This window comes from Ipomoea nil, unplaced genomic scaffold (genome assembly GCF_001879475.1).
Source record: "Ipomoea nil cultivar Tokyo-kokei standard unplaced genomic scaffold, Asagao_1.1 scaffold0143, whole genome shotgun sequence".
Classification (NCBI taxonomy): domain Eukaryota; kingdom Viridiplantae; phylum Streptophyta; class Magnoliopsida; order Solanales; family Convolvulaceae; genus Ipomoea; species Ipomoea nil.
Genome location: NW_017616571.1, coordinates 1,328,549 through 1,389,755, shown reverse-complemented (window position 1 = coordinate 1,389,755; position 61,207 = coordinate 1,328,549). Strand labels below are relative to the sequence as shown.

The 61,207-nt window shown below is 35.0% G+C and overlaps 5 protein-coding genes across 5 annotated transcripts; 2 read left to right on the top strand and 3 right to left on the bottom strand.

Moving 5' to 3' along the window:
* Window positions 1-15,227: 15,227 nt before the first annotated feature.
* Window positions 15,228-16,437, top strand: LOC109172226. Its single transcript, XM_019321377.1, has 2 exons — window positions 15,228-15,552; window positions 16,031-16,437. Exons 1-2 carry the CDS (start codon window positions 15,228-15,230, stop codon window positions 16,435-16,437), a joined length of 732 nt encoding a protein of 243 aa, XP_019176922.1.
* Window positions 16,438-21,036: 4,599 nt separating this feature from the next.
* On the bottom strand, window positions 21,037-22,164 carry LOC109172210. The gene has a single exon (XM_019321361.1). It carries the CDS (start codon window positions 22,162-22,164, stop codon window positions 21,037-21,039), a length of 1,128 nt encoding a protein of 375 aa, XP_019176906.1.
* Window positions 22,165-23,686: 1,522 nt separating this feature from the next.
* On the bottom strand, window positions 23,687-31,964 carry LOC109171706 (phosphoenolpyruvate carboxylase 4-like). The gene is made up of 20 exons (XM_019320768.1): window positions 31,612-31,964; window positions 31,013-31,176; window positions 30,468-30,582; window positions 30,259-30,336; window positions 30,093-30,161; window positions 29,919-29,997; window positions 29,758-29,834; window positions 29,551-29,646; window positions 28,884-29,025; window positions 28,435-28,563; window positions 28,135-28,196; window positions 27,738-27,992; window positions 27,094-27,219; window positions 26,859-26,960; window positions 26,586-26,732; window positions 25,774-25,872; window positions 25,465-25,553; window positions 25,159-25,285; window positions 24,875-25,081; window positions 23,687-24,758 (listed from the first exon to the last, which is right to left on the bottom strand). The coding sequence occupies exons 1-20, from the start codon at window positions 31,765-31,767 to the stop codon at window positions 23,934-23,936; spliced, it is 3,144 nt and encodes a 1,047-aa protein (XP_019176313.1). The 5' UTR covers window positions 31,768-31,964; the 3' UTR covers window positions 23,687-23,933.
* Window positions 31,965-33,150: 1,186 nt separating this feature from the next.
* On the bottom strand, window positions 33,151-33,890 carry LOC109172459 (nudix hydrolase 1-like). Its single transcript, XM_019321622.1, has 2 exons — window positions 33,676-33,890; window positions 33,151-33,548 (listed from the first exon to the last, which is right to left on the bottom strand). The coding sequence occupies exons 1-2, from the start codon at window positions 33,806-33,808 to the stop codon at window positions 33,241-33,243; spliced, it is 441 nt and encodes a 146-aa protein (XP_019177167.1). The 5' UTR covers window positions 33,809-33,890; the 3' UTR covers window positions 33,151-33,240.
* Window positions 33,891-36,991: 3,101 nt separating this feature from the next.
* Window positions 36,992-37,802, top strand: LOC109172398 (nudix hydrolase 1-like). The gene is made up of 2 exons (XM_019321572.1): window positions 36,992-37,198; window positions 37,328-37,802. Exons 1-2 carry the CDS (start codon window positions 37,066-37,068, stop codon window positions 37,633-37,635), a joined length of 441 nt encoding a protein of 146 aa, XP_019177117.1. The 5' UTR covers window positions 36,992-37,065; the 3' UTR covers window positions 37,636-37,802.
* The last annotated feature ends 23,405 nt before the right edge of the window (window positions 37,803-61,207 follow it).

The window sequence follows — 61,207 nt, the reverse complement described above, 5'->3', positions numbered from 1 at the left end:
GGCATGCATGTGGATAAATGTTGTTGGAAAGACTTGTGAATTAGGAATTGTTATACGGTCCTAACTCCTAATAGTGTCTTAGCTTGTTCCAATGGATGAGTTTGAGGTTCAATTCCTTGACCTTACATCAAGTATGAGTTTAGTGAGAATAACTTTATGTTTGAATCAGAGCTATTGTCACTTTAATTTTGATCACTTAACTATTATTCATTTTTCATATTTTGTCTTCAATTATTAATTTTGTCATATTTAGTGTATAAGTCTGTTTTTATTCACGGTTGCACAAATCGGTCTAGGCGTCCGCTTAGGCCCCGCCTAGGCGCTAGGCGCCCCAAGACCGTGGCGATTTCCCCCCTAGGCGCTGCCTAGGCGTCCGCCTAGCGCCTAAATCGGCCGACTTGGCCACCTAGCGTCTAACTTAGCCGAGTTAACTCGTATATTTCGGTCGAGTTAACTCGATCAGCTCGGCCTTGCTAATTTTTTTTCATTATGTGTGTGTGTATATATATATATATATATATATATATATATATATATATATATATATATATACTAGTTTGATACTTTGAATCTTTGGATGATTGAAGTATTTGAATATTTTATATTTGTAATACTGTTTTGATGTTATGACTTATGAATTATAATTATTTCATTTATTTGGATGTGTTATTTGATTGAATGTTGAAAACAACCTCATTAAAACTGTCAAACTGCAAGTCTGCCACTGTTTTTTTAGCGGCCACCTAATTCCGCCTAGAGCGCCTAGGCGCTAGGCGCTATCCGGGCACCCGATTAGCGCCTAGCGCATACTGCAACCATGGTTTTTATTGTCACATTTGGTCTTGTTGACCAAATCTCTAGAGATTACCCGCCTGAAAATGTAAATTTTCTCTCATCTAGGATTGCTACAAGTAAAAAGTCGTCCATTCAAATCAAAATACACAATACTATTATTAAAAATTTTCCTTGTAGGAACCTGATTGAGAGGCAATTTATATTTTTCAACAAGTAATTGCCGGAGATTTGGGTGAGAGGCTAGGACCAAATATGGCAACAAACTCATACTGCTGCACTAAATATGACAAAATTAATAATTGAGGATCAAATGTGAGAAATTAATAATAATCAGTGGACCAAAAATAGCAATAGCTCTTTGAATAATTTTATCAACTTTTGTTTTCACTTTTGTACATCTCCCACATTCAATCCTTAATTATCAACTTTTCACATTTAGTACATAACTAGTATTTTTTATGCGCGATGCGCAAAAAATAGGTGCCCAATATTAATACATTATATTAAAAGTTTAAATTTATTTAGATTTTTTATATTTAAATTATTTTTAATAATAATAATAATAACAATAATAATAATAATAATGTAAATCATTTTTATAAATTTGATATTTATATTTATGAAATAATTAACATATAACTCAAATATTTAATGTGTATATATTATTATTAATGAAGAAGATAAGAAAATATATGGTGGATGCATGTGCATGGTAACAATAGTGGAAAAGATAATGGAAGTTATAACAGTAGGGGTATGTTTGTCCAAAATATTTTAATGGACAACCTTTATAGCATAATGTACAAAAAAACTTAACGGAAAAAACGGACATAAATCAGGGGTATAACTTTCATTCACACTTATTATGTTTTTAGACTAGCTATCAAATTCTTTCCACATCTCTAGTCCTCTCGATCAATTTTCCGGTCAACCTTAGTTAAATCTCCATATGACAATCATGTAAGTTATTTGAATTTAAACAACATGATCAATATAATGATCTTGGGGTTATATGATTAATGAAAATCAAACGAGATTAGAGAGAAATTTGATCAAAAGAAGACTAAATGTAACAGGAATAGTACTAAAAAAAAATGTGACAAGAATTTACATCAAATATGAAAAAATTGATTATCAAATACGGAATATCAAATATGAAAAATGTATAATAGTCGAGAAACACCGAGTGAAAAAAAAAAAAAAAAAAAAAAACTCTATAAAGGTTATAATTGAATTGCTTAGTCAAATTGAAAATGAAATGGGTTGTAATAGTGGTGAAGTTTAGTAAACAATTGATGAAGAAAATGAGTGGAAGAGTTAGGGGGGAATGCATGCAAAACTTGAGGTTTTGTCCAGAGAGGATTAATAATAATATAATGTTAGATAAAGATTGAAAGGATTCTTCAATATATCCAAGAAAATTAAAGAGATGAAATTCAAAGTGGTTTTTTGGATTGCTAACATACCTAGCTGGATTAATGTGTGTTAGAAGCACAAAGGCTGCGTTACAACGTTATACGAATCAAGGACGCAACACAACCTGGAAAGCATATATTTTATGAAATTACTTTGTTATATGGGATTTTGTTTATGTTTTCTTAAATTTACTTTGGGTAGGGAATAGATTGATTGAACGTCACTGGATTTCTGCCCAAAGATAGCATCGTCTTTAGAAGACATAGAATCTTATTTGTTGAAAAGGAAATTAAAGGATAGAAAGTTACTCAAAGATATTGTCCTTGTTAATTTTTTTTTTAAAAAAAAAAAAAAAAAAAAAGTAATACAAGAAGATTTAGATCGGTTTGAAAACCTAACAAATGGCATTCAAAAGTCAATGGAGAATACTTATTTTGGTCAAATTAAAAGAAAAATGATTCATTTTAAAAAAAATGTCTTCTTAAATTTTTACTCAGAATACATTTTCGAATTTCTATCTTACATTCAATTCTCCCCCTGCATGAGTGGTGTCAAATAGGAAGGTTGGCACACGATATGTCTGGTTATTATTTAAATTGGATTGGCTAGTCCGGTTTAAATATGGAGTTGGTCTGGTTGTCCAGCCAAACAATAAAAATATGGCAAATTATGTTGTGTACTCGTGTCCACAATGTATTGTGGACACGAGTCCAAAACAACGTCGTTTTAATGGAAAACGCGGCTTTTCAGTTAAAAAAAAAAATTGATTTTGTCTCGCCATTAACGACGTTATTCGGTTGTGGCATTATGAATGTACAGTTATGGAATTATGAATGTACAATTATGCAATTATGAATGTACAATTATGTAATTATGAATGTAAGTTATGAAATTATGAACACAGAGCTCTGACATTATGAACTTACAATTATTAACATATAGTGATAAAATTATGAACATAGAGCTCTAAAATTGTGAACATAGAGTTTCGAAAATTATGAATTTACAGTTATTGAATTATGAATGTACAGTTATGGAATTATGAATGTACAGTTATGCAATTATGAATGTACAGTTATGCAATTATGAACACAGAGCTATGACATTATAAACTTACAATTATAAACATATAGTGATAAAATTATGAACATATACTCCTATAACAAAGTGGTTTGAATTTTTTTTTTAAAAAAAAAAAAAATGAAAGAGAACGGTACCACTAATGACACTGTTACCGTGTGTCCAGCATGCATGCTGGACACGGGTCCATAGCATAACGATTGTAAACATATTGGTTCAACCCAGCCCATAGCCAAAATATTTTTTAAAAAATTAAGTTTTTTTTCTTCAACTTTTTTTTAGTACAGACTTATTACATTTATATATCAATATTCGATTAAAATATTGATTGCGATGGACCAGAATAAAAAATAACAATCTTAGCCCAACACACAACCCAAAAAATTAAAAAATTAATTTTTTTCCTTCAATTTCTTAAGTCCAAACTTATATATTTATCAATCCATGTTTAAATATAGGTTGGGTTTGTTGGCATAACCAAACAATTAATTTTTTCCCTCAATATCGATCTTTAGTTCAAAATTATTTTATTTATCAATTTACATATTTATTTTTTATTATAATAAGATACAAGTTAAAAATAATTTATTTACATCTTTTTTATAATTATTATTAATCTTTATAATTATTATAATTTTAATTTATAATTTGAGTTAATACCGTAAATGGTCCTCTGACTATTGGGCTAGCACTCTTTTTAGTCCTCGATTTTTTATTCGACCACAACACGTACCATGACTTTCATTTTTTTTTTTTAATCACAAATAGTCCTCCATTAAAATTTCTATTAAATGGTTGTTAAATCTAGGGGTACTTAATATGACTATGATTACACATTTTTAGAGAATTATGTGGGTTATTTTAATATGATATGATTATGATTATCTCTTTTAGAGAATTATATGGCAACATAATTGTCAATCACCTTGTGCTTAGATGACATGTAGTGACATCTCTCATATGGGAGGTCATGAGATTGAGCCTCAATGGAGGTGTTGTTGCCTTTTTATTCTTCAATAGGTTGAGAAAGTTGAGATCGAGCCTCAGTAGTGGAGCCGTTGTTGAACAGATACTAAATGTAATAGAGTTAGTAGCATTCAAAAAATAAAAAATATGGCAACATAATTAATTCAAATAGTAATAAAAATTAAGTTAATAAATATAAAAATCATATTATAAATATATAAATTATTCTCATATTGTTAAGTTAAAATATTATTCTTCTTAGACTAAAATATCTAAAAGATAATTATTTATCATTATTTCAAAAGTACAAGTATGAAAGTTATAGTATCAAACAAATTCATAGATGATACAATTTTGTGGTATATGTTGATAAATTTCGATCAATAAATAAATACTTATTTTGAAATTTTAAAAATGGAATTTATTGTTGACCAATGAAGTTTATAATACACAAGCTTTAAAAAATCCTTTTAGAAATAATAAATGATTAACACTACACTTTCATCTTAAATTTACCTTATAATATTCATCTCCTTATGTGATAATATTGAATTGAGTATATCTCCTTTTAAACTTGTGGTAGGATCGACGAATTAATGAACAACAAATGCATATAAAGAATTTTATAACCACTCAAGATGTGAACACTAAAAGATGATATAATTTTTTTTTTCTTTTAACGGGGGGGGGGGGAGGGGGGGGGAGTAAGATATATAAATAAGAGCTAGTAATATAAAGTTAATTTATAAATATATAACGTATTTCATATTTATATTCTCAAAATACATTTATTTTTTTAATTTAAGGAAAAAGATTACAATTAGGTAATTAAACCGACCTAGATAGGTTTTCCATAGCTTATCGACTCAAACTAAGAAGACTAATAAGCAGTGCTCCTACCCAAAAATTCGTTATCAAGTCAACTGTCTGACCAACTCGGCTGGGAGTTTTCCTAAAATGCATTTATTTAACAATTACAATGGATGGTGTTGGGGTACTTGGATTGAGAATAGGCGTGACATTAGGCTAAAATAGCAATTCATGGATCATATTCATATTAAATTAACCCACATAATTCTCTAACAGCGCGTTTGGTTCACGGAATGAATTTGGAGGGAATAGGAATGCTATTCCACATGGAATGGAATAAGTAAGGAATAGAATAGGAATTGTATTCTGTTGTTTGGTTGGCTGAACGAATAGACTTTAGTAATTGTATTCCAATGTTTGGTTGGTTAAAGGAATAGAAATGAAAGAGGTTTTAAAGACATAAATACCCTTATACAAAATAATAATAATAATAATAATAATAATATAATAATAATAATAATAATAATAATAATAATAATAATAATAATGATTATGATATACTGAATGTTGTATATATATATATATATATATATATATATATATATATATATTTATATTTATATTTATTTATTTATTTATATTTATATTTATATTTATATACATGTATATGCATGTGTGTGAGAGAGAATAACAATAATAATAATAATAATAATAATAATAATTATTATTATTATTATTATTATTATTATTATTATTATTATTATTATACAAATACATATTTATTTTTATATTTATTTTCTCACTTATCCCACATCGGTTGGAGAAGTAAGGAATGGAGCCTTGAGGCTCCTATAAAAAGGAGCCTCAAGGCTCCATAATTTCAATTGCAATGCTCATCCGCTAGGCAAGCTTGCAATGCTCATCCGCTAGGCAAGCTTGCAATGCTCATCCGCTAGGCATGCAGATGAGCAGACTACTTAATTTAGGAGCTAAGGCTCTATAATTAAGGAGTCGTATACAGTTAATTTATTTTTATTTACACACACACACACACACACACACACACACACACACACACACACACACATATATATATATATATACATATATACATACACACACACACACAAATAATTTATTTAAATATATATTTATTGATAGGTTGATGGATAAAAATTATAATTAATTAAATATATACATTTATATAATACATTATATTTATTAAATAAATATAAATATTATATAATGTGCAAAGGGTATTTTTGGTATTTGTGATATAAAAGCTATTCCCAAGGGCATGGGAATAGCTAATACCAAGGCCCCCCTAGGAATGGCTATTCCCCTTGCAAAGGTAATAGCCCATTCCTAGGCATGCTATTCCCATGACAAAATGATCCAACCAAACGATGGAATAGGTCTATTCCAAGGAATGTTATTCCATTCCTGACCTATTTCATGAACCAAACATGCCATAAAAGAGGTAATCACAATCATATTAATTAATTTGACAATATTGCCCCTAGATTTAACACCCATTTAACATATATTTTAACATATGACTATTTGTGGTCAAAAATGAAAGTCAAGGTACGTGTTTTTGTCGAATTAAAAGTCGATGACTAAAAGGAGTACTAGCTCAATAGTCAGACGACCATTTGTGGTATTAACTCTAAGTATTATCGTTAAAATAATTAATATTTTATAAGAAATAATTTTGTAATAAATTTAAGTTTATATATTTTTTTAAATGAATTGAACCAAACAGAAAAAGTACAATTTTTAAAAAATTTCTACCGATTAGAAAAAAAAAAAAAAAAACCATTTTGACCTTTAACCAAACACCGGAAAATGAAAATAGTTTTTGAAAATGAGACAATTTTCAAAATTTATTTTTTTTAAAAATATTTTCTGGATTTCTAAACAAACCTTAAAGTCAATCAGACAAATTGTTGATTTCGTTTTCCTAAAAATAAACACAAATATATTATAAAGTTATTTCTTATTATTAATTAATTAATATTAATTATTATTATTATTAATTATATATATATATATATAATAATAATAATAATAATAATAATAATAATAATAATAATAATAATAATAATAAACCAACCATAAATTAAAATTTATAACTATTAGATTAGAATTTAATACATGATCCAATATAACCAATAATGTCTTCTACTCCAACCAACAAAAATTAGTCTTAGAATAATAACGTCTCATGTTCTAACCAACATAAATATAAGTATTAATAGCTTACATAAAAACGTTCTCAATCCATATTTGATCGATGATCTTCATGTTGACATTTTTTGCGTTTGAAAATTCTAGCTAACTTCTTGATGAATGTCTTAAACTAATGCTTTTTCTTTTTATATTTTGGTATTTTTACTTGTTACTCATTATATTACGGAGTCATTTTGGTCACTTATAAAATATAATGATTGCGTGTGTTAGGTAATTTGACAAATTCTTTTAAAAAAAAATGTTTTGAGGCATGTCATGAAGTATTTGATCAAGTTTTTGGAGTCACCTTAGCATGGGAACACAATTTGATGACCAAAATAATAATTTTAGAGTTCTGGGCGTTTTGGGTTGGACCATGGCGTGACTCGTGATCGAGGAGAACACCGAAGACTTGGAGGCCTCCCCTGGTAACCACAGACATGCCCAAGCCCGTGGCTAGTAGGCAGAACCCACTGCCTTGTGGGCACAGGCGTAGGCATGCCCGTGACCACAAAGCAGTGGGCAGGGTCTCGCTGGGCACGGGCATAGTCACACCCGTGCCCGTGCCAGTGCCCAGCCTCTGCAGCATTTAAAATCCCTTTTTTTGCCTTGTTTTGGAGAGAACTCTTTTCACACAAAAAATACCTTTTATTTCCCTTTCATTCTCTAGTTGGGTTTAACTCTTGAATAGTTTAGAATAGAGTAGATTACTTGTTTCTCTCCACGTCCAAGCTCAAGAACATTGCAAAAATTGGATTTCAAAACTACAATATCAAAGTTCTTCTTACTCATATCTTTCTTTGCTTTCCATTTTTGCTTTCAATGACTTCTTTAATATTGTGTATCCATTGTTATATTATGATGAGTAGCTAAGTGTTTTGGAACTAGGGTTTAGTTTGATGTTTTGCTATTGATGCCTATATGAGTTGTATTGCATAAAGGGGATTATTTGGGTGTTCTAGGGTTTGTTGTGTGAATTGGGTTTGAAGTGAAATTGTGTATAATTGTTGGATCCCAATTATATGCTTATTTGGAGTGTGTTTGTCCGTATGAGAGTAGAGCTTGTACACTAGCCACACATTCACACATTTGATGCCCAATATGAGAGTATTTTGGGTTTTAAGAAGAATTTATGCCTTGTGTACTGTTCTTGCATTATTTGGGCAACCTTGTGCTGAATTTCCACGATAGTGGAGTTCAAGGTGAAGTTGCAAGTCCAAATAGCTACAAGAATGGTATTTGGACACTTTTGTGCATCTCACTTACCCTATGCCTTCAATTAATTCCCTAATCCCAAGTACAATATTTGCCATCTTAGTTTGAATCAATCATATCTCAATCCTTTATTTTACTTGTCTTATTTGTTATTTGCTTAATCATATAAAACCAATTCATTAGCGATAGGCTTAGCTTCTATAAAGATAATTTTAGCTTGTGCATAACTCTATTTTACATCAATTCCTAACATTACAAGAGTAATCTCCAGTGGAAAGATATCTTAACTCTATAATGTGCTTTGATACTTCTTCAGTTCTTGGATATGTAAAAAATGTCATTATCACTTTTACCTCAATTTTCATTAAATATTCAAATGCTCTACACATATCATTTCGACTGTAATCCCAGACTTCATTGGTAAGGTAAGGAAGCTATGTAGCTCCAACATCAAATCAAATCCATGACCAATAGCCATCGCTTGTTCATAAAAGGCCATTTTCATTGATTTCCTTATTTAAAGAACAAATAACTTTTGAAAGCTCACCAAGTTATTAATTACATGGTCATGAACCAACAATTGATAAAGATATTTTTTTTCTGACCTCCTCAGTGTTTGTTAAGGCAATGAGGTCAACGACTATGTTATCAATTTCATTAATATCTTTCAATTCAACATCTAAAAAAAACCTTTGAAAATCTTTCTATTGTAACATCCCTACAAAGAATAACATACATCTCATAGTACTCAATTTTATTGTTTAAGTACAATTCATACTTGATATGTGTCCGTATAAGATTATAAATAACTTTATAATCATATTTAATTAATTTAATCATATAAACACAAATTTTAAAATACAATATTACCATCACAACTTCATGATATGTAGATGAGTCACACGTAATCTGTTGGAGTATTTCCATTCAACCATTTGCAGAAGCGGTTTTTCATATACCACTTGTTCCACATTGCTTTCACAAGAGAGTTTTTTACCCATTTTATTGGATAATCCATTTGGAGCATTTGAATTATTGTAGAGGGAAAAGGAAAGGGGAAAGTCACACGCGCGCACCGTCGTCGTCGTGGTGGGGTGGGGTCAGGGTTTTGCTCATTCCTTATTTTATTTCCGAGTTTTTCGGCCATCAGAGTATATTTTATGTCGAAACTTAACCATCCACAATAAATATGTGGAGTCAGTTTTTGTGGCCCTCTCCTCCACATCCCTTGCGCTATTTTCGCGCTTAATAAATAGCTGAGAGAGGAGGGGCAGGTATTTCCTCAGCTATAAATACCCTGCGCCTCCTCAGTTCTAAACATACCATTATTCATTCATCTTCTCTATTCTCTCTTTTGCCTTCTGAGCTTTGCGAGTTAGGTTCGCACTGCGGTTTAGACGTGGTCTAACGCAGCATATCGGTGTTCACTGGTTGAAAGCTACTGGTTAAAGACTAACATAGTCCCCGAAAAAATTGCTTTTAAGGTAGTTTTGCGTACACGCCACGGATTCTAATTCTTCATTGTTCTCAGCCCACAAAAACAGTAGTGCCAATCTACAACATTGTTTCTGCAAATTTCCCAACAGTTAAAAGCAATTTTCTCAGCAATAATGTCAACGTTCGTCTCCAAGCCTACTGCTGACCTTGGGCCTAAAACTTTAGATGCAGTCTTCGTGGGGTATGTAGAAAACAGTGATGCATACAAGTTTATGTACCTAGACAGTCGCTCTATGTGCGAGGCACGAACGATTGAGTTCTTTGAACATGTCTTCCCACTAAAACTTGCTTCAATGAGCTCTGAAAGAGGTTTCTCCTCACTGCCTCCAACTTCTCAAACCGAGATCGAGATAGAGGAGCCTAGGAGGAGTAAGACAAAGAACCGAAATAAGTTTTGGGCCTGATTTCATTACATATATATATCTGAGCTGAATGATGTTAATGAAATTTCGGATCAATTTGTATGTCAGCTAATATTAGAAGTGGAACCAAAGTCCTTTGAGGTTGTCACGCGCTTGGTCGTCGATGCTGTCTTCTGGAAATAAGCCATCCAAAGTGAGTTAGACTCAATTAAGTCTAATTATACTTGGGATATGGTAGATCTACCCAAAGGAGCCAAACCAATTGGCTGCAAGTGGATCTTTAAAAGAAAACTAAGACCTGATGGATCAAGCGAGAGGTTCAAGGCTAGGTTTGTGGCTAAGGGGTACAAACAGAAGTTTGGTGAAGACTACTTCTATACTTATTCGCCTGTGACCAAAATAGCCACAATACGTGTATTGTTTGCCTTGGCCTCCTCCCACAAGTGGATAGTCTATCAAATGGACGTGAAAATGGCCTTCCTAAATGGAGAGCTGGAGGAAGAAATCTACATGGATCAACCACCTGGATGCATTGCTGCAGGGCAAGAAGGAAAGGTATGTAGACTTATAAAATCTATAAATCGATCGGATGCTTGCCTGTACTCGAAGGAGATTGAGTCCAGTACTGTTCTTATATGCATTTATGTAGATGACATGTTAATTTCTAGCTCAAACATAAATGCAATAAAAGAGACCAAGAGGGCTCTATGTGACAAGTTTGACATGAAAGACATGAGAGAAGCCGAAGTGATACTTGGTGTGAAAATCATCAAAGAAGACGATGGCTACAAGTTATCACAGAGTCACTACACAGAGAAGCTATTAAAGAAATTTGATAGCTATGAGGTGACTCCGGCACAAACCCCATATGATCCGGGTGTGAAGCTCTCAAAGAACACAGAGACATGTGTGTCTCAAGAAGAATATGAAAAAATAATTGGTAGTCTGATGTTCTTAATGAACTATACCAGACCTGATATTGCTCTCACGGTAAATCGAATCAGTCGATATACTCATAATCCCAGTGACGCTCATTGGCATGCACTGAAGAGAGTGCTACGCTACCTAAGAGGAACAATTGATTGAGGACTGCATTATGCTGGATTCCCTGCATCCCTAGAGGGGTACTACGATGCTAACTAGGTAAATGATAGTGATGATGTGAGCTCCACTAGTGGGTATGTGTTTACCATGGGTGGAGGTGCTATATCGTGGAAATCCATGAAACAGTTGTGTATAGCTAGATCAACGATGGAGGCTGAGTTTATAGCTCTTGATCTAGTTGGGCAAGAAGTCGAGTGGCTAAGAAACCTACTGGTAGACGTGCCATTGTGGGGGTGTTCTACACCATCAATGCCCATACATTGCGCCTCACAAACTGCTACATGCGTGGAAAAAAATAGTGCCTATAATGAAAAGAGAAGGCACATAAGAGTCAGACATGAGTCTGTAAGGCTGTTGATTGTGAACGGTGTACTCACATTAGAATATGTAAAGTCCGAGAGGAATATTGCAAATCCTCTCACAAATGGACTAAACAGAAGAGCCATCCTTGAAACATCAAAAGAGATGGGCCTAATAACAACAAAGTAAGCAAAAGTTTATGTGCTCATAGACACCTAAAACAGATCTATACAAAGGTAGATCACAAGTCAAAGAGTTTGACTTTCGAAGAACTTGCATAATGGGCACTGATGTGTGAACATGAGTTCAAAACTGTCTCTTCTTAGCTAGTTCAAGATCTAATTCACTACTAAGAAGAAAGTTACTCAAGTCACTACGTGTCAGTTCAAGTTAAAAAAACAATGGCATTAAGATCAGTTCTCATATCTAGCTCAGACATTTCTTTATTCTACACCTAGTTGAATGTGTGGGGGATTGTGGAGTATTTCCGTTCAACCATGTGTAGAAGTGATTTTTCATATACCACTTGTCCCACATTGCTTTCACAGGAGAGTTTTTCCCCCTTTTATTGGATAACTTTGGAGCATTTGAATTATTGTGGAGGGAAAAGGAAAGGGGAACCCCACACGCGCGCGCCGCCGCCGCCCGCACGCGCGGTGTGATGGGGCCAGATTTGTGCTCGTTCCTTATTTTATTTCCTAGTTTTACGCCCTTTCAGAGTTTGTTTTATGTCGAAACTTAACCATCCACAGTAGTGCCAATCTACGACATTGTTTCTGCAAATTTCCCAACATAATCATCTATCTATTCATCATCATCATCCAACTCCACTTAACTCTCTAGACAGCTCGTTTGGTTCGCTAGAAAATATTTGAAGGGAAATGAAATTGAAATTCCATGGAAAATAAATTCCAAGAAAATAGATTCCATTGTTTGGTTGGTGGAAAAGAAATTACTGGGAATATGAATTTCATTGTTTGGTTGAGTTTGGAATGGTAAGGAATAATGAGTATAATGACAAATATAACCCTACACAATAATAATAATAATAATAATAATAATAATAATATAATAATAAGAGTAATTAATAAAGAACGGTGATGGTAAAATTGTCATATCAGTTTTTCATGGAAAACAAAATACCTAGGATGAGGTAAGGAATTTGTTTTCCTCATTTTTAAGGAAAACTTTTCCAATGGAAAATGTTTTCCATCCAACCAAACAACATAAAAAATCATTTTCCTTCACTTTTAGGAAAACATTTTCCATGGAAAATGTTTTTCATCCAACTGAACACCCCCTAAGTTTGTAAATCATCATACATGTGCTTTAATTGACGATTTTCAAATCATTTTTAACATGCTTGTGCTAGCAAGTGACGTTGAACTTTTTTGATATACTTGATGCAACATGGTTTAAGGAAGCCAATTTGGAAGTAGATGTTAGATTATTTGGATGTTTAGCTTCTTCAGCAAGTATCTCTAAAAACACATGTTCTATTGCCCTTGTCCACCATACCGAAACTGTTTGGAATGGCTAATTCCTTTGTATTATTTTCTCATGTAGCTATAATTAAACAATCCAAAAATAAATTATTAAGACTCCGTAATAATATACAAATATAAAGTATCCAACTAAATATATAGGAATGTTTCCTAGCAAATACATAGCAATAAAATTATCCAATAAAATACATTGCAAAGTTTCCAAGCAAATGCTTAGCAACAAAAGCAAAGTACATGAAATTAATTATTTATCTTAGTAATGAAAATTTAATGAACCACAAAGAGTCAATACCTCCCCTATTGGGGATTGAACCCATGACCATAAGACAACAGTTAAAAATTGTTGTTTATACTCTATGCGCGTGACTTTCAACAATACTGTTTCAACAACACTTCAATAGACAACGGTTTTAACCATTGTCTTAGATATATAAGACAACGGTTAAAAACTGTTTTCTATGCGCGTGACTTATAACAATGGTTTCAACAACATTTCAATAGACAATGATTTTTAACAGTTGTCTTTGATATATAAGACAATGGTTAAAAACCGTTGTCTATGTGCATGATTACGGTTTCAATAACAATCAATAGACAACGAGTTTTAACTATTGTCTTTGATACATAAGAAAATGGTTAAAAACTATTGTCTTTGAGCATGACTTACAACGACAATGGTTTCAATAATATATTTTTTACCTAACAGACAACCAGGGGCGGAGGGAACATGTGGGCAGTGGGGGCAGCTGCCCCCACTGACCAAAATTACCCAGTCCCAAAACGACGTCTTTATATATATATATATATATATATATATATATATATATATATATATATATATATATATATATATTGTTCTCCACTTCTCCTAAGACTACGCCGCATTTCTTCCTCTGCAATTGCGATTTGCGAACACGTCCTCTGCGATAATCTATTATCTATTAATTGCCTAATTCAATTGATAATCTATTAATTACTATTTATTAAGTGTGGATTATCCTAGTTAATTACTAATTACTTAATCTGTTAATTACTAGTTTGCTTATGTTATTTGTTAATCTGTAAATACTGTCATCCTGATTTGTTATGTTATTTGTTATTTGTTGATAACTAATTACTAATTGATTACTTGATAATTGTAAATACTAGTAAGATGCTTATGTTAATTTAATTACTTAATTATGTTGGTTCAGTTATGAAAAAATTCTTTAAAAGAAAATCAACTTTTGAGGATTCATCTAGTCACGGTAGTCGCGAAGTGTCAAGTATAAGGCCGCGTATTGAAGTTAACATAGATGAACTTGAAGTTGATCCGGCTAAAAGGAAAATCGTTTATGAATATCATATCAATGATAGGGATATTGTGCGAAGAAGATATCTACAAATGGGTCCCTGTCAACCAAAAAATCATGTTTTTCCTACTAGTGTGATTACGGGTGTCATTAGGAGGTTTAATCCTAAATGGTTTAAAGATCATAGTAATTGGTTGGAGTATAGTGTATCAGAAGATGCAGCATATTGTTTATGTTGTTATCTATTCAAAGATGGAAGCAGCGGACAACAAGCAGGAGGAGAGTCATTTATTACAGAAGGATTCAACAATTGGAAAAAAGGACCTGAAAGGTTGCGTGCACATGTTGGTAATCATAATAGTGTTCACGCAAGGAACGTACAAGCTTGTCGAGACTTAATGACTCAAGAGCAACACATACAAGTTTGTGTATCAAAACAGTCGGAGCAATCGAAACAAGACTATCGTGTTCGATTGGCTTCATCAGTTGAAATCATCTGGTATCTTTTAAGGCAAGGACTTGCTTTTCGTGGACATGATGAAAGCTATGACTCACTTAATTGAGGAAAATTTCTTGAGGGCTTAAAGTTACTTGCTAATAATAATGAAAATATTGCCAAAGTTGTGTTGCAAAATGCACCTGAAAATCACCAAATGACTGCACCTTGCATTCAAAAAGATATAGCTAATGCAATTGCAAGTGAGGTAACTCAAATAATAATCAATGATCTTGGTGAAGAATTATTTGGAATAATAGTTGATGAGTCGAGAGATATATCAGTTAAGGAGCATATGATTGTGTTTATTCGGTATGTGGATTCAAGTGGGCATATTGTTGAGCGTCTTCTTGGCATTACTCATGTTTGTGACACTACTTCTATGTCTCTTAAAGTAGCCATTGAAGATCTTCTAACAAGGCATAGATTAAGCATTTCAAGAATAAGAGGCCAGGGCTATGATGGAGCAAGTAATATGCGAGGTAAGTTCAATGGTCTTAAGACTTTGATTATGAATGAGAATCCAAGTGCTTTTTATGTTCATTGTTTCACTCATCAATTACAACTAGCACTTGTGGGTGTTGCAAAGGAAAATGAAGAAGTTGGAGAATTTTTTTTTTCACTATCTCGCAATTGTGCAATATTGTTTGTGCTTCATGTAAGCGCATGGATAGCTTACGAGACAAACAATTCAAGATGTTGATTGATTCAATTTCTGATGATACAATTGAAACGGGAACTGGTTTGAATCAAGAAACAATTTTAAAATGTCCTAGTGATACACGTTGGGGATCTCATTACGATGCACTTTTGAGCATTATCACATTATTTTCTCCAGTGATTGATGTTCTTGACGAAATAAGGCAGGATCCAAAACAAAAGACGAAGCATTTAGAGTATTGAAGAATATCTTATGTTTTGATTTTTTGTTCTTGTTGCACTTAATGAGGGATGTTTTAGGAATTACCAATGATTTGTTACAGGCACTACAAAAGAAAGATCAAAACATTGTGAATGCCATGAGACTAGTTGATATCTCAAAAAAAAGATTGCAAATGATGAGAGATGATGGGTGGGAAGCTCTTTTACAAGAAGTTTCACTCTTTTGCAACAAGCATTCAATTCCCATACCTAATTTGGATGAAGTTTATGTAGTTCCAGGAAGACCTCGCCGTAAAGCTGAAGAAATGACTCATCTTCATAGGTACCGTGTTGAAAGGTTTTATGCGGTTTTAGATCTACAACTCCAGGAGTTAAACAATCGTTTCAATGAAAAGAATACAGAGTTGCTCTTATGCGTGACATGTTTTGATCTAAAGAATTCATTTGCTAGGTTTGATAAGGATAAATTAGTTCAATTGGCATAGTTTTATCCAAATGATTTTTCTGATCTTGAAGTTCAATTACTAGATAACCAACTACAACTTATTATATTGATGTAACTTCTAATCCTGCTTTCTCTAAATTGGATGGTATTGATGACTTAGCTAAAAAAAAATGGTGGAAACGGGAAGACATTTGGACTATACGATGGTGTATTTGCTTAAAGTTGTCTTTGATCCTACCGGTTGCAACTGCTAGTGTGGAAAGAGCATTTTCTGCTATGAAGTTAATCAAGACATCTTTACGCAACCGAATGGGCGATGATTTATTAAATGATTGCTTAGTGCCGTATGTTGAAAAAGATATTTTTGATCAAGTTTCAAATGAAGCAGTTCTACAACGATTTCAAAATATGAGAGACCGTAGAAGAGTATTATCACGTAGTTCATCAAACCTTGTATTGTAATTTATAATTTATTTTGTATTTTAACAATCTTATTTGTATTTGAACATTTTTGAATTTATTTTCTCCTTACTTCTTCGCCCCCACTGAAGAAAAATCCCGGCTCCGCCACTGCAGACAACGATTAAAAAGTTCAATAAAAACAGTTGTCTCTGTGCATTTTTCTTGTAGTGTGTTGCTTCTTAACCTTTGCAGTTTTGAATTACTATTTTGGTGATTGAAAAAATTAATCGGAGCTTGAATTAATTAAGGGAAAATTTCACTTTTCGTCCCTAAGTTATAGGGTAATTGTAGAATTTGGTCATGCTCACTTTTTGTCTCTAAGTTATCATTGGCGTTGCACATTTCGTCTCTGAGTTATAGGGTAATTGTAGAATTCATCCCTAAGTGTTGATCATGCTCACTTTTTCTCCCTAATAAGCTATCATTGGCGTTGCACTTTTCATCCTAAGTTATACTAAAATTGCAAATTTCATCCTAATCACTACTACATAAATGGTATACTACGTCACTTAATAGACGGAGGTTTTTAAATAACCATCATCTAATATATTTTGTTATACTACGTCACTTAATAGATGACGGTTTTTTAAATAACCGTCGTATATACCCTAATTAATATTTTTACTTCACTTAATAGACAACGGTTTTTTAAATAACCGCTGTCCAATATATTGTGTTATACTACGTCACTTAATAGACGACAGTATTAAATAACCGTCGTATATAGTTGACATACACGACAGTTGTTTAACCGCCGTATATAGTTAACATACACGACGGTTTTCAAAACCGCTGTAGAAAGTGTATATTTACAACGATAATCACTTACACGCGCAACACTTCGAAAATCGCCGTGTATGTGTAAAAAAAAAGGCCGTAGTAGCTATGTTTTGTAGAAGTGAATGTTTTATTATTAAAGGGACGAAAAATGCAACGTCAACGATAACTTATGGACGAAAAGTGAGTATGACCTGACCAACAATTAGGGACAAATCTTATAATTATCAACTCCGGGACGAAAAGTGCAACGCCATTGATAACTTAGGAACAAAAAGTAAACATGACCAACACTCAAGGACGAATTCTACAATTACCCTATAATTTAGGGACGAAAAGTGCAATTAACTTAATAAGATTAATGAAATAGGAATGACAACGAATGTATTCGGAGGACACAGAGAATTTAGAATGTTAGAACGAAATAAAGTGTATCATAAACTAGACAATGACTCGACTATTTATACTAACTGTCTAACTTTTGTATGATTCAGTCACCGGCTACTCAAGTCATTATCCAACAACCGTCATGGTCGATCCCGTAAACCGACCCCGGAGGTCGACCCTAAAGTCCCCTAGCCAACTTCGGTGATCAATCCCAGACATCAAGATCTTGGACACACTGACCTTGAGATGATGGGATTTCAAATTCAAAATAATAAATTCAATCAGATTACAGAGCTGGAGAACGCTAGAGTCCTATAGGAGAAATAACATAATAGTCTCCTACTATTCAGGCTAGGACTATTGACTAAAATACAACCAATAATATTAAAGCATAATATACACATAAAATATTAATATTGCTAACACACCCCCTCAAGCACAAGGGTGGATGCTAACCACATTGAGCTTGTCCCTCAGAGTATGAAAACGCGGAGCTGGAAGGGGTTTGGTGAAGATGTCAGCAAGCTGGTCCTTGGTTGAAATGAAGTTGACGACGAACTCCCCCGAAGAAACTTTATCGCGGACAAAGTGAAAATCAATCTCGACATGCTTCGTTCTGGCGTGGAACACAGGATTAGCGGCTAAGTATGTTGCCCCTAGATTATCACACCATAATGTAGCGGGATCTCCAGTATGTAGACCCAACTCCCGGAGTAAGGATACGACCCAGGTAACTTCAGCAGCTACGTCGGCAAGACCTTTGTACTCGGCCTCTGTTGAGGAGCGTGCAACCGTGCGCTGCTTCCGAGATAGCCAGGAGATGAGGTTAGTCCCAAGGAAGACCGCATAACCACAGGTGGATTTTCGGTCTATAGTACAGCCGGCCCAATCTGAGTCTGAAAACGCATGTATAGCGGAAGATGATGATGGAGATAGACGTAGCCCGTAGTCGAGAGTGCCTTTTACATACCGGAGGACACGTTTGAGAAGACCCCAATGATCCTGTGTGGGGGAATGCATGAACTGACAAAGCCTGTTAACTGAAAATGAAAGATCTGGCCGAGTAATGGTCAAGTACTGCAGAGCCCCTACTATCCGGCGGTATTGAGTCGGATTGTCGAACGGGTCAAGTGTTGGTGTAGCCGGTTGAGTGACTGCAGCCGGAGTAGCCAAGGGTTTACAGTCGGTCATACCCGCACGTGAGAGAACATCAGCCATATACCTCCGTTGAGACAATAGGAAGCCACCATCATCAGACAAAGTCTCAATGCCTAGGAAGAAGGTGGGCTTGCCCAAGTCCCGGATCTTGAACGTAGATGAGAGACGCCGTAAAAGGGAATCAATTAACGCTGAGTCGTTGCCGAACATAATAATATCGTCTACGTAGACGAGTAAGAACACCCTGGAATCACCGTCGGTGTAGTGAAATAACGACACATCAGTTTTGGAGGCAAGGAAACCTGTTGATATTAGGAACTCATGTAGTCGCTTGAACCAAGCCCGAGGAACCTGTTTTAAGCCATAAAGAGAACGCTGTAAGTGGCACACGTGATCCGGATGTGCAGGATCCTCGTATCCCGGTGGCTGCTTCATGTAAACCGTCTCGGATAGATGCCCATTTAGAAAGGCATTGTGGACATCAAGTTGTCGCATGGTCCATTTGTGAGACACTGCAAGAGAAAATAATATGCGAACAGTGGTTGGTTTAACAACCGGACTGAATGTGTCAAAAAAATCTTCACCAGCCACTTGGTTGAACCCTTTGGCAACCAGGCGCGCTTTGTAGCGCTCTATTGAGCCATCAGCTTTACGCTTGGTGCGGAAAACCCACTTGCAGCCTATGACATTCATGTGCGGCGTTGCCGGGACCAGGTTCCAGGTGTTGTTATGCAGTAGTGCATTAAACTCCTGGTACATGGCATCCCACCATTGCGGATGTCCAACTGCTTAGGAGTAACATGTGGGATCCGTGGTGACAGTGAGTGCCTGAAACTGCTCATCTGTTCCATGAGTCTTACGCCGAGTGCGCATGACATGCCCTTCGCTCTGGGATGATTTAGTAGTGGTCCTCCGTTTTCTCCGAGTTGGAGCTGGGGCAGCCTCTATAGCCATTTGAGGCGGTTCCTGTGCCATGGGTAACTCCATTGGCGGTGGTGGAGCCGGAGTATTAACAACAACAGGACTTGAACCCCAGGGTGTATTGATAGGTTACTCATCAGTAACCTGTAGAGAAGCCTGCATAGAAAAGGGGAAAGTGGACTCATCAAACCGGACATGACGGCAGATAAAGATCTTTCCCGTGGATAAGTCTAAGCAGCGGTACCCCCCTATAAGAGACTGGGTAACCTAAGAAGACGCATGGTGCCGACCGATATTCCATTTGATGGCGATTGTAGGGCCGCAAATAGGGATAACAGCGGCAACCGAAGACACGGAAAAAGTTATATGTGGGTTGGGTGTTATATAAACGGGAATAGGGCGTTTGAAACTGTATGGCTGAAGATGGCAAGTAGTTGATTAAATGGGCTGCTGTTTGAAAAGCATAATCCCAATATTGAAGGGGAGTTGAGCTTTCAGGTAATAAAGCTAAGCCGGTTTCGACAATGTGTCGGTTTTGGCGCTCAACACGACCATTTTGTTCGTGTGTATAGGCGCAAGACTGCCTGTGAGTTATGCCAAGAGACTAGAAAACTGTGTGTAATCGGCGATATTCGCCGCCCAAGTCAGACTGAATGGCTTTGATAGAACGGGAAAACCGTCGTTCTACCATTGCCCGAAATAAATTGAACGTTTTATATATGTATGATTTTAATCTTAGCGGATAAAACCAGCAAAACCGCGAGTAATCGTCTACAAAAAGGACAAAGTAACGAAAACCCGAATTACTAATAACAGAAGACGGACCCCAGATGTCCGTGTACAATAAATCTAAAATATTTTGACTAGTGTTTGAAACTCTATCTAGTGGAAAACGTGCTGATTTTCCGAGTTGACATGCGGTGCACATTATTGACTAACTTGTTTTATTTGGCAAAACTGAGCAGCTTTTTAAGACACGCTGGAGGACTTCATGTTGAGGGTGACCCAACCGTTGATGCCACACCTGTGACGACGCTCGGGCAGAGAGAAACGCAAAGTGAGACCGGGGAACCAGTAGCTTGTATAACCCGCCCGAGGTTGGCCCTTTAAGTAGAATTGTTTGGGTGCTGGAATCCTTCACAAGAAACAAATCTTTATGAAATTCGAAAAACACATCGTTTTCATTAGCAAAACGATAAACAGAAAGCAATGGTAAAGTCAGATTCGGGACATGTAAGATATTTGACATTTGTAGATTTTTAGACCGGGATGGGATTACTGCATGACCCACATGGGAAACATCCAAACCTGCGCCGTTGCCAACTTTGAGTACGTCCCCGCCATTGTACGCCTCGGAATGGTGCAACATCTGTTCATCTGGAGTTGCATGAGACGAGGCACCCGTGTCCGGGTACCAGGCATCGGCTACCTGAGGTTCACCGGCCACTGCAATATTAGCCTGACCTGCATTCGGTTGTGGACGCTCCGTATATCGTTTAAAACAATACACGGCCGTATGGTCGTGTGATCTGCAGATTTGGCAACGGGGTGTGCCGCCGCGCCCTCGGCCGTTGTTGTTCCCCCTGCCACGACCATGCCGTCCGCGGCCGCCGGAACCACCGCGGCCAACCGATCCGTGATAGCCGCTATTTCTGCCACGCCCCGCAAAGAACGCCGACGGACTACCTCCTGCGCCGGACTCGACTGCAAAGTCATCGGAGTGGATAAACTCCTGCGCCTGTAGATGATCGGCGAGTTGTGACAAGGAGACGGGGCTGCCGGAGACAGTGAGCGAGCTGGCCATCGCTCGGAATTCTGGCCGTAGTCCACGCAGCACGTACAGGATTTGTTCATCCGAAGACAGAGGCCGTCCGGCCAGCGCGAGTGCTTCAACAATAGTCTGGGCTTTGCCAAGATATTTCGCCGGTGAGCTTCCTCCCTGGCGCAAAGTTTGAAACTGCCCGAGAAGACTCAGACAGCGGGCTCGGGTAGTTGATGCCAATGCGGATGTGACCGACTCCCAGACTTCTTTGGCGGTGTTCCGGCCGAGCGCGTGATGCATGACTTCGTCCGAGAATGAGGAAATCAGCAGTGATAAAATTGATTGGTCCTGTTGGACCCAGGCAGCATGCGCGGGATTCAGAGTCGTGGTTGTCGTTGCCGCGGCATCACCGGAGGCCAAGGTGACAGAGATAGTCTCCGGAGGACACGGGAGACTGCCATCAATATATCCCAGTAGTCCGGCCACGGAGAAAAGGGAGAAGTTGTGTTCTCCAGAAGAGGTAATTGCGCGTTGTTAATTTCATAGAAACAAAATGATGCGCAGCTGAGAGCGGGTTTGGTGTCGCCGGCACATTGGGTGCGGCGGGGATGATTGGTTGTTCGGATGAATTCGAAGCCATCGATAGAGTGGTGAGAGAGAGCGGAAACGAATATGAAAGAGAATCGCAGTCCTATCGCAACTGATACCAGATGAGATGGGATTTCAAATTCAAAATAATAAATTCAATCAGATTACAGAGCTGAGAACGCTAGAGTCCTATAGGAGAAATAACATAAACTATTCAGGCTAGGACTATTGACTAAAATACAACCAATAATATTGCTAATATACACATAAAATATTAATATTGCTAACAGAGACCCCATGCGCAGACACCGACCTCGATGCCAATCTTGAATTGCATCCTCTCAAGTTCGCCCCTGGCCTTCACACCTCCACAACGTAGTCGACTCCGGAGCCGACTCTGAGTTCACCTGCTTTGCTCCAGGTCCATGCAACCATGCCATGTTTGTTGGCTTAAAAACTTGAAGTGGGTTTTATATAAATATTCATCAATTTGCTTGAATTGAATCCTCAAAAACCGTAAAAATACCACATTATCTTATAAAAGTACCTTTTGATTAAGACCACTTTATTGATTAATCAGTTTGCTTGTTTGGGGCTTACAAACTACCAGCCACCATGTCCTAAATAAGGGTTCGATCAAGGTGTTCTTGATTGAGACATTGGGAAAATATATATTTAAATGCTTATCTATTATGGTACGATAGATGATTCTGATTTACTTCATGACTAAACCAATTTCCATGAAAGAACAAGTAGAGTGTTTGAAAAAGGTGGTGAGAATGATGCAACAATAAAAAAGGTGGATTAAGGGGATTTTTGGTTATCAATTCCAATGTGGTCCAAAGTTTTAGCATTGACTTTGAAGGACCATAACAGATTTGGACATCACATATATTCACAAGGAATCGAAACTTTTGAAATCTAAAGAAACTATTAGCAATTCGCGAATTAAATTCTAACACAGGTACATCAATTCCAAAAAGGCATAACGATTCCACAAAATTAACAGGGAAAAAAGAAAAAAGAGAAGATAAAAGAAAAACACACATTCATGTTATAAAGAATTAGCAATACAACTTATTGCAGAGGTAAAATATTTTACAAGAGACCAAGGATCAAATCTCACCAATGACTCAAGTGATTCTACATTTTGTCACAAGATAAAGAAAATAAATGAAAAAGGCAACAGCAGTGGGTATAAATTAAACCACGAAAGCTAGAGCACTCAGTTATTCTTTCGAATGGAACTGCATATATAATCTTAATTAATGGAAAAAACACATTTGAAGACGCCAAAACCGTACAATATCAAGATCAACAACGATCATATCATCTTATAAGCAGATGAATGAATGTGGAAGCATATATATATTATATATCTACTAGATGTTCATCACTAACTAGTTGAGTAGTCTCATGATAACCGCATCGGTTATCTACCCTGTTATATGTGTCATTGCAATAGGCCGGTCGACTAGAATTTAGCCAGTGTTCCTCATGCCAGCAGCAATTCCATTGATGGTAATAAGCAACGCATCTCGAAGTTTGTTGTTATCATCATCGCGCCTCAACCTCTTTAATACCTCCACCTGAAGAATGTTCAGAGGATTCAGATACGGAAGCCTGCTCTCAATCAACCTGCGCAGACTCCGGTTGTTGTCAGACAGCTTCCCATGTCCAGTGACCAATAACACATAGTTTTCTGTTGACAGAAGTTCGCTCCTTAGTGCTGAACCAAGTGCTTGCCGGTTTGGAGACACCAAGACTTCATCATAATGCTTTGCTATGGGGCTGTCTGCCTTTCCCAAAACCATCTCTATGAGATCAACTGTGGACTGGAAGAAGGACCATTCTTTGTACATTTCTTTTAAGTCGTTGGTATGTCCTTTGTCACAAACCCCTTTCAGGCCTGCTCCCACTCCGAGCCAAGCAGGAAGAACAAATCGGGTTTGGGTCCATGCAAATATCCATGGAATTGCACGGAGATGCCCAATGCCTACTGAGCTCTTTCTTCGTGATGGTCGGCTTCCAATATTGAGATAGCCAAGCTCAGCCTGAGGTGTAGCTTCATTAAAGTAAGTGAGGAACTCTGGGTTTTCATACACTGTGCTTCGGTAACTGTTGCAACTAATATTTGAGATGTCTTCCATTAAACTGCGCCACTTTTGTTCTCTAGGTGGTTGTGGTGGCTGTAAGGTAGCAAGTAGCACTGCTGTTGTGTAGATCTCAAGTTGCCGAACAGCCACCTGAGGTAGTCCAAATTTTGCCTGAACCATTTCTCCTTGTTCAGTTGACCGGAGTGTACCCTGTTGATTTTATCATCAAAAAATTAGCCAAATAAGTTCTTGGCCATAACAATCAGAAAATCTAAGAGTAATTAAAGTATCATGCAGTTTGAATGCTGGTAGACAGACAGACTAACCATAACGGAACCAGGTGGCTGGGACTGGATGGCAAGATATGTTGGACCACCACCACGGCCAATGCTTCCTCCACGGCCATGGAACAAAGTGATCTTAATACCAAATTCATTACATGCAGCAACAACATCTTCTTGAGCTTTGTATAGCTCCCATGCAGCAGTAAAGCGGCCAGCATCTTTCCCAGAGTCAGAATAGCCAACCATCACCTATGCACAGAAAGCAGGAAATGAAACCAATATAGTAAATTGATTGATTAATGCGCAAAGATATATAGGTAAGGTACCTCTTGATGCCCATTATGGTTCTTTATAATGTGCTCTCTGTACCAATCAATTGATAGTAATTTCCTTATTACTGACCCAGCTTCCCTCAAGTCCTTCACAGTCTCAAACAGGGGAACCACCCGAAGTCTATTTCAATAGAATCATATGACCAAATTAAACTAGTTTGTGATTAAGAATTGAATTAGATAAGTTCAGCTATTATCTATCCTGTATCATCAGTCTCATGGAGGAATAAACAGAGATAGGAGCAATTTTTGTCTAAAGTTAATTATTGATACCACAACAAAGTAACAATTCACTCTTACGTTCCAGCAGGACATGGTTTGCCCAGTTCACCAGCAACAGCAAGGCGTGCGTCCTTCTGTAAAAGCTCCACAGCAAGGACATCACTAGCCTACAAATAAGCAGATTTATGCAAACATTAATACTGCCATACTGGTAGTGTCTTTGTTATGGGAAAAGAAGTGTGTGTAATGCATAAAAACAACATTAATAATTAATAATAATAATACTCCATATAAAGTTTGTAATCATGTATGCATGCATCTGTAATATGTAATGATGATGATGATAATAACAACAACACCAAAATACATGAGAGTACATGTTCATACATTTGAGGCCATGGAGATAATATACGCTCCAAGTGAGTCGCTCCCTAATTCAGCTGCAACCCTAAAGGTGTCCAAGACTTCTTTGACATCACGAGCAACCTTTACAAGAAAATAGAAAAAGAAAAAAAAAATAATAATAAAACATTGTGATGTTAAAAAAGTTATTTAAGTGGACAAAGTAGAAATCCTAACACTAGAAAAACAGCTCTTTACTAAGTGAAACCATCAGTGAAACGATAGCTGTAACAGAAGTCTGTACCTGTACAGTTGGGTGATGCTTGAATGACAAGGAGGTAAGCAGAAAGTGGGGGTTGGGTACTTAGAAAGAAGGAATTGCAAATTTTCTTACAATATAACCTTTTCATAGGAAGTGGAGTTTGTGTTTGTGTCATTTAGTTTGTTTTCTAGTTATTATGACTCATAGTCATGGTTGCAGTAGGCACTAGACGCTAGTCGGGCGGTAAAGTAGTGCCTAGCGCCTAGGCGGTCTAGGCGGCGCCTATGCGGCTAACTAAAAAAATGGAAGCAGTGCACATGTGCGGGTGTATATATATATATATATATATATATATATATATATATATAGGAAGGCCGAGCCGACCGCGGGTTAACTCGGCAACTAGATCGAAATGGACGAGTTAACTTGGCCAAGTTCGATCGAGTTGGCCGAGTTAGGCGCAAGGCGGCCTGTTGCCTAGACGAGCGCCTAAGGGAGAAATTGCCACAGTCTAGGGACGCCTAGACCGAATTTTGCAACAATGGAATATATATGGAGCAAAGGCATGTATTTTAATCTCATGCAAGCACACAACCTTTATATTTAGAGGGACTAAAGGCCTCTTCCCTTTCAACTCTCTAGTCAGAAATTCCAGCTTACGATCTTCATCCCATTCACTATATGTACCCATGTTTAGGTATCCGGTAATTGCATCAAGCGTCTCAGAGTGCCGGGCAGATTCCTGGTGCATTACAGAAACTGTAAGGATATATTCCCCCTAAAGTACCTTGGCAAAATAATAATAATAATAATAATAATAATAATAATAATATATTAAAAAGAAGAACAAGAATATCATGCTGTATACCTGACGAAGGTCAAGCTTCATCAATACCATCCCAAAAGTAGCAAGTCGCCTGATCAAGTCAGCAAGCCTACCATCTGCTAGAACCCCGGATCCACATGATTGCTGCATAAAATAGTGATTTAGTCTTTTGGTCTATGACAAAAAAAATAACTATGCTGATGATCATTCGTATCTTCATAGAAGGAAGAAATAAAGGAAAGGCATTATTGAGAATGCAAAGAGATCTCATTTTTACCAGTGAATCATAGCACAGTAGTAGTGGTTCAAGAAGCTGATCTGATGTTTCATAATAATCCCAAGGATCATACTCACAAGGAAGATCCTCAAGTAGTAGTTCAAGCCGCCTCCGTGACTTCAGGAGCTGGTTACGAAAAGGATATATTATGCAACTGAATGACACAAACAGAGCACAGCTCAAGACTGAAATTTCTGAATATGTAAACTCATGCTTTACCATTGCAAAAGGCATAGTTTGCAAGGAAAGCGCACATGGAATAATGAAAATCCTCACTTGTTAAACCTTAAATGCATTTATTATTCAATGAAGCTGGAAGTTAAACTTGTCAAAAATCAATTCAAAAGACAATAGTATTTGCCCATTTTATAAATAGTGTTCTGCACTTTAATTTAGGTGATAGCCAGTCTCCTTTACCTCAACATCTTCAAGTTAGTCAACTGTTAACATCATCTTTGAGAATCATTTTATCTTCATTTGTCTGGTAAAACATTTTCACAGTCATAGCACCATAGCTAAGCCATGAGAATATAACTGGTTTGACCCCACCAAATTGTAACAATGTTTCTCTACAATTCCTCAGTGTTAATTTCAAAATTTCAAAAACATTATTTAAAGATTCCACCCATTTCTTGTGTTGGTACCTTTTCTTTTACATCTCCAAGGACAATCCTGTAAGGGGCCATTCCAGGCTTTTGAGACAAGCTTGGTTCCAGAAGCTTGTGAAAGCTGGTTCTTCCAATCTGAGATTCAGCAAAAAGCTTCCTTTGAGCAGCAATCTGACTGGAGTTAAAGGAAGCAACGCGTGTAACTGCTGGAGCAGGAGCATTGCCATTTATATTTGCTTTTTGGATAAGGGAATCAGAAGAAAGAGCTCTTGGAGGAGGAGCTTGACCATCCTGTAGAAGGATGTGCATGACATTCAAAACATAGAGGTAAGATAAAAATATAAGTGCCCATTTGATAACATAGCATGCAACAATGTGTTCATTTGTGTGTGTATACACATGTAAATCAAAGGTGTTGCAGAAACAGCTTCACCTGACGATTTATTGGCTTGAATTCCGTCCCAGGAACATCCAACCGAGGATAGCGAGACTCAACTGAAATGGGCAGATAAATAACCAATGAAAATATGATTCATCTTTACTGCCCCTACTATTCAAGCCATTTAAGATCTACAGAGTTTTGAGTCTGTAAGAGGTAAGTCAGGTAACAAATGTTGGTTTGAGGTGTTACACTGATGACAGCTTTCACCCTGGAACTATGAATTAATCCAGCACCTTGCAAGTATGGTCATGTTTGTTTCTTGAAACAGAACTCACAAAAACAGAACCAAACCTGTAAAAGAGGGTTGATCAGCTCCAGTTGGGAGCTGCGAAGGAAAAGGTAGAGCATGTGGGGCCTGGTGTTTCGACTGACTCAAAATTGAAGGCTGATTCCTGTCATTACGATCCTCAGCTGCATTTTCTGAGCAAGGTTCATGTAACAATCAAAACACAGGTTAGGTTGGCTGCTCATTTAGGTCAAATTTGACATTTGAAAATTTACCACTATTTTACTCTCTTTTGGTAGAGGTTTGACCCACACTACCACTAACCATCTATTAAATCTGGAGATACATCTAATTCAATAGTATTTACTTTCCTAACCACATTGATGAATCCTAATCTTAATTTACAATCTAAGTTGAATACCTTAATACTACACTTTGCACCTTCAGTAATTAATCTACCATATCCAAGTGCCTCTAAGCAAAGTTTCAAAAGAAAAGGATTCACAAGGCAGACCTTTTTCTAAGATTTCATGTGCCAATCTTGATAATCTGTCACTGCATTGGTTCATTGAAAGTTCAAACCTGAGAGTATCAATTTCTCTTACATAGAGATCAATGGCCATCCATCTGGACAAAAGAGAGACATCTTTTGTGACCTAAAACAAAAGAAAGACATTTGTGTAAGAACAAGACAACGAATAGGAACTTCCAGTTGACATGTTTTTATGAGAGGCTTACAGCCTATTCCAGCCTCTCTTTAGCTTTTGCCGACAACATATATTAAATTGAACAATAGTAACACAGCAGTAGCAAAATAAACTGTAAAAATTAAAAGAAAGTTGGAATCCACAAAAAGTAGCCACTAAACACGCTATGTTTATGTGCTGGTGCAAAAAGTTTGTTTGTTTTTGGAGGACTCGATATTCAGGATATTCACTGACAGAAATAAGGATATGACAATAAGAGAAGAAGCTCATAAGCTAAAATGGGATAAGCAAGAGCATTTAAACCATTCCTCATTTATAGAGATCTTTATTCTTTTTGTTATAAATATTCTCCCAAACAAAACAAGTGGATTCATTTCCTTTAAAAACAGGGTATGCTTCTTCCTATTTAGACTGAATTGTAGGAGAGGTTAACATCATACAAGACAAGTGAGATATTAGCATTCAAAACATTACCTTTGATGTCACATTTGGATTTCCATCTCTATCACCCCCCATCCAAGACCCAAATTTTATTGGTGTGCATGTCATTGGAAGAGGTTTTCCAGTATGCTGAAAAGAATAATGCCGGGCTTGTCATAAACTTCTTAAAATTTAATTTGAATGGTGGTCTAAATAACAAGAAGAACAATATGGTGGTCTAATTTGAATGGTGGTCATAACCTTTTTCAGAGCATTGCTGACACGGCGTAGATAATGTGGCACTGCTTTCCAGAGTGTCTGCTCAACAATATTTAAGCCTGAAAGTTTTCAGGGGTTATCTTTCTGGAATTTGAAGAAAAATATATAAAGCCAAAATTTATTATAGTTTCCCAATAGGTTACCAGCCCGGGCTTCATCAACTGGGGTGGGTTTGTGGCGCCTAAGCTCATCTGTTTGCCATATTGAAGTTATCTCTCTCACCTATTAACAACAAAAACAGTAGATGAATGAAATTTCTAATAGCTTTGACTTCTTAGGATTTCCTTGTATCAAATCACCCTAAGAAAAACACCCACCAAATCTTCAATCAGCATATCTCGATCTTCAATTCCAAGATCAGGTCGTTCATTGTACTCCAAAAGGTGCTGCAAAGATTAAAATCTTGAGACTGAAAACAGAGGGAGATTTTGAGTTCTAAGTTATAGAGTTGTGTGAGTACGAAATATACTAGAGAAAATGTACCGCAATTCGAATGTGTTTGTACTGTAAGGTACGGCGGTTTATTTGAGTGGGATGTGCAGTAAGTACAATCTCAACCTCCTGAAAAAAGAAGTCAACAACAAATCTTGTAGTAAACTAGTAACAATCAATATGAGATACTATAAACTTCAGGGTAGAATTTACCTGTAAAAATTATTTTAAAAAGCAAAACAAAAAAGAACATTGCTCACCTGCTTACAAACAGTGTTGTACAGTTCATCAGGGGAAACACCACTTTGAAGTAGTTGACTGAAAGTGTCATCACAAGATTTTGATAACTGTGGCACACCTCGTCCTTTTCTCACTCTGGTAGATTACATGTCAGTTTGTTTTTCAGATTCAGTAAACTCCTCAACTTGTATTACATACATAAATGAAGAATTGTCATACAGAATGATTAAACTATCTGATATAGCATGGCAGAAATTTCTGCAAAGTTAGGGAAAATCACTATGAATAGGCAAGAGGAGAAAACCCACAAAAAGAGGGAAAATAAAGGAGTTGCTTTTCAGTACTGCATATGTCAAAACTCTAAAAATCCTCGGGTGAAAAAGCATTTCACAATGTTGCAAATGTAAAAATTCTGAAAGAGTAACATAGCAATTGAAAGTAAGAGAATGTAAAACCAGTACTGAAGCTCTAATTTTGCAGTATTTTCTTGTAATACCAAATAACATTCCCACGCATGGGACAAAAATTGAATTGAACTGAACAATTTAAACAAGCAGCAAATCACCTGTGATGAGTTTCTGCAATTCCAATCAAACTGAGATAGTGACTAAATGTGCGAGCAAGCGACAGAGCTTCCTCGAGTGTCATTTTAGACAGTTCTGAAGCCAATTGTTTCTCCAGATGGTATGCTGTATCTTCAATCCCTGCTATTCTCATGTTGCATGCACTCTGAATTCATAAACATTGTTCCATAAGTATGCACCAAAAGCGCGGTGAAACATCAAAATCTAAAAGTTCAGACAATAACTGGATACTACATACAAGTTGAAAACAAAGCTGCAAGTATATGGAAAATTGAGTAGCCATGCATAATGTATACTATCGACCAGTATGATTTCAATACATAACGTGAAATTCGTGAATGTAGCATACACTATGCCTCATACCAGAAGCTAAAGAGGTCCAGTGAGGCATCATCTACATCTAATATCTATGACTGAAATAAATTAAACAATCAAACCATCATAAAATCCAAAATCAATCAACGCTAACATAATTCACGAAAAACAGTAATCCGATCCAAATCACCTACAATAACGCGTATAAACAGAAAACAGAAAACAGAAACAGAAGGATGATGGAAATGAAAGCAAATAAACACACCTGAGCGAGGCAACGAGTCCGTTCAACTTTATCCATGAACTTGGGACCCAACTCCCTCTGAAGCACATCGTTGAGAAGGCTCTGGAGCAGGCGGCAGTCGTCCTCGAAGTTCTGGAACGATATCTCCTCGGCGATGTCGTCGGTGATGTCCGTCATTGTTACGTATAGATGGCGTACGTGTATGTGGAGAAGAGGAAGGTGGAGGTTGTGAAGGAAAGTGAGTGTGGAAGCTCGTCTCTTAGGCTTTATGAATTGAGGTCATATATTTTCTTTACCGTGGAGAGGAGAGCGGAGGGGGAAGCGAGATGGTTACAAGTGGCGATTGCTGCGCAATTTTAGGTAACAGTTTTTTTTTTTTTGAAAACAACAGGTAACAGTTTTTTAAAAAAATATTAAAACAAAAAAATTGTTTTGAGGGTTGTTTGGTTTGGTGTTTTTTATACATTATATATGGTATGCGATTTATAGAATTTTGGTAATCAAAAATAATTTCGGAGCGATTAAACAGAATCAATTTTTGCAGATATGGCATTTGAATTGGACTTTTATATTCGAGGTCGTGAGTTGAGCCTCAGTAGAGTGATGAAATTTGAGGGCTTGAGGCAAAATGAATTATAATCAAATTTAAACAATTAATTTTACAGCTCGTTTTAATTGTAGAATGAATTAAGGGGTTGTATTCCATCTGTGGATTTTACGGACCTACTTTTAAAACCTTTGTAATATATGTAGCTCAACATTTTTATATTATTAGTTTTTACATGTGCATTGCGCCCGATTGATTTTTTTTTTTTTAAAGCCAAAGCGCTTACAATAAAAGTAGGAGGAATATCAAACAAGACAACACGATCCGACATAGAACCAGATCCCCTAATTACTACATGGACAACCTGATTCGCTGAACGTTTAACAAAATAGAAATGCAAATCAACTATAGACTCTACCACACCCGTGCAAAGCATCAAACGCCACATTCACATCCATCTCAATATCCACCACCGTCACCTGCATCTCGTTCAACCACCTCAATGCCTCCCGGATTCCCAAAGTCTCTGTTGCACGGCTGATTTAATGCACAATATTTGTATTTAAATAAGTAATTTAAAGTATATCAATGAAAGATTACATAGGAGAAGTTTAAATGGCTGCACTCACAGCACGGGCGAGACCGCATTTGAGCAGAAGTCTATATATATAATTTTGAATTTTCGAGGATCCGTGAATATTTGCCAAACCCACCCGATTTTATATTATCTGACACATAAAGGATCACGGTTCGAATTTTCCCTTCAAACTAGGATATCCACCCCAGAGTGCATGGTGAGTTTCGGGTGGGAGAGGTTAGTCGGGTTGGACGGTTATTGCATGGCCCAAATGAGCATAGCAATACTCTTTGATTTAGCTACATTTTTTACTAAAAATAGTGATTTCTAACACAATACATCATTCAAATCATATCATCTTGTTTTACGTACAACAATACAGTTCATTTATATCATTCAAATTGAAAAGAAAAATATTATGAAAATATATAGGATTTATTTTATATGAAATTTGAAATTAAATGAGGTTGGCAACAAGTGAACAACCATTATATTGTCTGTTGAGAACTGAGAAGGGATTGAAACATTAATTCTGGACGTTGGCAGAGAAGGGATTGAAGCCAGATTTGAGAATGATTTCAAGTGGAGGAGTAAGAGGCTTTGGCATATGGTTCCACTCATACCAATCCCAACCCTCACAACAATCTGGTTCAACGTTCTCTGGAATCTGATGAGGATCCCTCAGTTCTGCTCGGATCAAGAGTACTACGTAGTGGGATGGTTTAGCTTCGTTGTGAAACACATGGTTTATCACCTTCAGAGTCTCTATGTTCTTCAGCTCTAACCCTGCTTCTTCCATTACCTCTCTTGCTGCACACTCTTCAAAAACCTCCCCTGCAATTAAATGAACATATATTCAGTCACAAGGCCAAGTTTACTAATGTCTTTAGACAGTGATTACAGGTTTCCTTCGTTACTAAAAAAAAACATTAATATCGAATGAATATATTAAGGTACGTACCAAATTCAAGGTGACCACTGGGCACGGAGAAACAAGAAGTGCCAGCACCGGCGAGGCGCTTTCCGACCAACACCTTCTCGCCTTTCAGTATGAAAACCGCCACTGCTACTTTAGGAACCTTATCACTGCTCATTTTCTAGGGTTTTAATTAGCTAAACCAAGTGGATAATAATACTGCGTATAAGGTTGCACTTGGTTGTGAATTTTAGCTAAGTGGCTTGGTATGTTTGTTGGGTGTTTTAGCTCCTTTTATAGTGCAGCAAAGGCCAAAGGCTGCATGCATGTATAAGGTATCCGCAGCATACCTTCTTGGAACTATATATGAAGTCAATGAAAGACAAATTAAAGTATGTACTGTAACTGTTTGTATTTCTAGAACTTTTAAGGTAAGAATTACGTTATGATTACGAGAGCATATGTGCATACTGCTTTCCGTTTAGTAATACCACATAGTTTACAAGTCTTTGGGTCCATGACCATAAGCGAATATATCCTGGGATTTATATCTCTTTTATAAAATTTGCAATACAAGAGTGAGCTGTTATGTATTAAAATGAATTTTTGCAGTGAGTTTTATAAATAATGACTAATTTATCTTTATCTATTTTTGTTATGTATTAATAATGAAGGCAAAAACTCACTGCATGTCTTAGGCTTCCTCATCTATGAGACATGTTATGCCAATGGTTGCTTCGCACGCGACCAAATTCAAGCCATATTTACATATGGTAGGGCCCGATTGTCTAAGTAAAAATCAGCTCCTTTCACGGTTGGAAATTATGAAATTTCCGACCACCTAAAAATAATCTTAAATCAAGTTAAAATTAAAAAGTGGTCTGAAATAGCAATAAAGGTTTTTCCGAATACCAAAGGTGGTCGGAACAAAGCTTTCGACTTGATTTAAGATCACTTTCAAGTGGTCGGAAATTCCATAATTTCTAGTAGTGTTTGTGTGCGTTTCAGACACATATAATGCCCAGCCGGGCACATGCAGTGCACGCGCCGAATGGCGCATTAACTGCCTTGTTTTTTTTTTCCTTCCTTTTTTTGTGTCAAATTTTCTTTTTTCTTTTTTTTTTTCCCCTCTTTTGTCTTCTTCTCTCTCCATCCTCTCTCTCCTAGTTGACACCTCAAAAAAAAAATTACTCTTATTAAAGTTGCTTGCTGCAAAAATTTCCCAAAAATCACTAATGATGATGCCTTAATATGTCTTCTCAATTCATGCTAAATTAATTATTTTCACCTTTGATTAGTCAAGTCATGTGTCTGCCAATACTTTTTTTAATAAATAATAGTGTATTAAATTTTTTTCTCGTGTTAAAATACTTTTAAATTTTATTTTTTAAAATTAAATAGCCATAAATTTTCAGAAGAATCAACTTACCTTCTTAGGAAGCTCCGAAGCTCTATATGAGCATCTAAAGTGGGTCCACGCCGCCTTTCAAGAAGGCCACCACCGTCAACAACCAATATAATAAGTTATTTCCACTTTGATCCCATGAGTAATATACCATTTCTACATTTAGTCTCGAATTATTAAAATTTTCAGATTTAACCTTACAACTTTTAAATCCTTGTCATAGTAGGTCTCCAACTATTAAAATTTATATGGTTCTACGACTTTTCAATTATTGCCATATTTGATCCTCAACTATTAAAATTTTCAGATTTAATCCCACGAATTTTAAATCTTTTCCACATTTAGTCTCCAACTATTAAAATTTCCAGATTTAGTCGGGTGATTCTCTAATCTCATAATTAACTACTAATATCCCTTTTAATTAAATAATTTTTAATTTTTTGTACAAATATTCAGCGTTTGTAAATTTAAATTTGCAATATAATTTTAACTTATTTATCTTAGATATTAACATTATTAAAGTTTGTATATAATATTTGTATTTTGTAATTATAATATCATTAGTTCAACACCATATTAAGTTATAAAGTTGATAAAATGTATAGTTTATAACTTTAATTAGTCACATTGGGGAAAAAAATGAAGAAAGTGATTTGAGAAGAAAAAATAAGTTCAAGAAAAATGTATTAGAAAAAGAACAATTTTATCCTTAAGATAATTTACTTATATGAAATTTAATCACGGATAATTAGAATGTAGGTTGGATGGACTAAATGTGGCAATGATTTAAATGTCATGGAACCAAATCTAAAAATTTTAATAGATGGGGACCAAAGACGGAAAGGATTTAATTTAAAGTTGTGGGACCAAATATGAAATTTTAATAGTCGTGGACCAAATGTGGCAATGATTTAAAAGTCGTGGGACCGAAAATAGAAATTTTAATAGTCGAGAAACAAATGTGAAAATGGTCTCATACTCGTGGGACCAAAAGCAAAAATAACTCTAAACAATCTTCAGGCAACTTTGAAATCTCTAACATTACTTTGACTCCGAGGATGGCATAAATGAAAGTTCATTTTTGGGTGTATCACACTCCTGTGATATCGTGTCACGAATTTTTATTCGTAAGATGTATTAGATCTAAATGAGAATGTAATACATATAATAAAAATACAATACTAATAAGAGATAAACTGATTGTTACTTATAAGAAAAAACGTAATACTTACGAGGAATAGTGTGATAGTTTTGAGAAAAATTTAATAGTTTAAATCAAAATATAATATTTAGGATTTTAAGAGTTGAATATGAGAAAAAGTGTAATATTAATCAGGATATATACTTGATTGATTATTAATTATAAGGAAACGTATAATATTAATAATGGATAAATTGATTGTTGGTGTAATACTTATGATGAAAATGTGATACTTTTGATGAAATTATAATATTTTTTAAATCAAAATGTAACATTTATGAGTTGAAGAAGTTACTTATATGAAAAAAATGTTATATTTTTCACAACATGTCTCACAGATAAAGATTCGTGAGACTTTGAGATTTTGCTTTCATTATTAATATATAAAAACTCACTACAAAAATTCATTTGAATACATATAACAGCTCACTCTTGTCTTGCAAATTTTGTGAAAGAGATAAATCGCCGGATATATTGACTCATGGACCCTAAATATTTGTAAACTATGTGGTATTACTAAACGGAAAGCAGCATGCACGTAGGCCCTCGTAATCAGAACGTAATTCTTACCTTAAAAGTTCTAGAAATACAAACAGTTATAGTACATACTTTAATTTGTCTTTCATTGACTTCATATATAGTTCCAAGAAGGTATGCTGCAGATACCTGACACATGCATGCAGCCTTTGGCCTTTGCTGCACTATAAAAAGGAGCTAAAACACCCAACAAACATACCAAGCCACTTAGCTAAATTCACAACCAATTAAGTGCAACCTTATACGCAGTATTATATTATCCACTTGGTTTAGCTAATTAAAACCCTAGAAAATGAGCAGTGATAAGGTTCCTAAAGTAGCAGTGGCGGTTTTCATACTGAAAGGCGAGAAGGTGTTGGTCGGAAAGCGCCTCGCCGGTGCTGGCACTTCTTGTTTCTCCGTTCCTAGTGGTCACCTTGAATTTGGTACGTACCTTAATATATTCATTCGATCTTAATGTGTTTTTTTTAGGTAACGAAGGAAATCTGTAATCACTGTCTAAAGGCATTGGTAAACTTGTCCTTGTGAGTAAATATATGTTCATTTAATTGCAGGGGAGGTTTTTGAAGAGTGTGCAGCAAGAGAGGTAATGGAAGAAGCAGGGTTAGAGCTGAAGAACATAGAGACTCTGAAGGTGATAAACCATGTGTTTCACAACGAAGCTAAACCATCCCACTACGTAGTACTCATGATCCGAGCAGAACTGAGGGATCCTCATCAGATTCCAGAGAACGTTGAACCAGATTGTTGTGAGGGTTGGGATTGGTATGAGTGGAACCATATGCCAAAGCCACTTACTCCTCCACTTGAAATCATTCTCAAATCTGGGTTCAATCCCTTTTCTGCCAACGTCCACAATTAATGTTTCAATCCCTTCTCAGTTCTCAACAAACAATATAATGGTTGTTCACTTGTTGTCAACCTCATTTAATTTCAAATTTCATATACAAGTAGATTGAATAAATCCTATATATTGTTATACTATTTTTCTTTTCAATTTGAATGATATAAATAAACTGTATTGTTGTACGTAAAACAAGATGAAATGATTCGAATGATGTATTGTGTTAGTAATCACTATTTTAGGATCCGTTTGGAAAGCAGGAAAATGACTTATGGAAAATGTTTTCTCGAAAATGAGTCATTTTCAAGAAAACATTTTAGTCTCCAGTGTTTGGTTGCATTCTGAAAAGCTGTCTTAAATAGTGTGTTTAGTTCATTTTCGGGAAAATGAGTATAATTGTATAATTAAACATTTGAATTTTTACTTTCAAAAAAAAAAAAAACATTTGAATTTTTTTATTTAGAATATAACATGTATAATAATATATAATAATATAATAACAATTTTAAATATAATAAAAAATAACTAATACGATATCAAAATAATTAACCAAAGTTTTGTAATTCAAAACAACAACAACAACAACAACAATAATAATAATAATAATACGGAGTAATAATAATAACTGGGGTAGTATAGCGGTAGTGGCAGTGGTGGTGGTGGTTGCAGTACGTGGTGGTAGTTGCGGTGGTATGGTGGTGGCGGTGGTGGCGACGGGGGTGGTGGTGATGGTGATGGTGTTGGTGGTAGTAGTGGTGGTATTGTGGTGTTGCTGTAAAAGTTGGAAAATGACTTCCCAAAAAAAATATGGGAAGTTATTTTCCTCCAAAACAAGCATGTTTTCCAAAATCAACGAAAAATGATTTCCGTTGACTTGATTTTTCAGGCACATCCAAACACTGAAAACCCGGAAAATGATTTCCAGAAATCATTTTTCGTGTTTCCAAACACACCCTTAGTAAAAAATGTAGCTAAATCAAAGAGTATTGATGTGCTCATTAGGGCTATGCAATACCCTAGTCCAACCCGACTAACCTGTCCTACCATAAACTCACCATGCAATTCGGGGTGGATATTTGAATCCAAAGGGGAAAATCGAACTGCGATCCTTTATGTGCCGGATAACATAAAATCGAGTAGGGTTTGGCAAATATTCATCTGACCCGTTCAAAAATCCAAAATAATATATATATATATATATATATATATATATATATATATATATATATATATGTTAGGTTCGGGTTCTGGTGCAGTTGGCACTATTAGGTGTGGTTGAAAGGATGCTGTTCATTTTTAATGAGTTAAAATATCTTGACCGTTGATCTCAAAGTTTGAAATTCGCGTATTTTTTATTGTATTCGCGTACTGAGGGACAAGTTAGTAATTTTGAATAAATTTTAGTAATTTTGAATAAATTAACCTTCATCGCTGTTCTCTATCGTCGTTCGCATTGCCGTCGCCGTTGTTTTTGTTTTTCAAAGAATCGTTCAGTTGTTTATCGTCTCTCGATCGTTTAGCATTGCGGTGTCCATTGTTTTTGTTTGCAAATCTTTTTCCATTCTCAGTTGTTATATAGTATTTATTTCTCGTGGATCTATATATATATATATTTTTATCTCAGAAAATTGATCTAGTTTACTTGGTTATGAAAATGGAGCACGTTAAGTTATATTTTTGAAGCACACTGTGTAATACATGCACGCATAGTAAGTGTTAGACGGACGGACGCTCATTAAAGAGATATGAGACGCATATTAAAGATATATGCGACGCACATTAAAGATATACGAGAAGCATATTAAAGAGATTTGAGACGCATATTAAAGAGATATGAGACGCATATTAAAGAGATTTGAGATGCATATTAAAGAGATATGAGATGCATGTTAAAGAGTTATGAGAGAAATGATTTATTTTAATTGGTACTCAAACGAACGCACATCAATAACTGAGGTCCCGCACGTTGTATTTTAATAACTCGCACGTAATGGTGATTTTGAACGCACATTAATTTATTTGAATTTGTATTCTTTTTTTTTTTTTTATATTTGTTTTTAATAATTATTATTTTCCATGTTATTTTAGTATGCAAATGAACGCACATTAAGATATGAACTTAAGCAAGTTGTAATGTATTTATTAATACCGAATATCAAAACATATTAACTGTGGTTTATAAACATGTTAAGATTTTTCATGTTTAATTTTTTTTTTTCTTTCAATTACTTATTTGTCATGAAAATGAATGCACATTAAATTTTTTAAAAAGCACGTTCAAGGCTAAGTGGACGCATATTATGATTATCAATTGTATAAATTAATAAGGTGATTTTTAATATGCGTCCATGCAACATACAAGTTGCGTGAAAATATATATTAATGTGTTTCAAAACCAAAGGAGTTTATATCAAGATGCTGAACTACTGTAATGTAATAAAACATTTAACACTCAAAAATATTCTCTATTTTTCGTCTTTAATACCAGCCTTTTCCATGTTTTTCCAGACAGTTCATTGATTTCAGCAGTTAAAATTGCTGTAATGTATTTGACCCTGAGGTCTGCAAGATCTGATTGTTTATTTTTACTGCTGTCACTTTGAAAGCCAGTCACTCCATCTCCCATGTATGTTTGCATGAGGCACATTGTAAATACACCACAATCATCTTTCTTCTCGGTATCACTCCATTGCATTAGCATTCGCTCAAGTGTAATCTTTTTAAGTCTGTTTGCAGCACTGTATGAATCCCTTTGGTTCAAATATCTCACAAAGTAGTCTTTCTGCAAATAAATAGAAATGCATTAAAAATAGAAAAAACTACACTTCATAAAATGTTTTAAAATGTGTTACTTAGTACTCACCAAAAGAAATGGTATATCACCATATTTGGCAATACCAGCACCACCGGCAGAAGAGTTGTCAAGTATGTGTATGCATGTGTGATAAACATCCAGATCAATGCATATGACATATATTTGATCAGTTGCAATGACTGGGAAAAAGAACTGCATTTTGTACATGTTAGTTCGGAAAAATTATAAATTCAAATGTAATGTAAGTATGTAGAATTTAATTTACCAAACGAGAGTTTATAGGGTCACCAGTAGCAGTGTCAATGTCATGATTAACACTTTCTTGAAACTTTTCATACAGTTGATCAGTACTGTATCCAGGTGGTTTATACACAATAGAAGATGCCTACAGGAGTATGATAATCTTGTCAGCAATGCAGTATGTGCTCCAAGACATTTGTTAATGTGCATGAAATTGTAAATCAATAATAAAATAACTTACAACTGGTGTTGTTGAGAAAAAGAATCTTCTTTTGTTAGGATACTTAAAGGTGTAGATCTCCATGTTATTTAGAATTAAAGCCCAAGTATTCAAAACACCAGCTTCCACATGTTCACCCTTCTTCAATGACCCCAATCAATCATCAGTAAACGTTTCTCTCCATGTTTAAAAACAAATTCATACCTACAAAAAATTTCAGATATGAAGTAAAAAAATCAATAAGTAAATAAATAAAAAAGCAAACTTAACTTGTAAAATTAATATAGGTGTGTCTTTCTACAAAAACACATGTACCTTAAGTTTTAACAACAATTCACATTAAATAAACAATCAAGTAAATTAAGAACAAAACTCACACATCTTAGGAACAAGACTCACACACATTAAGCACAAAACTCATGCATATTAAGCACACAAATCATTAAATTTAAAGTTTTAACATTTCACAAAACAACTTGCACTAAGTAGACACCGACGCACATTAAGCATAAAACTCACGCACACTAGGCATTACACAAACGCACATTAATCAGAAATCTCAGGCACATTAAGTATAAGACACACATCTTAGGAACAAGACTCACACACCTTAATCACAAAAGTCACGCACATTAAGCACACAAATCATGCAATTTAAAGTTTTATCAACTCACACAACAACCCGCACTAAGTAGACAACGCACATTAAGCATAAAACTCATGCACATTAGGCATTCCACAAACGCACATTAAGCATTACACAAACGCACATTAATCAGAAATCTCAGGCACATTAAGTATAAGACTCACACACATTATTAACATCTAATAGCACACAGGAAACACTAACATGTTATGAAACTCATTTCATACATAGGAATTTCTACTGTAACTTACATATTTGTATAATTGGCGTTATAAACCCAGTTGTTGAGCATGATTTCATTCGGAGTGTGCGGTGCAGTGAAGTTCAGTTTCATTGTAAAGCATGGAGAATCCATTGCATATATCATTTTGCTTTCCACACAGTGTCTCTGTAGTGTCCCCTCAGCTGGTGTTGCTGTTTCCTTTGCAGCTTCGTTAACACTTGTCTTGTTTGTATTCTGAATCTTATGTGTTTCAAATTCGGTGGCAAGAGCATGTTTATCAACACATACTTCATTTCTACTGTCAGCATGGTGCTCTTCGTCATGAGACTTAACCTGGTCAGTCTTGTTCCCATTCAAAGTAGTCTGCTGAAGATCATCAACAACGTAGCAAGCAGCAATATTTAAAACCTCATCTGAAATACTTGTTTCTCTCTGTGCTTCCTTTGTATTGGAAGTGACAACGGGGGTCACTGTAGCACTATCAGCATTGCTGCAAACAGGGCTTGGTATTGGTGTTTTTAAAAGGTTGAAACTGGGAAATTCAAACAGCTGTTCTTCCAAATACTCTTTTCTTTTTTTTTGTATTGCAAGGTCAATTGCAATATATGTTTGTGGATCGCCCCAAAAGGATTCTTGGCTGCTATATGCTTCTCGCTCTTCCTGGGAGAGACATGATTGCACTCCTTGAACCACAGGACTAAGTGCCTTTATAACCATTGAATGCAGGTTTTTTACATTCTCATTTTTTTCAATCATTGCTGGTGAATTTTTTGAGTACTCAATTAGGTTTACCATCTCATCAGAAAACCTTTGCAGAGACTGTGCATAACCAGTGCAGAATTCCTGTTGTAAGAATTAATACGAGTAGGATTATCACATAATGTGCATGAGATAGAAACTTTAACTTGCTTGCATATGAATTATTGTGTGTGTGATGGTAAAACCTAATGTGCGTTATAATTATACACTAATAAATCTGAAAGTAGTTTGAATAAAACTAAACAAAAACATTATAGAATGAAGATCACACCTTCATTCCTTCAAGCGGCACATGTTGGACTTTAGCCTGTTTTTTACCTCTAACAGCAGGAAAAGGCGGCAATGCTCGTTGATCACTACATGTCAATACTTCCACGTCTTGTTGATCATTACATTCTAATTCTTCTGAATCTGTTTGAGTGGGCACAAACTAGGGATTACGTTTATGAATTCTACCTCGTCCAAAAGTCCCAGACTTAAACTCTTCCAACTCTCGGTCTTTTAAATGTTTAGTTGTCCATCCTGTTAAAGCTGGAATAGCTCTTTTAATAGGTCTATGGAATTGTAACAGAACACGATCAACATAATGTACCTGAATACAAATTGCAAATGTTAGCAACATAACTTCCTATGTTTTGTGTTTTACATAGAATAAATACATATTAAGACTTACAAGAATGAACAGGAGGGACCCGGGGAAATAACCAGTTGGGTTCGGTTGCCAAGCAATTACTGCAGTATTCAATCTTTGCAATACGAAGCGACACCAAATGAAATCCCGAATTTTCGTGACATCATTCAACGCCTCCAAGATACGTGGACAAACATATCCACTTTTAGGGCCATCAATGTACATAGATGTTAGTATGACCATGAAGTGGATCTTGAACCATTCACCCCCATCAGTGCAGTCCATCATTGCTTCAATAGCCTCACCGTACAGCACCGAGGTCGGGTTTCTTGGTTGAATTTTGGCTTTCCAATCCAAGAACAATGGGAGAGTAGGAGATAACCTGTCTTTCTCGTATACAATTTGAAGTGGTCCCCTTGGGAAGCCTAAAGCAGATTCAACATCATCTTCTGTCACGTCAAGTTTAGAACCAGAATGCAATGTCAATGTACCGTCCATTGGATCATAGTTGTGGAGTATCCAGTAGCATAGCCGTATTGGGAATTCTGTAATCTGTAGACTAAGGATACTCCCAAAACTAATATCCTTGACAGTAGCTTGTTGTTCAGGGCTAAAATCTTTGAGTGCATTAATCAACCTAGCTGATGATCCTCTGTTCTTAACTTCAGGCACACCGTCATAAATTCCTTGGTTTTTATTTTTGGATCTCTGTCTTTGTTTCGCAACTTGTACAGCCCCCCCCCCCCCCCCCCCCCCCCAAGATGATGTAGCAACAACCATGTCTAATTTTTGTTGGATTTTGCGTTTTTTACCTATTGTTTTTTTTGTTTAAAATAAATAAATAAATGAATAAAAAATATATATAAATTGATTGCAAAATGCAAGAATGGTTAAATGCATAATCAATGTGCATTAAGTTGAATATAGTTTGCACAAGGAAAACAACATAATTTATCAAACATAAAGATATGGGAGTTTTGAAAGTTAATGTGCGTTAGATAGTACATTATATGCGTGTAACTATAACTTATTCAGTGAGTTTGAAATTTAATGTGCGTTAGGTGAGTACATGTTATGCGTTATATTATTACTTATTGTGCGTTAAGACGTAAAGTAAATTGCATACAAACATTACTTAAGGTGTGTGTTTAATTAAAACTTAATGTATCAATTTGAAAATCAATTCACAGGAATAAGATGTTCGTACAGTTAGATACCAGTGTGCGTCAATGAGTATATATATGTATATATATTGCAGCAATTTAACTCATACTGTGCGTGAACTAGTATGACATTGTTTTTGCATTTAAACCTTATTTTGTATCATTCTGAAATAAACATGCAAATCATACTGTGCGAGAAATTAATCAGTAAACGATATTATTACAGTAGTTGGTAGTTTAGTAGATTTTTCAGACTGTGGAGCATTTCCCGGCGACGCCATGTGTGCGGTGTTGTTAAAAAAAAGCTTCGAATGGAGAAGGACGACTGTGATCTGTAAATTTTTGAAAAATGCTTTTGGAAACTGAACAATGCGAAGGTAGGAAGATTTCTGTTTTTGTTTGTGGAGTACTAATTCAGTTGTTTTAGAACCGGAGTGCGAAAAATTTGTTTAAAATGACAGAACAATGATCTTTTAAGTTCAATGCGCAAAATAAATTAAGACAAAAGCACACTGAAGTATTAGTCGGACAGACGCACATTAAAGAGATATGAAATGCACATTAAAGAAACATGAGACACATATTAAAGATAAATGAGACGCATATTAAAGAGATATGAGACGCATATTAAAGAGTTATGAGAGAAATGATTTATCTTAATTGGTACACAAACGAACGCACATCAAGAACTGAGGTCCCGCACGTTGTACTTTAGTAACTCGCACGTAATGTTGAATACGAACGCACATTAATTTATTTGAATTTTTTTTTTGTTTTTAATAATTATTATTTTCCATGTTATTTTTAGTATGCAAATGAACGCACATTAAGATATGCACTCACGCAAGTTGTACTGTGCGTCAAAATATAACTTAATTTGCTTAATGTAATAAAAGGATTTTATATAACAAAAATATATTAATGTTTGTTAATTACATAAACTAATACTAAGTGAGCTATTTCTTTAAAAGACCAGCGTCTTTGTTGTTCTGAAGGGACAATTGGTTATTTTCAGCATTTAAAATCGCTGCAATGTACTTGATCCTGAGATGTTCAAGATCTTTTTTCTTTCCTTTCTTGATGCCACAGTCCCAATCGTTCGATCCAGTACGTGCCCATGTATGTTTCCATGTGGCGCATTGTAAATACACCACAGTCATCCTTGTTTTTTTTATCTCTACATTTCATTTCCAATCTTGTTGTTAGAGCTTTTTTAAGTGTTTCTGCATCAGTGTACATCATCCTCCATTGCAAATATCGCGCAAAATAGTCTTTCTGCAATAAAATAGGAAATTATTTTTTTAAAAAAAATTATAACAAAACGTTAAAGTTTGTATAATGACTTAAAATGTGTGAGTCAATACTTACCAATGTACGAGGTAGATTTCCATATTTGTCTGTGTCAGTACCACCAACGGAGGAATTGTCAAGTATATCAACCTGTGTATTCTCAGGTATCATATCAATGCATATTACATATATGTGATCAAATTGGATGACTGGAAAAAAGAACTGCAAGTTGGAATTTGTTTTAAATGTGTTAGCACAGAGAAACAATAAATACAAATCTTATGTAAAGAATTTGGAATATAATGTACCAATCGTCGTTTCAAAGGATCGTCAAAAACGCCAAGCTTGGCATCAACATATTCTTCGAACTTACTGTAGAATGCATCAGTGCCCTCTCGCGTTGGTGCATTCACAATACAATGTGTCTATAAAATCATGACTTTTAGATATTAACTATACATTTCATTAATAAGTGATGTTATTTTATTTATTTATTTTTTTGAATCAAAGTGTGTGAAACCATATGCTATCGTGTGCATTTCTAAATGAAAAAGTTTATAATTACAGTTTCAATCTTATATATGCTTCAATATGTTATTAAATGTGCATGAAACTATAACTGGTTCAAAAAATAACTTACCACTGGATTTGTTGTAAAAAAGAATCTCTTAACCGATTCTTTAGAACTGCAGTTATACTCCAGGTAATTGAGAATTAGACTCCAAGTGTCCAACACTGCAGATTCGACATGCTCATCCTTTAGCAATGATCTCAAATTCAGCAAGAATAGGATTTTATCACCATTCTTAAACACTTCTTGATAGCTACAAATATGCAGATAAAAATATTTAACATAAAGATTAGAAAAAACCAAAAAAAAAAAAATTCAAGATATTAGCAGGTTCAATTAACAAAAACCAAAATAGGGATTTTAGGTATAACTTACTAAATCGATTTATCTGCTTCTTCAATCCAAACTTTAAATGCATTCTCAGCAGGAATGATTGTTGATGTGAGTTGCACTTGTCTTAAAAAGAACAGAGATTTCAATGAATCTGACCATTTTCGTGTTCTCCGTCCTTTCTGCTGATGCTCTTCAGTAGGCTCTAATATAGCCTTTCCATCTTTCTTCGAAGCTGCTGCTACTGGTACTATGTTTGCTTAAACACTAGGAGACACTCCATCGAGAGAAAGATGAGATACTTCATGAAACGACTCTGGTATGCTTTCATGTTGTTGTTTCTCAACTTCTGAAAAACATACTGCATACTCAGCATCCGTCGCAGTACCCTGTGTATCAACAGGTGACACTTGAAGATGTATTTTGATCTCACCTTGCTCTATGTCGTATACTCTAATGTCTTGTGTGACTCTTAGGTGCTCTTCATTTCTAGCAGTCATAGTTTTCTCACAATCATCATCAGCATGTCTAACACTGTCTAGCAGTGAAAGTTGTTCTGGAAGCTCAGCTTGCTCAACCTCCTTAACTCTATTTTTTTTCTGCAACGTCTGCACGAGCTTCACTGGCAACAGCCTTAATGTGCTCACTATCAATCTCCTCAACTCTAGTTTGTTGTGCAACGTTTGCAAGAGCTTCACTGACAACAGCATTAACCTGCTCACTCTCAACCTCATCAACTCTAGTTCGTTCGTCAACGTCTGCATTAGATTCTCTGGCAACAGCATTAACCTGCTCACTCTCAACCTCATCAACTCTAGTTCGTTCTTCAACGTCTGCATTAGATTCTCTGGCAACAGCTGTAACCTGCTCACTCTCTTTTACAGCAGACTTTGGCAGTTGTTCTGAATCCTCATGCCCATCTTCGGAAATGTCGTCTTGTTGTTCTTCAGTACGGTAGAGAGAAGCAATATGTGCAATATCATACAAAGTATTTATATGTGTTTGTGTTGGGATATCACAAGACTCCTTAAGATAATTCAGTTTATTCTGTATTGCAGATTCAATTGAAATACATGTTTCAGGGTTGGCAAATGATGAGCTTTGGCTGCTAAATGCACTTCTTTCCTCTTGGGAGAGAGTTGATTCCACCCCTGGAATTCCAACAGCAAGTGCTTTGTGAGCAAGGGATGTCAGATTCTTCACCCTATCTTTGTTGTGGATAATGGAGGATGATCTGGTGTTGTATTGAATAAGATTGTTCATCTCGTCACAGAAGTTTTTTAAACTCTGTTCATATGCAGTGCAATATTCCTGTGTGGGAAATGAACGTTTGTATGATTAGCACGTGATGTGTATCAATGTTAAGTACATCTAACAGACCTTAATGTGCGTTCTGTATAGTGTTAATGTGCGTTCAACTAATGTGTATATAACCGTGGTAATATGCAAAGGATTATCAATTAATGTGCGTCAAAGTAAGCCCTAGTGTGCTTGATAAAAATACTTAACATGCATATGATTATCACATAATACGCGTTTAAAAAAAGAAACAATACAAAAAAAAAAAAAAAAAAAACACACCTCCTCAGCATCAATCGTCACATGCTCTGTTTCAGGGTGACTCTGAGCATCAAAAGCAGAACTTGGTTGGGACGGTATATATTCTGGATTGCGTGGATCGATTCTTCTCCGTCCAAAACCACCAGCCTCAACTTCGGTCTTCTGCTGTTTCTTTAGAAGTGCAGTTGTCCACCCTATTAATGCTGGAATAGACCTTTTGATAGGTCGGTGGAAGTGGAGAATCACTCTATCAACGTAATGCACCTGAATACAAATGAAAATATCATTAACATCAATAACTGCCACATATTGCCTTATTTTTTATTTATTAATTTTTTTTTTACAGAAATTCAATATGCATCAAAAAGTTACAAGCATAAACAGCATGCAACCGGGAAAATATTGAGTATATTGGTTTTGCCAAGCGACTGCTGCAACACTCAACGTTCGGAGGAGGAATCTGCACCAGTTGTAATGTGGAATTTTATCTACATTACCCAGAATTTCAATAATGTGTGGCGTAATATATCAATTTTTGGTACTCTCGATGTATATGGAGTTGAAGAGAAGAATAAAATGAATTTTGAACCATTTTCCCCCGATTAGTGCAAGCAAGCATTGCTTTAACAACCTCTGAATATTTCACAGATGACGGGTTTTTTTGCTCAACTTTAGTCTTCCACTCATTGAATAAAACATTAGTAGAGGAGGTCCTCTTCCCCTTGTATGTAATCTCAAGAGGCCCCCTAGGGAACCCCAAAACAGCTTCCACATCATCTTCAGTTACGTCCAAAGTTTCTTTGGAACGTAGTCTTAGCTTGCCTGACATTCCATCATAGTGTTTCAGGATCTAGTAGCATAGGTGGTTTGGGAACTCTGTAATTGTCAAACGTAAAAGACAACCAAATCCCATTTCATGTACTGCAGGTTGTTGTTCTGGATTAAACTGTGCAATGGCCTTAACCAACATAGAGGATGACCCCCTGTTCTGAACTTCCTTAAAGCTTTGAAGAATGTCATTTGATTTAGGTTTGAGGGTTCGAGTCTTTTTTGAAGACTGAATAGGCCCCTCATCCTTTTCAACTACAACCATCTGCATATTATGTTCCCTCTTGCATTTGGGACCTATAATTGTGAACAAATACAAACTCTTGGTCTTACAAACTGCAGAAGAGATCAAATGCAAAATGCGTGTGCATTGGCCTATTTACACATTTCATAAGGAAAATGACATGACTGCAGAGCTCGAAGGTATGTGATTTTATAATTTAATGTGCGTCACTATACAACTTAGGGTGCGTTAAAGCATGGAAATAAAATGCGTAGAACAATTACATAAATTATAAAACATAGAAATCGAATATGCATATAAACAGTAAACAATGTGCGGCAAAATAATCCTTTGAGATGAATCCATATGAAGTATACATACAACGAAATAATATTATTGAATTTTAATTTATTAGGGATTGTCAACTAAAATCAAAATACGTGAGAAATTGAAATCTTAAAATTATACGTACAAAACCTAATGTGCGTTGAATTAAACTATAAACTGCGCATATGAAATGAATGTATGAAATTTACCTTTTTCTAGAACGGGGCAGTTGGCTGGATTCGGCCGTGTGAGTTGCATGTTCTTCAGACGCCATATATGCTTTTAGTAACTCGACGGAGTTGATAATAAAACGGTCTGCGACGCAAAGTGTTGGTAGTTAAGCACTGTCGAAGTACTAAAAGCTTGAAAAGGTATCTGCCTAACACTGAACAAACTGGAAATGGCGGGGGTAAAGGTAAAAAGCTCTGAAAATGATTTTCTAACTGGTCGTGGTGAAGAAGAAAGGTTTGCGTATTTTGTTTCTTTTTTTTTTTTTTTAATACCCGGGGTGATATTTTAGTTAATTTCCGTTGTGATCGCACGAAATTGAATTCAAATGACCGGAATGTTAGATATACAATAGTCTAACTATATGAACCATAGTATACGAGAAACCTAACCTCGTATGATAGCGGAAGCATAGCCGTGTAGATCTCCAGCCATAGTTGATGTTCCTGTTGTGTTGCCTCTTAACGGTAGACCGTCAGCCATGTTTTGCCTCAGACCTGACTCAGAACCCTAGATGGTGTATTGGTATCTACTGAGCGGTCTGAGTACCGTAACTGAATGTGCTATCTAATCCATAATCCTGTATCCCATCAATCCAGGTTATATTAGGCACAGAGTTTGGTTGACTAATAACTACTAGTTATTAAGTTCAACCACACCACTTAATAAGCCTAGTCAACTTGCACCACTTAATTAAGGCCCTAATATATAATATCAATATATATTATTAGGGAAAATCTTACATTCTCCCACTTGGTGCAAGTACTAGCACAACCTTCATCAAAGAACAAAACACACGAATCATAGTGATACGTCCTCTGTTTAATCAGAGTAGTATCCATTATGGTAACATGCATTTTAATTCTCCAACTTAGGTCCTCAATGAACAAACCCTATGTTTATTCTCGGTACCTTAAGGGATGTTTCTCAAAATACATTATGTGCACAACTGAAGGAGAAAACGCATCCAAATTGTACAAAAGAGTACACTGTATGATCTCTAAAACTTTATAAGCATGCCTTAAGTAGAGATCTCTTAATGTTAGCATAATGCTAACTATATTCTATGACTTCTTTATAAGTTAACTTTAAGTACTATCTCTAACAGCTAAGAGCTTAGAGTTGACACACTTGTCACTCCCACTCATCAAAAATAGCCAAAAGATAGTCAAGTCACAGAAGCATTCCAATAACTTAGACAAAAAGCCAAAGGTCTAAGTCCATAAATTTGGAATCTTAATCATACACCATAACTTCCCAAATAACTTCAATGTTCACTTTAAATGAACTGAACATAATGAGTCCTACTTTTATGTCCCACAAAATTGTTTTGAGCCTTACAACCGAAATGATCCAGGATCAATTTTGAAGAAACTAAAGACTCTATTAATCACTGAAGAATTTATTAAATGACAGTGCACCACAAGTTAAATGTTTTTGTTCTAATAAATTCCTTGGTTACAACATTTTCATAAATATGTTGCACAACCAAATGTTCAATAATTTGAACTTATGAATTTATATGAACAAATACAAGATTAATACTTGTGGAATATTTTGGACTTATTGTTTAACATACAACCCAATTTGGAATGTATGAATACAATAATTAAATCCAAAAACTTTAGTGGAGTATCTTAATGATCTTTTCTTCTAATGATCACTCCCACTGATTAAAACATTCTTCAGCGAAATTAATAAAATGAACTTAATAACATACATACTCATAATTGATTTATTGACCAACTAACAAATGAAGACATAATTCCCCACCATTAGTTGGACATACTAAATAATCAATTTTTGGTTCCAATTAAAGTCCAACTAAATAATGAAGATATATTTCCCCATCATAGTTGGACATACTAAAAAAACAAAATACATCTTTCAAAACCAAGTTAGAATTTGGCTCAAAAGATACATTTTATTATTAATGGAATCCAAAATATGTATGTCAAATCACGTAACTTACTACAGTTAGTCCGAAAAACCGAGCAAGATCCGTGGATCAATTAATAAAAGTTGCTAAATTTTGGGAAGTGACTGAATACATGTTTTGTCAATGCAAACCATGAAACTTAGAATTATAATTGAACTGAATTTATAACTCTAAGAAATTGTGATAAAATTATCATCTAATGGGTGGTGGGATTTATTGACATAAAACTTGCCTTTGGGCTAAAGTTTTAATTCTATTAAATCCAATTAAGAAACCCTTATGATAATATTTTTCACAATTACTAAAGAGCCAGAAGAATCTAGTGACATAAAACTTGCCTGTGGGCTAAAGTTTTACCCAATTAGATCCAACTGAAAAATGTTATTTATGATGAAACCATTATCAAATGAGTTGAAGAATCAAATGACATAAAACTTGCATGTAGGCTAAAGTTTTAGTCAATAAGATTCATTGCTATCATTACGATAAAAAACTTAAGAGATCATGTTCCTTTTCTTAATCCCTGTGGGCAAATTAAGAAATATGATCTAAAGTTTACATCATAAAATTAAACTCCATGATAGAATTGGAAGTTATCAAATAAATTGATTTATTTATATCGTCACTGATAAAACTACTGAACTACATTCCGATACATAATTGCCTGTGGGCTAAATTATGACCGTAGTCCAGTATTTCATCCTGATTAATCATACAAACATAACGAAATTGCCTGTGCGCTAAATTTCATCATATTACATACAATTAATCACAAATGATATGTCCAAAACTTTATGTGATCAAAATAAACCGCTTAATATATAATTTAACAGATTAAGGATGCTGTGGCTACTCCCAAACCAAATTAAAATTATAAGATCACTAGACAATTATCAAATTCTTGCCTAAACTTTATGTGATTGAAACTTAACAATCTTAGGTAGCTGAATATGCTGTAGCATTTCCTTAATTAACCAAGATTGAAAACTCAAGATATTTCAGTAAATTAAAGATGCTTTCGCTATTCTTTAATGAACCGAAATAAAATCACATTGGCAAGGAATACTTAAAATTTTGACAAACAGATTATACCAGATTGTGATGGGAAAATCTAAATATACTCCAAGGAAAGGTGGTTAGAGACTAAGTCTCACTGAAAACCAATTCCTTAAATAGAGTATCAGTTTAAGGAGACTAGTGTCTCAAGAAGTCTTTAACTCATGGCCATTAAAACTAGTATGTCTCCCCGATTCATATATACTGAATGTATAACTGTTTGGGGTATAAACCTGTAAACTGTATGGTATACACCAGAAAACTGTAGGGTTCACCTATGATTAAAGCTTAAATGGTGAACTAAATTAGCGGACTAAACGTGCTTAAATTCAGGCACTACCGCAACTAAAGTTTATGCATAAGTCCAACTTAAATAGGAACTAATATAATTCCATCTCAAAGTATGCATTGCTAAAAGCATAATAAAATTGCATAATTTAAAACATATAATATTATGCAATTGACAAATATGCACAAAATTAAACATTAAACTCATATATTCCAAATAAATTGCATAACTTAAAGCAATTTACAATATGAGATTTTAAAGTATAAACTTAATATTCAAACACCAATGAGTTCAAACCAAAAGAGACCCAACATTTTGAATAATAATATACTGAATATATACTTTGAATTTTTAAACTGTAAGCCCATGGGAAAATATTTTAATGCATAAAAATCAACTTTATGAGAAATAACTGAATTTACAAATTCAAACAATATCAAACCAAAAGGATATGCTAGCATTTGTAAATCAAAATCTCACAAACCCTAATTGCATAATTAAACTTAATATTATGCACTTAATATGATCAAATGCATAAAACAATCTAAAGAGTATGAACCAACTAAAGAATATGAATTTGTACCAAATATTCACTTAATCAAACATGGGCAATCAGAACTAAAATCATAATTCCAAGAACTAAATGAATTATGGAATTAATGGCAATAGTCAATTGCCTAGAAAATATGTTTTTCCAAGATTACTAAATTGATTCAAAATCACTCTCCATAACTCAGTTAATAATAATATTATTATTATTAATGGTAAAATTGCAAACAATCAAAATAGCAATAAATAGCCATAATAATATTATCACATGCATTAAGTAGGAGACTAAATATGGAAAAACAATGGTTAAAACCGCTAACATTTATAAACGTTTTCAGATAAAATTTTGAAAACTTAATAAAATTTGAAGTCCGAAAAACATTAATGTCAAGAAAAAATATTTTATGAACTGGAGTATTGTCACATAAATTTATTTGGAAATAGTTCAAGGTGCATAACCGAATACCATAACAATATTAATGTTATCACTAATTAATTATTAATAGCAATAAATAACATTATAATCACTATTAACATTAATAATAATGACAAACTAAAGTATGGTAATGCACCTTTAAATGTTTCCATTTTCTAAAGATAAAATATGTGACCAGTCCAAATTAGCGATTAAAATTGTGCTTAATGCCAAAAATTAATTTTTGGCAGAATCAAGTGTAATTAATTCACCCAACACATACACAGTAAATTGCTTAATTATATCTTCACTAAATAGATATATATGTTGTATGTATATTTCAAAGAATTAATATACAAGACATGAATATGAAAACTGAATATTGTTTTAGGCAAAACAATCAACCAGGCAAAGATTATAAATGGCTCTGAAACCAAATGTTAGATATACAATAGTCTAACTATATGAACCATAGTATACGAGAAACCTAACCTCGTATGATAGCGGAAGCGTAGCCGTGTAGATCTCCAGCCATAGTTGATGTTCCTGTTGTGTTGCCTCTTAACGGTAGACCGTCAGCCATGTTTTGCCTCAGACCTGACTCAGAACCCTAGATGGTGTATTGGTATCTACTGAGCGGTCTGAGTACCGTAACTGAATGTGCTATCTAATCCATAATCCTGTATCCCATCAATCCAGGTTATATTAGGCACAGAGTTTGGTTGACTAACAACTACTAGTTATTAAGTTCAACCACACCACTTAATAAGCCTAGTCAACTTGCACCACTTAATTAAGGCCCTAATATATAATATCAATATATATTATTAGGGAAAATCTTACACGGAATTCATTATTTTTTGATCGACGGTTGAGATAATTGGACGAATTTAAATTAAAGTAATTCAATTTTTTAATGATTTTGTTAAAAGGCATTGATTGGATAATCTAACGCACATAAACAATTAAATACAGGCATATTGTTTTCTTTCAGATTTGTGATTAGTTGGTAGGCAACATATATTTCGGTATACAAGAAAACAACGGATGAGCCCATTGGCGAAATGGTAGAAGTTTTTGAACACATCGAATCCCCCCAAAAGACTTAAAAATTTTTTGGCCGTTTGTTCGCACAACAAGAACTGAATATACGCATATTAAAGTATTAGTGTGCGCATATTAAAGATAAAATTCACGCACATTCATTAAAGTACTCACGCACGTGCAATGTTATGTGTATTTGCGCATGTAATGCATATGGACACGCAGATTAAGCTATTCGGACACGCGCAGTGTACCTTTATTAACTAGGCACACACACATAATATATACAATTAAACAAATTATTATATTATTGATTCAAATCAGTATATACTCGTTTAATTAACAAAACTGGACGAATTTTATAAATTTAAATGAACAAAATTCACATTGTAATGATCTTGTTAAAAGTTGTTGATTATGGAATCTAACGCACATAAAGGCTTAACTAAAGGCATATTCTATTTTTTTTTGTTTTTTTTTTTAATTAATTTGTGATCAGTTGTTAACCAAGGTTGTGTATTTTGGGTATATGATTAATAGACGGATGTGGTCACTTTGCAAATGGTAGAAGTAATCTCCCTCTAAAGATTTTAATTATTTTATTTTGATAAATAATGGCGGAGTATTAATCAACAAATTGTTTTTGACCGCTTGTTGTTGATTAGGACATGTCACTAATATCCGAAGCATACTAAGTATTAGATATAACATATACGCAAACTAAACTATTCCGTAGCGCATATTAGAGATTAAATTCATGCAAATTTGTTACGCGTGTTAATCCATTTGGATACGCTTATTAAGTTATACATAATCGCACATTATACGATTGAGATAATTGGACGAATTTAAATTAAAGTAATTCAATTTTTTAATAATTTTGTTAAAAGGCATTGATTGGATAATCTAACGCACATAAACAATTAAATACAGGCATATTGTTTTCTTTCAGATTTGTGATCAGTTTGTAGGCAACATATATTTCGGTATACAAGGAAATAATGGATGAGCTCATTGGTGAAATGGTAGAAGTCTTTGAACACATCGACTCTGCCTAGGATTGAATCCCCCCAAAAGACTTAAAACTTTTTTAGCCGTTTGTTCGCACAACAAGAACTGAATATACGCATATTAAAGTATTACCGTGCGCATATTAAAGATAAAATTCACGCACATTCGTTAAAGTACTCGCGCATGTGCAATGGTGTGTGCATTTGCGCATGTAATGGATATGGACACGCAGATTAAGCTATTCGGACACGCGCAGTGTACCTTTATTAACTATGCACACACACATAATATATACAATTAAACAAATTATTATATTATTGATTCAAATCAGTATATACTCGTTTAATTAACATATACTTGCTTATGATATATGTCCGAGATAATTGGACGAATTTTATAAATTTAAATGAACAAAATTCACATTGTAATGATCTTGTTAAAAGTTGTTGATTATGGAATCTAACGCACATAAAGGCTTAACTAAAGGCATATTCTGTTTTTTTTTTTTTTTTTTTTTTTTGTTTTTTTTTTGATTAATTTGTGATCAGTTGTTAACCAAGGTTGTGTATTTTGGGTATATGATTAATAGACTGATGTGGTGACTTTGCAAATGGTAGAAGTATTTGTACATTTTCACCCCCAGTCAAGGACAGAATCCCCGTCTAAAGTCTTTAATTATTTTATTTGGATAAATAATGGCGGAGTATTAATTAACAAATTGTTTTTGACCGCTTGTTGTTAATTAGGACATGCCACTGATATCCGAAGCACACTAAGTATTAGATATAGGCAAATTAAAGTATTCCGTAGCGCATGTTAGAGATTAAATTCATGCAAATTCGTTACGCATGTTAATCCATGTGGATACGCTCATTAAGTTATACATAAGCGTACATTATACGATTGAGATAATTGGACGAATTTAAATGAAAGTAACTGAATTTTTTAATGATTTTGTTAAAAGGCATTGATTGAATATTCTAATGCACATAAACAATTAAATGCAGACATATTGTTTTCTTTTTCAATTTGTCAAAGTATCAAGACGCATATAAAGTAGTATAATGACGCATTCAAATGCGTGAATTCATTTCATAACCAAAACCACCGATAATTCAATTTAAATTCATATTTAAACAAATACTAAGATATAACAATAACAACAATATTAATAATTAATAATAATAACAATAACAATAATAATGTGCACTGGTTCCCTCATAATGACCATATTTCTAGCCGTCCTTCATCACATAGCCACTGTCTTCATCTTCTTCTTCACACACCAAGAGAAACATGTTTTGTAGCTAAGCCATGTTTTTTAAAATCACTTTCAGGCAGCGGTGATTAGGGGCTTATGTTGCTACAAGAGGTTGGAGGGCGGGCGGCCTGTCGCTAGGTTTATTCCTTCACAACAGGCCCTATTTGCCAGATATCATCAAACGATGCACCAAGAAGCAAAAAGCAAGCCAAATGCCTCTTTGCCATTGGTTTTATGATATCTGGAAATTTCAACCGACAAAGACAAATCATTTGGAAACGGTTTAAGACTTCATCAGAGGACAAAAACCGTCACCTGGGCTTCTTTGTCCAGGTCAATTGTTTCAGGCTTAGAATGTGTTGCTTTAGTAATTAATTATGTTGAAAACAACAAGAGAGGGGGGGAATATGAGCAGGATAAATATTTTGAAGAATAAGAAGGAGATGAAGAAAAGATGAGGGATCCAACGTGGGTGTGAAAAAGTCACCTGACGGCATTGTTCTATCCATATATTGCAAAGAAACCAAGTACGAGTATTAGACAATTAGACAATAGGTAATAAAATTTGATGTTCGATTGCAGCATCTTACCTCCCTTTTATAGGTTACTAACATGGTACGGGGTGTGGGTGGGGAGAGGGGACGTTTACTTTAGTGGTTATCTTTTAATATGCGCTTACTTAGTTGTTTATGTGCGTTTCTAAATAATACAACGTGCGTCAACGAATAATTTGACTATACGCATATTATTGTATTCATGAGCCGATATTAAGTAAAAAATAAACGCATTTTAAAGTACTTAGTCACGCACATTAAGCGTGAATCCAACGCAACCTAAAGCCATAAGGCGATTTACATATAGAATTGTCATGTATAGGCAAATTAACCACCTCAGCCCTATAAATCCTCACCCACCACACACATATACGGTGGGGTTGCGTGGTCAAGTGACAAGACTAATCGTTGTCAGCAATTTATCTATTTCCCATAAAGGAAATCTTTTCAAAATTGAATTATCATTCAAAACTATTAACTATGCATGTGTAGTTGGGGAAACGGACAGCACTTTAATGGTCATTGAAAAAGGAAATCTTGGAAAATCTAACGTTTTTGATATCATCTCACATTATAAATTATTATCAACACGCACATTGTAGTGTTTTATCGCGCATATTACAGAGGTAATTAAAGCACATTAAAAATTGTTGAACACCGTTACTATTCAATTACCAGTCGTATGGGCAAGGTAGGTGACAAGACTAATCGTTGTCAGTAATTTATCTATTTCCCGTAAAGGGAATCTTTCAACATTGATTTGTCATTCAAGACTATTAACTATGCATGTGTAGTTGGCGAAACGGACAGTATTTTTAGTGGTCATACAATGCTTTAAACGACTAAAAAAATGAACCTTTTTTTTTTTTTGGTAATAAAAAAACGTATCTATTATATTAAGTATTGATAAATCTAAGGCATTCGTATTTCACGCACGCAGTACTAGTATTTTGCGCACTTTATAAATCAATCTGAAGCACATTAAATGTGTGAACTCCATTTAATATTAAAATGTCAAAATTAAATTTGTCAAGTCAGGGAATGTGAACAAGTATTTCGCCTATAAAAAGGAAGAAACACCCAACGATCGAGTATCAAGGGTTTTCTTTATATTATATGTTGAAATGACATCAATTGAGTTACCCATTCCATCTCAACAACAAACATCATTTCTTCCTCGTCGTGTTCTTCATGTTGTTCATAATATTTACTCTCATGTTCTTCATACTCGCCCCCCTTCTTCTGGTTGTGATTGTAATTAATTACAATAACAACACATTCTAAACCTGAAAATAAACATCCCCTTGATCAAATACAATACCACAATACTTCAGCCCTCCCCAGTCCACCCCATCTTTCCCCACTTCCACCCGGAGCGGGAAGCTGCTATGCGAAGAGGGTCAAAGGAGATAGGAGCAAGCTGACATCTATACCCCCCCTCCCCCTCCCGAGTAGTTACTGCAATGCTTCGAGGGGCAAACGAGCAAAGCCAACATCCTTTGAGTAGAGCTCGGTGGTGATAGCCGTGGGGACCGTGTGGTTATCAACTAAGACAGCACAGTCTAAACCTGAGAAAGTATTCTTCTATGGGTGTAAATCGTAACCAATCCTGATCTTGTGGTTCTCCACTAAGTTGCACATAACTGATGGAGCAATTTAGCACTTCTAGATTAGTTGGGGTTTACATTCATTGAAGTCAATCTTCTCAGGTTTAGAATGTGTTGTTTTAGCCCAGACATACGGCAGGATCCTCTACTCCTTGTGGAGATATATCATTTGGTACCTTAATGCAGGCTTAACCAAAAGAAATATCTCCAAAAGGTGTAGACGGATCCTGTCATTTGCCTGGGGGTTTTAGTTAATAAAATAAGCTATCATGTGGCCTTGCTTTGAATTGTTGTGTTGGTTGGTTTTGATTTAGATCGGTAGTGGGATGTTATTTATTATTATTTTAATTATATTAGTGGTAGTAGCAGATCAATGTATAAATTGGTTCAATGTAAATAATAAATATTTGTTTGGCTCTTATATATTTTTTTGTTTATTTACTTCATAGTGATTAATTAAACAAACAAAAATCAAACGCGCATTATTAATGTTATATTGTTATTATTATCCACACAGTAGGACTAATACTTTTTTTTTTTTAATGTGAGTGGTGCAAAATCCATAATATGCATTGATTTGGTCTTTTAAATGCACGCAATAAGAATACAATGTTACATATGTAAATTATTAAACGTTAAAATATTACTGTTCGCATATTAAAAACTAAATTAACGCATATTCGTTAAAATATTACAATTTCACAATGAAGCATTCACACACACACGACACACATGTTAAAGTGGTTGTAGACGCACATACATTAAGACCACAATGTGCGTTACACACATGCTTTTTAATTTGTGATCAATTGGAAGGTTACATATATTTTGGGATACAACAAGTAAACGGATGAGCCTACTGGCGAAATGGTAGAAGTCTTTAATTATATTGAGTCCGCCAAGGATAGAACCTCCCCCCCTCAAGACTTAAAATTTTTTCCCTCGAATAAAGAACTTCAGAGTATTAATGAACAAGGCAAATTGTCTTTGTCCATTTGTTCGCACACTAAGACTTTATTATACGCACACTAAATAATCCCTGCGCGCATGTTAGAGATGAAAATCATTCACATTTGTTAAAGTATTGGCGCATGCTCACTGGTGTGTGCATTTACGCATGTCAATGCATCAGTATATCCACATTAAGTATGTTCGCACTCTAACACTTAAATACACGCATTCTAAAGTGTTCTTTAGCGCATATTACAGATTAAATTCATGCTTATTAGTTACGCATAATACATTTGTTCACGCACATTAAGTTTTACATAGATGGACATTATAATATATTGTTAAAAACGTCTCACGCACATTAAAATATTAACATACGGATTTTAAATCATTTTTTGGTGCAAATATTATGATATATGGAAAGATAATATTTGATTATATCGATAATTGTATACAACACAAGTATAGGTAAATAAAAAATTGAAAAAAGATATTTTTTTATTTTTATGAAACGGTTAACAGTGAATTTCTCAAACTTCTCAATTTAACCTACTTATTCGCCTATAAAAGGGGAGGAACACTCATCAATACAGCATATATTGTAATGGAATCGTTTGAGTCTTTTACACCATTAGCACAACCACCGTCAGTTCTTCATCGTCGTATTCTTTACATTCTTCAAAATGTATACCTCCTCATCATACTCGCCCTCCTTCTCCTGTTGTTGTTATTGTAACTGATTTCATTAACAACACATTCTAAACCTGAAAACAAACATCCCTTAATGCAAACTTCCAACCTGAGATTGTGTGGAACTTTGGGATGTTCTCTGCCATGGCTTCCAGTTTGGTAGACGTAGT

Bases quoted from the DNA above. Each gene is read 5' to 3' on its own strand.
- LOC109172226 (XM_019321377.1), top strand. From the start codon at position 15,228: ATGACTGCACCTTGCATTCAAAAAGATATAGCTAATGCAATTGCAAGT. The intron at 15,553-16,030 runs GTAAGTTCAATG...GGGATGTTTTAG, and splicing joins TGGAGCAAGTAATATGCGAG to GAATTACCAATGATTTGTTA.
- LOC109172210 (XM_019321361.1), bottom strand. From the start codon at position 22,164: ATGCATCACGCGCTCGGCCGGAACACCGCCAAAGAAGTCTGGGAGTCG.
- LOC109171706 (XM_019320768.1), bottom strand. From the start codon at position 31,767: ATGACGGACATCACCGACGACATCGCCGAGGAGATATCGTTCCAGAAC. The intron at 30,337-30,467 runs GTGAGCAATGTT...TTCTTTTTTCAG, and splicing joins ACAACACTGTTTGTAAGCAG to GAGGTTGAGATTGTACTTAC. The intron at 27,993-28,134 runs GTGAAGCTGTTT...ATCCTTCTACAG, and splicing joins TCAAGCCAATAAATCGTCAG to GATGGTCAAGCTCCTCCTCC.
- LOC109172459 (XM_019321622.1), bottom strand. From the start codon at position 33,808: ATGAGCAGTGATAAGGTTCCTAAAGTAGCAGTGGCGGTTTTCATACTG. The intron at 33,549-33,675 runs GTACGTACCTTA...ATTTAATTGCAG, and splicing joins CAGTGGTCACCTTGAATTTG to GGGAGGTTTTTGAAGAGTGT.
- LOC109172398 (XM_019321572.1), top strand. From the start codon at position 37,066: ATGAGCAGTGATAAGGTTCCTAAAGTAGCAGTGGCGGTTTTCATACTG. The intron at 37,199-37,327 runs GTACGTACCTTA...ATTTAATTGCAG, and splicing joins TAGTGGTCACCTTGAATTTG to GGGAGGTTTTTGAAGAGTGT.